The following is a 72089-nucleotide window of genomic DNA, read 5'->3' as shown; positions in this document are numbered from 1 at the left end:
ACCCATGGGGGAGGGGAAGGAAAAAAAAGTTAGAGTGGGAGAGAACCAAAGCATAAGAGACTCTTAAAAACTGAGAACAAACTGAGGGTTGATGGGGGGGTGGGAGGGAGTGGAGGGTGGTGATGGGTGGGTTGATGGGGAAGAGGGCATCTTTTGGGATGAGCACTGGGTGTTGTATGGAAACCAATTTGACAATAAATTTCATAAATTAAAAAAATAAAAGAAAAAAAGAAAAAGAAAGAAAGAAAGGAAGGAAGGAAGGAAGGAAGGAAGGAAGGAAGAAAGAAAGAAAAAAAGAAAGTGAGGGGATGGAGAATTATCTATCATGCTACTGGAAGTCAAAAGAAGGCTGGAGTAGCTATACCTAAAACAGAAAAACTAGACTTTAAATTAAAGGCTATAACAAGAGATGAAGGGAATTATATAATTACAGGGTCTATCCATTAGGAAGAGCTAACAATTATAAATGTCTATGCGCTGAATATGAGAGCCCCCAAATATATAAAACAATTACTCACAAACATAAGCAACTTTATTGACAAGAATGTGGTAATTGCAGGAGTCTTTAATACCCAATAACAACAGTGGATAGATCATCTAGACACAGGATCAATAAGGAAACAAGGGCCCCGAATGATACATTGGATCAGATGGACTTGACAGATATATTTAGAACTCTGCATCCCAAAGCAACAGAGCATACTTTCTTCTCAAGTGCACATGGAACATTCTCCAAGATAGGTCACATACTAGGTCACAAAACAGCCCTTCAGAAGTATATAAGAATTGAGATCGTACCATGTACACTTTCAGACCACAATGCTATGACTTGAAATCAACCACAGAAAAGTCTGGAAAATCTCCAAAAGCATGGAGGATAAAGAACACCCTACTAAAGAATGAATGGGTCAACCAGACAATTAGAGAAGAAATTAAAAAATATATGGAAACAAATGAAAATGAAAATACAACAATCCAAACCCTTTGGGATGCAGCAAAGGCAGTCCTGAGAGGAAAATACATTGCAATCCAAGCCTATTTGAAGAAACAAGAAAAATCCCAAATACAAAATCTAACAGCACACCTAAAAGGATATAGAAACAGAACAGCAAAGACACCCCAAACCCATCAGAAGAAGAGAAATAATAAAGATCAGAGCAGAAATACACAATATAGAATCTAAAAAACCTGTAAAGCAGATCAATGAAACCAAGAGTTGTTTTTTTAAAAAAGATAAACAAAATTGATAAACCTCTAGCCAGGCTTCTCAAAAAAGAAAAGGGAGAGGACCCAAATAGATAAAATCATGAATGAAAATGGAAATATTACAACCAATCCCTCAGAAATACAAGCAATTATCAGGAAATACTATGAAAAATTATATGCCAACAAACTAGACAACCTGACAAAATGGACAAATTACTAAGCACCCACACAATCCAAAACTCAAACAGGAAGAAATAGAAAAACCTAAGAGACCCATAACCAGTGAGGAAATTGAATTAGTTATCAAAAATCTCCCAACAAATAAGAGTCTAGGACCAGATGTCATCCCTGGGGAATTCTACCAGACATTTAAAGCAGAGATAATACCTATCCTTCTCAAGCTTTTCCAAAAAATAGAAAGGGAAGAAAAACTTCCAGACTCATTCTATGAAGCCAGCAATACTTTGATTCCCAAACCAGACAGACCCAGCAAAAAAAGAGAACTACAGGCCAATACCCTGATGGATATGGATGCAAAAATTCTCACCAAGATACTAGCAAATCGAATCCAGCAGCATATAAAAAGAATATTCACCATGATCTAGTGGGATTCATCCCTGGGCTGCAGGGCAAATCAATATTCGCAAATCAATCAATGTGATACGTCACATTAATAAAAGAAAAGAACCTTATGATCCTGTCAATTGATGCAGAAAAAGCATTTGACAAAATTCAGCATCCTTTCTTAATAAAAACCTCAAGAAAGTCGGGATAGATTGAACATACTTAAACATCATAAAAGCCATTTATGAAAAGCCCACAGCTAATATCATCCTCAATGGGAAAAAAACTGAGAGCTTTCCCCCTGAGATCAGGAACACGACAGGGATGTCCACTCTCACCTCTGTTGTTTAACATAGCGTTGGAAGTGCTAGCATCAGCAATAAGACAACAAAAGGAAATCAAAGGCCTCAAACTTGGCAAAGATAAAGTCAAGCTTTCACTTTTTACAGATGACATGGTATTATACATGGAAAACCCGATAGACTCCACCAAAAGTCTGCTAGAACTGATACGTGAATTCAGCAAAGTTGCAGGATACAAAAATTAATGTACAGAAATCAGTTGCGTTCTTATACACTAATAATGAAGTAACATAAAGACAAATAAAGAAACTGGTCCCATTCACAATTGCACCAAGAAGCATAAAATACCTAGGAATACATCTAACCAAAGATGTAAAAGATCTGTAGGGTGAAAACTATAGAAAGCTTATGAGTAAATTGAAGAAGATACAAAGAATGGAAAAACATTCCCTGCTCATGGATTGGAAGAATAAATATTGTTAAAATGTCAATACTACCGAAAGCAATCTACACATCCAATGCAATACCAATCAAAATTGCACCAGCATTCTTCTCGAAGCTAGAACAAGCAATCCTAAAATTTGTATGGAACCACAAAAGACACCGAATAGCCAAAGTAATTTTGAAGAAGAACAAAGCAGGAGGCACCACAATCCCAGACTTTAGCCTCTACTACAAAGCTGTCATCATCAAGACAGCATTATATTAGCACAAAAACAGACACATAGACCAATGGAATAGAATAGAGACTCCAGAATTGGACCCACAAAAGTATGGCCAACTAATCTTTGACAAAGCAGGAAAGAATATCCAATGGAAAAAAGACAGTCTCTTTAACAAATGGTGCTGGGAGAACTGGACAGCAACATGCAGAAGAATGAAACTGGACCGCTTTCTTACACCATTCACAAAAATAAACTCAAAATGGATAAACGACCTGAATGTGAGACAGGAAACCATCAAAACCCTAGAGGAGAAAGCAGGAAAAAACATCTCTGACCTCAGCCGCAGCAATCTCTTACTTGACACATCTCCAAAGGCAAGGGAATTAAAAGAAAACATGAACAATTGGGACCTCACGAAGATAAAAAGCTTCTGCACTGCAAAGGAAACAATCAACAAAACTAAAAGGCAACCAACAGAATGGGAAAAGATATTTGCAAATGACATATCGGAGAAAGGGCTAGTATCCAAAACTATAAAGAACTCACCAAACTTCACACCTGAAAAACAAATAATCCAGTAAAGAAATGGGCAGAACACATGCATAGACAGTTTTCTAAAGAAGACATCCAGATGGCCAACAGGCACATGCAAAGATGCTCAACGTCACTCCTCATCAGGGAAATACAAATCAAAACCACACTGAGATACCTCCTCATGCCAGTCAGAGTGGCTAAAATGAACGAATCAGGAGACTATACATGCTGGAGAGGATGTGGACAAGCGGGGACACTCTTGCACTGTTGGTGGGAATGCAAAATTGTGCAGCTGCTCTGGAAAACAGTGTGGAGGTTCCTCAAAAAATTAAAAATAGATCTACCCTATGACCCAGCAATAGCACTGCTAGGAATTGACCCAAGGGATACAGGAGTGCTGATGCATAGGGGCACTTGTACCCTATGTTTACAGTAGCACTTTCAACAATAGCCAAATTATGGAAAGAGCCTAAATGTCCATCAACTGAAAATTGATAAAGAAGATGTGGTTTATATATACAATGGAATACTACTTGGCAATGAGAAAGAATGAAATATGGCCTTTTGTAGCAACATGGATGGAACTGGAGAGTGTGATGCTAAGTCATACAGAGAATAAGCCATACAGAGAAAGACAGATACCATATGTTTTCACTCTTCTGTGGATCCTGAGAAACTTAACAGAAACCCATGGGGAAGGGGAAGGGGTAAAAAAGTTACAGAGAGGGAAGGAAGCAAACCATAGGAGACTCTTAAAAACTGAGAATAAACTGAGGGCTGATGGCGGTGGGAGTGCGGGAAAAGTGGTTGATGGGCATTGAGGAGGGCACTTGTTGGGATGAGCACTGGGTGTTGTATGGAAACCAATTTGACAATAAATTTCATAGTACAAAAAAGAAGTCAATGATAAAAGGAATGAAAAATACTTGCAACATAAACATAAAACAAAATAGAAGAACTTGCATCTAAGCATGTGTTATGTTTCTTAACACTCATAATAAATCTATGAAAATCAAAAAAACCCAAAAAATCCAGATTTTAAGAACAGATAAATATCAGTGGAAACAACAAAACCTATGTTATGTTTCTTTCTCTGACAGAATAAGCTAAAAACAAAAGATTATTTTTAGAAGATTGTATAAAAAGTTCTTTAATGAATCTATCTGTAGCACGAAAAGGCCCAGTATACCAGCTATCATTCATTAGTCAGCAAAACCACAACTTTCTGGATACTACAAACTTTAAAGATATAAAATGTATTTGAGGGAAATGCTTAAATAATTCATAAGCTCCATGAGAATCATATCAGAAAAACACAATAATTATGTAGCTAATTTTTGTACATAATTTCACCAGATCAAATTCTAAGTGTCTCACATATAATACATACTTTGGGGTGCCTGGGTGGCTCAGTCAGTTAAGTGTCAGACTTCGGCTCAGGTCACGATCTTGCACTCTGTGAGTTCAAGCCCTGAGTTCGGCTCTCTGCTGACACTTGGAGCCTAGATCCTGCTTGGGATTCTGTGTTTCTCTCTCTCTCTCTCTCTCTCTCTCTCTTTCTCTCTGCCCCTCCCCGATCGCACTTTCTCTCTGAATAAATAAATAAATAAATAAATAAATAAATAAATAAACATACATTTTTTTTTTTTTTAAGTAATGTGCACTTCATTTCTTATAAGAATTGTATGGCCACTTCCAGGTAAGATGGAGTAAGAGGATCCAAACTCACCCTGTCCCATGAATAGAATTATATTAACACACACATCTGAGTCAATAACCCAGAAAATGACCCAAAGACTGGAAAAGCACTCTCCACAGCTAAAGAGAAGAGGTCACACTGAAAAGGGTAGGAAGGGCAGAGACATGCTCAAAGCCAAACTGACCCCTGGGACTATCTGAGGTGGGAAGGGACTGGGCATGGGTGGAAAGGGGAAAAGAGCAGGACCCCCAGGCAGGGGAACCAAGGCAGGAAGAAAAATCCCCTCAACATTTGGCTTTGAAAACCACAGGGGCCTAACAATGAGTGAGGAGTAACAACTAGAAATTTAAAAATCAGCCACCAAGACTTGGGAGAGCTGGGAGGGCAGAGTCCCCACCCTTGAAGACAAAGCACAACAAACATCCCTGCTGAGAAGCAGTAGTTGGAAAAACGCCTGGAGTATACAGGAATTTATTTACTAATCTCAGAGCCTGAGCTAGAGGGGCAAGGATCTTTGGGAGACCTCTACAAGAACAAAAGAGAGGGCACAAACCCTTTTACTCCCCTGCCCCCAATACAGATACACAGGATACCTGCCAGAACCAGCACACTGCAACATTCTCCACCTAGCTTGCTAAGAGCATCGTATCTCTTCTGCATCCTACCTATCTACTTCTGTGGATCCACCCCCTTCAACCCAGCTGGTCTGATAGGAATTTTCCCTGATGGCTGCAAGTCCCCTCCTGCAGTAAACCAGCAAAGACTTTATTGGCAAGGCACTCCTCACTGCAGAGTTCTCTTGTGGACCAGCCCCCACCAGCCAGTAGCACAAGTTTTCTAAAGCTGTTCCAGTTGCCCTCCCGCAGCCAACTGGGGAAAACCTTGCTAATACCATATACCCTGCCCCTATGTTCTACAGACATGCCCTTTCCAAAATACCCTTGTCTGGAGCCCATCCAAAGTGGTGTCACAAGCCTGGAAATATATAAGCAGATCCAACAGAGGTCAGTAATACCCCAAAGTGACTCGACCCAGGGAGTGGGGAAGTTTACCACAAACACCAATCCAACTGTGGCCCCAGCAGTGGGCTGAGGCAGACATCTGGTCTAACTGCAGACCCTGCCCACCAATGAAAGCTTCTCAGGGGAAAACACAGGGAGAGCACCCTACAGTTTTGTGATAGTGTGTCTCTGGAAATACCTGGTCTAAATCAACTAAAGCACAAGGTGGCGTCAGATTATCCTATTAACAACACAGGGACCAAATCCTCTCCACAGCAGTCAAAAAGAGCCACTGCAAACAACTGGACTGAAGGCAAACATGTATCAGACAATATAGTATGGAGTAACAAAACATACATAGGAGACATGCCTAGGTGACAGATACTGGTGAATAGGAAAATAGTACTACACAGCACTACAGGATCATTTCCTCATATGGCCACTACTATAAAGAACAGGAGATATAGCTGATATTAATAACATAGAGAAACAGATGCAGAGAATTAGACAAAATGAGGAGAAAGAGGATAATGTCCCAAATGAAAGAAGAGTAAGTACAAAATCACAGTAAGAGAGGCAAATAAAATGGAGGTAAGTCATATGCCTGTTAAGAGAATTTAAAGTAATGGTCATAAAGATACTCAATGAACTTGAGAAAAGAGTGGAGGAGCACAGTGACACTGTCAATATAGAGACAGAAAATATAAAGAACCTATCAGAAATAAAGAACTCAATCACTGAAATTAAAAATACACTAGATGCAGTAAATAGTAGCCTAGAGGAAGCAGAAAAATGGATCGGTGACCTGGAGGACATAGTAATGGAAGGAAATCAAGATGAATAGGAAAAAAATACTAATAATAAATGAATACAGGGGCACCTGGGTGGCTCAGTCAGTTGAGCATTTGCCTCTCAGTTTTGGCTCAGGTCATGATCTTATGGTTCATGGGTTCAAGCCCTATGTGGGGCTCTGAGCTCACAGTGCAGATCCTACTTGGAATTCTCTCCCCATCTCACTCTGTGCCCTTCCACCACTGGTATACTCTGTCTCTCTCAAAATAAATAAATAAAAATAAAACTTAAAAAAAATGAGAGCAGATTTAAAGAACTCAGTGAAACCATTTAATGTAATAATAGTTGCAAAACTTCCTGATCTAGTGAGGGAAACAGAAATCCATTTCCAGGAGGCACAGAGAGCCCCCAACAAAATTTATCCACAGTGGTCCACACCAAGACACATTGTAATTAAAAGATCAAAAAGTAGTGATAAAAAGAAAATTTTAAAAGCAGCAAGAGAAAGAAAACGATTACATACAATGGAAATCCCATAAGGTTTTCAGCTGATTTTTCAGCAGGAATTTTGCAGACCAAAAAGGAGTAGCATGATATATTCAAAGTTCTGGGGAGGAAAAAAAAAAACCTCCTGCAACTAAGAATACTCTATTCAGCAAGGCTATCATTCACAATAGAAGGAAAGGTAAAGAATTTCCCAGACAAACAAGGTTAAAGGAACTCATGACTACTAAAAAAGCCCTTCAAGGAATCTTAAAGGGGACAATGAGTAGAAAGAAAAAAAACATAAGTAGAAGTAAGAAAAGCAGGAAGGAAAAAGCAGCAAAATTAAGTATATCTATAAAAAATCAGGCAAGAGACTCATAAAATAAAAGGATGTAAAGTATGACACCACATACCCAAAACATGGCAGGGGAGAAATAAAGAACGGGTTCAAACTTAAGTGACTATCAACTTAATATACACTGCTATATGCATAAGATGTTATATATAAACCTAATGGTAACAATAAATCAAAAACTGGTCATAGGTATGCAAAAAAATAAAGAGACAGGAATTCAAGCATATCACTAAACAAACCCAGCAAACCATGAGAGAACCGAGCAAGAGAAGAAAGGAACAGAGAAGAACTAGAAAAACAACCATAAAACAAGTAACAAAATGGTAGTAAAGTACATACTTACCAATAAAAACTTTAAATGTAAATGTACTAAATGTTCTAATTAAAAGATCTAGAGTGCGGTGCCTGAGTGACTCAGTAGGTGAAGCATCCAACTCTTTTTTTTTTTTTTATATGAAGTTTATTGACAAATTGGTTTCCATACAACACCCAGTGCTCATCCCAAAAGGTGCCCTCCTCAATACCCATCACCCACCCGCCCCTCCCTCCCACCCCCCATCAACCCTCAGTTTGTTCTCAGTTTTTAACAGTCTCTTATGCTTTGGCTCTCTCCCATCCAACTCTTAATTTAAACTCTGGTCATGATCTCAGGGTTCATGGGATCGAGCCCCACATTGAGCTCTGCACTGACAGTGCAAAGCCTGCTTGGGATTCTCTCTCTCTCTCTCTCTCTCTCTCTCTCTCTCTGCCCCCTCCCCTGCTTGTGTACTCTCTCTCTCAAAATAAATAAATAAACATTAAAAAAAAGACCTAGGATGATGGAATGGATACAAAAACAAGACTCATCTATATGCCGCCTACAAGAGACTCATTTCAGATGTAAAAAACATGCAGACTGAAAGTGAAGAGTTGATAAACATTTATCATGCAAATGGATGTGAAAGAAAGCTAGAGTAGCAATATTTATATAGGACAAAATGAACTTTAAAACAAAGACTGTAACAAGAGACAAACAAGGACACTATATAATCATAAGGGGCATAATCCAACAAGAAAATATCACAATTGTAAATATTTATGCACCTAACATGTAAACACCCCAATACATAAAGCCACTAATAACAAACAGAAAGAAAATAACTCAAAGTAATACAATAGTGGAGGGGACTTTAACACTCCATTTACATCAATGGATAAAATATCCAAACAGAAAATTAACAAGGGAACAGTGGCTTTGAGTGAAACAGTGTACCAGATGGATCTAACAGACATATCCAGAACATTTCATGCCAAAATAGCAGAATACACATTCTTTTCTAGTGCACATTGAAAATTCTCCAGAATAGATTATATATTAGTCCACAAAACAAGTCTCAACAAATTCAAAAAGACTAAAGCCATACCATGCACCTTTTCTCCACAATGCTACAAAACTAAAAATCGATCACAAGAGAAAAATCTGGAAAGAACACAAATACATAGAGGTTAAATAAAATGCTACTAAACACTGAATGGGTCAACCAAGAAATCAAAGAGGAAATCAAAAACACATGGAAATAAATGAAATGAAAACACAAAAGTCCAACATCTTTGGAATGCAGCAGAAGCTGTTATGAATGTTCAATTTTTAGCAACAGAGGTCTACCTCAAGAAGCAAGAGAAATCTGAAATAAATAACTTAATCTTATATCAAAAGGAGCTAGAACAAAAACAACAAACAAAATGCAAATCTAATAGAAAGAATTAATAAAAATTAGACCAGAAATAAATGAAACAGAAGCTAAAATACAATAAAACAGATCCATGAAACTAGAAGCTGGTTCTTTGAAAAGATCAACAAAATTGATAAACTTTCAGCCAGTTTCACAAAAGAGAGAGTGAGAATGAGAGAGAGAGAGAGGAGAGAGAACTCCAATAAACAAAATAAAAAATGAAAGAGAAATAACAATCGACACCACAGAAATACAAAAGATTACAAAATAATATTATGAAAGTTATATGCCAACAAATTTGGCCCCTAGAAGAAATGGATAAGTTTCTAGGAACATAATAACCTCCCAAAACTTAGCAAGGGAGAAACAGAATATTAGAACAGACCAACTTCCAGCAATGGAATTGAAACAGTAATCAAAAAACTCCCAACAAACAAAAGTCTAGCACCAGAAGTTTCACAGGTTAATTCTACCAAACATTTAAAGCTTTAATACCTATTCTTCTCAAACTATTTTAAGAAATAGAAGAGGAAAGAAATCTTTCAAATTCATTCTGAGGCCAACATTACCCTTCTACCAAAATCAGAAAATATACTACAAAAAGAGAGAGAGAATTAAAAACCAATATCTATGATGAACACAAATGCAAAAACCATCAATAAAATATTAGCAAACCAAATCCAACAATATATTAAAAAAATCATTCAGCATGATCAAGTAAGATTTATTCCAGAGATGCAAAGGTAGATCCATATTGCAATCAATGTGATACATCACATTAAAAAAGGAAAGGATAAAAATCATATGATCATTTCAATAGATATTGAAAAAGTATTTGACAAGGTACAACATCCAATAATGATAAAAAAAAACACCTCTCAATATAGTAGGTTGTGAGGAAACAGAACATTCCTCAACATAATAAAGGCCATATATGAAAAACCCACAGTGAATATCATAGTCAATGAGGAAAACAGAGCTTTTCCCCTAACATGAGAAACAAGACAAGGATGTCCACTCTTACCTCTTTTATTCAATATAGTACTGGAAGTCCTAGCCATAGTAGTAGACAAGAAAAAGAAATAAAAAGCATCCAAGTTGGCAAGGAAGGAGTAAAACTTTCACTATCTGCAGATGGCATGATATTATATACAGAACACCCAAGACTCCATCAAAAAAACTACTAGACTTGATAAATGAATTCAGCAAAGTTTCAGGATAGAAAATCAATATACAGAAATTAACTGTATTTCTAGACATTATAACGAAGTAGCAGAAAGAGTATTTAAGAAAACAATCCCATTTACAATTACACCAAAATAATAGAATATCTAGGAATAAACTTAACCAAGGAAGTGAGACACCTGTACTTTCAAAACAATATAGGATTGATGAAAGAAACTGAAGAACACAAAGAAATAGCAAGATATTCCATGCTCATGGTTTGGCAGAAAAATTATTGTTAAAATGCCCATACTACCAAAAGCAATCTACACATTCAATGCAATCCCTATCAAAATACCAAAAACAGTTTTCAGAGAACTAGAATAAAAAATCTTAAAATTTGTATGCAACCACAAAAGACTCCAAACAGCCAAAGCAATCTTGAACAAGAAAAACAAAACTGGAAGTATCACAATCCCAGATTTCAAGATACACTACAAAGCTATAGTAGTCAAAACAGCATGGTACTAGCACAAAAATAGAACAGATCAGTGGAACAGAATAGAGAGCTCAGAAATAAACCCATGATTTTATGGTCCATTAATCTATGACAAAGGAGGCAAAAATATGCAACAGGAAAAAGTGTCACAGTGTTGAGAAAATTGGACAGCTACACGCGAAAGAATGAAACTGAAATGCTTTCTCACATAATACACAAAAATAAGCTGAAAATGGATTATATGCCTAAATATGAGACATAAAACCATAAAAGTTTTAGAAGAAACCACAGATAGTAATTTCTCTAATATTGGCTGTAGGTGAATTTTTCTAGATGTCTCCTCAGGCAAGGGAAAGTAAAACAAAAACAAACTATTGGGATTCCATCAAGATAAAACGCTTCTGCACAGAGAGGGAAACAATCAATAAAACCAAAAGGCAACCTTTGAATGGAAGATTTTGCAAATGACATATCTGATTAAGGGTTAGTATCCAAAATATATAAAGAACTTATCAAAGCCAACACACAAAAACCAAATAATCCAGTTAAAAACTGAGCAAAAGACATAAATAGACATTTTTCCAAAGACACACAGATAGCTAACAGACACATGGAAAGATGCTCAGCATCACTCATCATCAGGTAAATACAAATCAAAACTACAAGGAGATATCACCTCCCACCTGTCAGAATGGCTACAATTAATAACACAGGAAACAACCAATATCAGTGAGGATGCCAACTATTAGTGGGAATGCAAACTGGCACAGCCACTCTGAAAAACGATATGGAGGTTCCTAATAAAGTTAAAAATAGAACTACTGTATGACCCATCATCAATTGGACTACTAGGTATTTACCCAAAGGACACAAAAATACTAATTCAAAGGGATACTTACACCCCATGTTTATAGCAGCATTATCAATGACAGCCAAATTATAAGAACAGCCCAAATGTCTATAGACTGATGAATGGATAAAAAAGCGGTAGTATATATACACAATGGAATATACTCAGCCATCAAAGAGAATGAAATCTTTCCATTTGCAATAACATGGATGGAGCTAGAGAGTATTATGCTAAGTGAAATAAGTCAGTCAAAGACAAATACCATACGATTTCACTCATATGTCGAATTTAAGAAATAAAACAAACGAACATGGAAGGAAAAAAAGAAAGAGGCAAACCATAAAACAGACTCTTAACTATAGAGAACAAACTGAGGATTGTTAGAAGGGAGATGGGCAGGGGAATGGGTTAAATGGGTGATGGGCATTAAGGAGGGCAGTTGTGATGAGCACTGAGTGTTGTATAGCAGTGATAAACCGCTAAATTTTATACCTGAAACTGATATTACACTATGTTAACTAACTGGAATTTAAATAAAAACCTGACGGGGCACCTGGGTGGCTCACTCGGTTGGGCATCAGACTTCAGCTCAGGTCATGTTCTCACGGTCCGTGAGTTGGAGCCCTGCATCAGGCTCTGTGCTGTCAGTTCAGAGCCAGGAGGCTGCTTCGGATTCTGTGTCTCCCTCTCTCTCTGCCCCTCCCCCACTCACGCTCTATCAAAAAATGAATAAACGTTAAAAAAATTTTAAATAAAAACCTGAAACTAACAAAAAATTTTAAATAAAAATTAAACAATAAGAATGGATAGAAGAGGGGCGCCTGGGTGGCTCAGTCAGTTAAGCATCCAACTTCGGCTCAGGTCATGATCTCGTGGTCAGTGAGTTCGAGTCCCGCTTTGGGCTCTGTGCTGACAGCTCAGAGCCTGGAGCCTGCTTCGGATTCTGTGTCTCCCTCTCTCTGCTCCTCCCCTGCTCGCACTCTGTCTCTCTCTCAAAAATAAATAAACATTAAAAAAAATTTTTTAATGGGTATAAGACATGAACAGACATTTCTCCAAAGAAGACATACAAATGGCCAACAGACACATGAAAAGATGGTCAACATTATTCATCATCAAGGAAATGTGAATCGAAACCATACCGAGATATCACCTCACATTTGTCAGAATAGCTAAAATGAAAAACACAAGAAATAGCAAGTGTTGGCAAGGATGTGGAGAAAAAGGAACCCTCATGCACTGTTGGTAGAAATGCAAACTGGTGGGTGCAGCCACTATGGAAACAGAATGGAGCTTCCTCAAGAAATTACAAGTAGAATTACCAGATCATCCAGTAATTCCACTAATGGGTATTTACCCAAAGAATATTAAAATAGTAATTCGAAAAGAAATATGTTCATTGAAGACTTTTTTTAAACTGGCAAACATGTCCACCAATAGGTGAATGGGTAAAGAAGAGGTAAATATATACTCAGCCTAAAAAAGAATGAAATTTTGCCATTTGCAACAACATATATGGACCGAGAGGGTATTATGCTAAGTGAAGTGAGTCAGTCAGAGAAATACAAATACCATATGAGTTCACTCATATGTAGAATTTAAGAAACGAGCAAAGAAAAAAGAGTCAAACCAAAAACTAGACTAACTATAGAGAACAATCTGATGGTTACCAGGGGAAAAGTTAGTGGCAGACAGGTGAAATACATGAAGGGGATAAGGTGTACACTTATCCTGATGTATAGAATTGTTCAATCACTATATTGTACACCTGAAACTAATATCACAATGTATGTTAATTATACTGGGACTAAAATAAACAAATAATATACCAGTATATTAGTACTGACACTTTTACCACTGTTTAATAAAGCCTGAAAACATTTAAGTCTGCATGCTAGTATAAAACCCACTGAGAAAAAAAACAGGAATAGTCCATGAATCTAGGAATTTTTTACTAATACAATCATGGCAAAATATAATCTTGTAATCTACTAAGAGAATAATTACTTTTGTAGCAGGATTCTTGCACACAGAGTCGTGACACAGAGGCTTTTCTTTCCAGGAAGCAACTTTATTCCTGCCAGCACCACTCAGTTGGGTTCGTACCCAAAGAACTGAGCCCAGAAAGCCACGTGGCATAGTTTTTTATATATTTTTTTACTTCTTTGTCTCCCATATATGGTAACACACAAACATGTAGTCTGATTAAGTGGTCTCATGTTACAAGGTTGTGAGGGATGTTGTCACCTATGCATATAGTCAGTTTGCCTTGAGGGTTTGTTTTTTTTTTTCTTTCCTTAGGGAGGGGACTCTACCACACTTTCTTATACTGAAAATGGTATATAGTAAAGGAAAAGAAAGAATATAAAACTAACTATAGCCTGTCACAGAATTATCAAAATACTGCATTTTATTTGCACATTAAGTATGAGCATTACAAGACTAAAACTAAGAACGATTGCATGTTATTAGAGAAAGGTCTACATTGATCTATAAGTATAGGTAATATATAGGTAAACTTTTAAAGATAGACAGTATTTACATAAATATAATAGGAAAATCACCATTAAAATGAATCAATTAGTTACCCCATCAGAAAAAAAAGTTGAATCATTTTAGCAATAACAAAAATAGCACATTTTGCCTGTCATTGTTTTAAGCATTTTTGCATGCATTAAGCCACTAGAGCTCCACAATAAATTCATTAGTTGATTCTACTGTTATATCTGCTTTACAGGTTAGTTAACTGTGACCAAAAAAGGTAAAATTGTCTGTCCAATTTGAGAAATTAGGAGACAATGAATTTAGGGACGTAAAGTTTTAAGCGACTTTACCCAAAAATCTTCATGACCTCATAAAAGGAAGGTTTATTGCATAAAACAAAGAAAAGCACCCACTTTAAACACCTCAATGATTATTCATAATTGGGCTAAACGAAGGTTGAAAAGTGGCAGTCATTAAAAGATACCATGTCTCATCTAATAAAATAACACATAAGAAAACAGAGAAGCTATATACTAAGGAGAAGTCTGCAGCTAAGAATACACATTCCAAGGACAAGCTTAAGAAAAGGAAACTGAAGTCAAAGTGTGCCAAAGGAAGAAAGTAAGCTGCATAGCAGGTGGGAAGCTATTCTAAACAAAGAAACAAACCACTTCAATGTGCTGTGTAATTCAGGGAGGCTATTTGTAAATAAAGTAAAAGATAGCAGCTAAATCCAGGGTTGCCCAACCCCCATGGCCAAAAACAAGTTCTTGGAACTGGCAGGAAGGTGGTAATAAGAAAGAAGGCTATTACTCTTTTATTAGATATGCCTCTGTATCTCAGCCTAGTTCCTCTAAATAGAACTAACAGTTTGAAATGCCTCTTTAATCTGAATTAACCTTGATAGTATGAAAATAACAAAAACCTCAAGGGTATTTAATTCAAGGGCAAAAATCTGCATATTACTGAAGGCCAAAGGGTTACAATTTTTCTGTACAGAGAAAGAAGCAGCACAAGAGAGATAAGAATTCATACATACACCACTGTCAAGAGTCACAGCTCTTCCTCAGCTCCTGGATTATCGCTGGTCTATATTCTACACCAAAAAATGGAATCTATCCTGACAAATAGGTGTTCTCCATATCCTGAAAATGTTGAGGCTGACTAAAATTTCCAAAAGAGAGAGGCTTTACTTAGGATGTAGAAAGTTACAGTAAAGATTACTTAATGAGTTCTGGAGTGACAAAAATTTTTAAAACTAAAGAGACACGCTTTTTGCATAACACTGTGAATCTACTACGTGCCACTGAATTGTCCACTTTAAAATGGTTCATTATATGTTATGTGAATTTCACCTCAGTTTAAAAAATCCAAGGTGGTTAAAAAAACAGTAAGTAGTTATCCTTTCATCCCCTTTAAAATTGCAATGATAAATTAATAGTAAAATACGAGTATGTATGGTTTCATTTAAATGAATATGCTTTATAAAATATATCATCTCCATCAGGAAAATACACAATTACTTTTTATCCTTTTTTTAGAAGTCAGGCCAGTCATTTTTCCCTGCCCAGTACCTTTAATAAGAGGTATTATTCTTTCAAAAATTGAATCTATGAGGTCAAAAGCAGAAAAGAAAATACCCTCTAATGAAAATTGCAGTTCTATTTCTGTTTCGAGGCACTTTAATCATTCAGTGTGTATTGTTGCTGGACTTAACAATCACCATTTGTGGGCAAAATAGCTCTAATTAGCTCCATGTTAAGCACTGAGCTGACAGGGAAATATTCTCAAAAGGGTTCTAAATTAGCACTAATTTAAATCACCTCTACTATCAAAGGCTTTCTTTAGCATGTCTGAGAAGTTTATATAAGATTTTCTAGTGGACTATTTAAATGAAAATCTTTCATCCTGATAGGGTATGCTAAGGTTAGCAAGCAGGTGCAAATACCAAGTTGGGAAGTTTGCAAAAGTATATTTATACATGAATTTTAATATATATAATATATACTTGGTCAGAACAAATGATAATCTAAAACCATTGAATGGACATGGAGATTCCAAATGTGATGAAAAAAAATAAGTAAATCAACGTGTGCATTCTAGTACTTTCTCAAAGGAATTACGGATTTGTTCAATAGCTTTGATTTTAATCCAAGTATCTGACACATCTGTCATATGGTAAACATTTATATAGAGACAATTAACTATTTAATTACCAGAAACTAAACAAATTTTACATTAATGACATAACTAAAATATTTTTCTATGAAGAAACTAAAAAATATTGTGTACAGACATCTTTGACATCCATGTATATTAACATCTATTTTGCCTCAATAAATTCACACTATTAGTGTTCAAAGGAATAAAACATAATTAAAGTAACATTTAATAACTCAATAGTAGAAAAATGCATATAACGCACTGGACATGTAATCTATGGAGTTCCCATTACATATAAATGAATATTAAAGAAATTGGATGATGCCATTTATATAATTTTAGCTTTTTATTCCAAGGTTATGTATAATTTATCTTTGAGTATTAACTGTAGTTAAGATGATGATATCTGTAAAAAATTAAGAAAGCAAGAATATAACCAAATCATTTAAATATTATTCCTCTCGGTGCTCCAGAGCGGCTCAGTCGGTTAAGCATCCCACTTCAGCTCAGGTCGTGATTTTGAGGTTTGTGAGTTCGAGCCCCGTGTCGGGCTGTGTGCTGACAGCTCCAATACTTCCACCCTATACCAACACACCATCATCTTTATCCTATAACTTTGCAATAATCCTCTTAGTGTGTCCCTTCTTCCTGGTTGCTCCTCTTTCATTTATTCTTAATGTAGTAGCTAGTGTAATCTTCTTAAAATTTAAGGCAGATCATATCATTCCTATGCTTGTAATTACCTACTGTCTTCTCACCTCATTTCAAGCTGGAGTTATTACAGTGAACTTGCAAACTACACAACAGATTTGGTTCTATGCTATTTCCTGTTTTAGTGACTTCATCTTCTGTTTTACTCCCCCTTACTCAGTTTACTGGTACCAAAGAGTACGCAAGTTTGACAGCTTTTTGCACGAACAATTAGAAGGACTGATTTGATTTGTCAGGTTTTGAGTGGAAGAATAATGCTATCCACATGCACAGAATTTAAAGAATTCTGTTTTTCATGTGTTAAATTTAAGAAACTGTAGAACTACATGTAGAAATATTGAGTTTGCATTTAGATTTATGATTCTGGAATCCAGTGGAGATATGGCTGCTCAAATATATATAGATGTGATGTACACAGACCTCTTAAAATAGCTTTCTAACTAAAATGTGACTGCTATATTACTTTTTAAGGGAAGCCATAACAAAGAACTATAGACAGTATGGGTTAAACAACAGAATTTATTTCCTCACTGTTTGGAGGCTGCAAGTCTGAGGTCAAGATGATGGCAAGGTTGAACTCTTCTGAGACCTCTTTCCTTGGCTTATGCATGGCCAAATTCTCCCTGTATTTTCGGTCTTTCCTCTGTAACTGTCTGTGTCCAAATTTCTTATTTTTATAATGAAACCAGTCATATTGGATAGGGTCCACCCTAATCACTACTTTTAACTTTATTATTTCTTTACAGACCCTTTGTCTAAATATAGTCACATTCTGAGGTACTAGACATTAAGACAAATAAATGAATTTTACGGAGACACAGTTCATCCCATAACAGGTTCTCACTTAATCTGTTTCCTGGGAGAACCAAAAAGATATTCCCTTCCTTAACATAATAAAGTGTGTAAAGTGTGGCATAATACAGTATCTTTGAGAAGTTAGTTTCTAATTATGTACTGTAAGTTTAAAATAACACTCAGAGATATTATATTTAACTGGTATCCCAAATATCAATGAGAGTGATGGGATTCTAGAACGTCATAGTCCAGATACCAGCACATAAATGTCAAAGGAAGATAAATATTTCCATAATGGCCAAGGCAGGAGTGGCACTGAACACGCTTTATTCTGAAGGTATCTATTAGAAAACAGCATTCTAATAAGGGGTAAGATAGGGATAAGACAGAGATAAGACAGAAGGTCAAAAAAACTAGTGAGCAGAAGGCTGATCCAAGCTTTCATGGTAATAAATACTACTGCTTCACAAGGCTTCCAAACCTAAGTCATTTTCCATTGCTTGAAGTGTGGAAAGGTCTTCTTAAGGAAGGATCTAAATCATCAATTTTAAGATATAAAATATTGTAAGTCATGAAATAAAATACGATGCCTCCAATTCTTCTCCAAAAGGGGCTTTTATAATTTGTTAATGCAACTGTGTACCAGAAAAAACTGACAATCACTAGGACTTTTGGATTATTTTTATATATAATATTTGAGCTGACACAGGAACTAAATTACTTGAAATGCAAAAATAATTTTTTGGATTGACATATGAACATCAAGTAATAAGTGGTTTTGGACTGAGATTATCATATAGGGTGTCTAATGTATTCTTGCACAATATATTTTCCAATTCTTGAGTGTCTATATGAAATAGATATATTAAAGAAATGAAAGAAGCCTCGCATTGGTTCTCACATTGGATCTTTGTGCTAGAAGGACCTGGAAGGAAGCCCCTAAAACTACCAATCCTCTGGCCAAGATAGCATATACAAAGCATTCTAGATATATTTACAGATATATTTACAGAGAAAACATAAAAATATTTTAAAGATGCAGAGAGACATGTATCCACTGTTGTTCCTTTTAATCTACTATCTGAATTTCTATGGAAAACAGAAGAGTACCATAACATTAATCACTGGATAGCCCAAAATGCTGTTGTACCAGATGCTGTATTTTGTATGGAGCAGATCAGTACAGCCTCTGATTTTTTGCATGTAGATTTTAGTTTGGTGAATTTTTTTTCTTAATCCTCTTTAACAAGAAAGGTTATATATATTGTTATATATATTCATTGTATTACACGTGTATACAATGTATTTCACTACTGTATGTATGTATACATACTGTATGTATATATATGCATTATATGTATATTATATATAATATACATATATATATTTTTTAAGGGAATTCAGTAGTGCACCTTCAGTGTCCTGGCTGCAGGGTTCTGTTTGTTCTTCTGTTCCTGGACATAATACTTTCTGTATTATGTAGGGTCCTTAATCATACCAATACTCTGTGTTAATGATATTATGCTATTTTTGATCAGATGAGTAGGAAGTGGCAAAACCCTAAATTCTCTAGTAAACAACACATTTGCTAGAGTGTCAAGATGATGTCTAAAAAGTTGAAAATGTTTGAAATCAGTGAAGTTTTATAGGTACAGAATTTTGGATTATCTTAGATGTCCTCTTTAATATAAAGCTCTTTCTATTCTCAAGAAACTGACTTCTACCACTGAGAAACAAATACTTAATGCGTTTCTTTGGATTTTAAGACAGTATAAACCATACATGAGTCTACTATTCTCATCTAAACTATTAAATATGTGACAAGATATTCTGTTAGTTCATAATGTGATCTAGAGCAAAAGAGTTCTCTGTAGTAAAAACAGGCTATGGAACATGCTGCTTAACTTTAGGACCATGGAACCAACAGAACTAAAGTGACATAGAGATGTGTTTTGCTGACATTCACACTGTGAGGCTTTTGTGTTAAGCTCAGTAGGAGAGCAGGCTCTCAGGTTCCTAGAGTGCTACAGCAAGACCATACCGTCTGTGGCAAAAAAAAAAAAAAAAAAAAAAAGTCCTTTTTAAAAACAGCTCCTATGACACTGGGGCTTGGTAGAGATTGTATATTTTATCATTGGGCATGTATTGACTAAGTAACTACAACTTCATATTGTGACACTGTTAATTGAACCACAGATTGATAATTTTAGGCAAGCATGGTGGAGGTCCTCCACAGCATGGAAGTGGTCCATTTGAAACTGGCCTTAAGTAGATGTCAAAAAATAAGGGTCAGATATCCAGCTTAACTCATTACTTTTGTAAGATCTGCCCTTCAACTCTCATCTACTGCTTTGTGGCATATTTCCTATAACCCACAGAGGGGGAGGAAAAGACTTGGGCCTAGTTCACATACAGAACATTAAATACAATGACGGAAGCCCAAAATGGATTGCCATTGCATTCCATTCCATTCAGGATAAACTCTGAAGAAATGTGGTAAAGAAAACTTTTCTCAGTGGGCAGAGGTATAAGCGATGTATTTCACTGCATCACTCAAATTGCAGGAGGAAGTGGCCTAGTGCATGTTTTATATTGATATCTCACTAGAGAGGAAAATAACAGCCCCAATAGCATGGGATGTGAATAGTACAATCCTGGAGTATTAGAAAAAAGACACTTGGGAAAAGATGAAAAAGAACCAATAAGAACAGATAAAAACTTATAACCTTTGTGCCTCATGTTAATATCCACCAAACAACATCATGTAAGGAATGCTATCAGGTGAACATCATCACTGACCTAGTGAAGTCAGCCAGCCTCTCACTCCTATATCCCTAATGTTTGCAAACAGGCAAATGAAGAGATCGGTCATAATAACAGGAGTGGTGGCAGTGTATTGTCTTAACATGGGCTCAATTTTACTCTGGATTATTTAACTGTGTCACTACTCGAATGGTGAGTCTATCAGTAGTGCTTTTCGTGAGTCCTAACTGTGGCACTATTTTATAGGAAAATAATTCACAAAGCCTTCCAAAGCAATATAATCTGAGCACATACAAAATTCCTTATTCAGATTAAGAGGCCCATTTTACCATAAAGGATAAGCAACAGTGGGATCACAGTTACATGGTTCACTGATCTTACCATATATCACATTACTGATAAGGAACAGGCCTATAAAAACATAGGCCTGTATAATGGCCCACTAAAGAAAAATACTTTGTGGTGCCTGGGTGACTCAGTCAGTTAAGCATCCGACTTCAGCTCAGGTCACAGTCTCAAGGTCCGTGAGTTCGAGCCCCACGTCAGGCTCTGTGCTGACAGCTCGGAGCCTGGAGCCTGCTTTGGCTTCTCTGTCTCCCTCTCTCTCTGCCCCTCCCCTGCTCATGCTCTGTCTCTCTCTGTCTCAAAAATAAATAAAAACATTAAAAAAATTTAGGGAGAAAATACTTTGAAAGATTCAGCTGCTACCCTAAAACCTGCAATGTATGTCCTGATGTATTGGTCAAAATATGATTTTGAGTCTCAAATGCCATAATATATGGGATCTGGAAATCAGACCTACTTATGAAAATCTGCTTCCCATCCTAGAAACCTGGGACCTTGGTAGGTTATATTTACTGGTCTTTTGAGGAATGCAGGGCATTTCTGCTCCTGGAAAGAGTTACAACTTTCTGATGTGGAGGTGAAGCTGTGATGTTCACAGGGCAACTCTGGATTCCTCATGCCACTGGCTGTGTCAGTGTGCTGGCACAAAATTGACTCTGATTTTCATAAAAAGCTGGAATAATTACTAAATAATGGATAGGGTGAGAGGGTATATGAAGCTAAAGGGATTCAGGGGGGTGTGTCTTGGTACTTTTATGTTAACTTCTAATTATGAATAATGAATTATAGCATTCATTGCCTGAGAACAGTATAGCTTCAAAGGCTCAGTGCCCACAGGCAAGCAAACAAAACCATCTGAAATGCCACCTAAGTGTAAGGAAACTCTAAATTTATGGTCAAGTAGATAACTGATGAATACCAATTACAGGCTTAGGATTACCTTCAGCAACTGGCCATTGCTTGGGTTGATATCTCATTGTAACTATTTTTAAGATATTGTAATTGGCCACCTCCTTGAAAGTTTGGATTTTAATTTATCCCACCATGGCATATGTGTATGCATGTTATTCTCAACACTCAAAATCTCTAAGAGTATTGACAAGAATTGCACTAAGTGTGTATATTTCTTTGGGTAGTATAGACAATTGAGCAATATTTGTTCTTCCAATCCATGAGCATGGAATGCTTTTCCATTTCAACATACATTAAAAAAAATCATTCACCATGATCAAGTCAGATTTATTTCATGGGTTGCCAATGTGGTTCAATATTTGCAAATCAATCAACATAATGCAACACATTAATAGAAAAAAAAAAAAGAATAAGAATCTATCATCTCAATAGATGCATAGAAAGCATTTGACAAAGTACAACATTCATTCATGATAAAAACCCTCAACAAATTAGGTTTACAGGGAATGCACCTCAACATCATAAAGACCATGTATGAAAAAAACAGAGCTAATATCATCCTCAATGGGCAAAAACTGAGAGCTTTTCCTTTATGATCAAGAACAAGAGGGATGTTCACTCTTACCACTTTTATTTAACATAGTACTGAAAGTCCCAGCCACAGCAATCAGACACCAAAAATAAATAAAAGTCATCCAGATTGGCAAGGAAGAAGCAAAACTTTCACTGTTTGCAGATTACATACTACTCAATGGAGAAAACCTGAAAGACTCCATCAAAAAACCACTAGAACTGATGACTGAATTCAGTAAAGTCACAGGATACGAAATAAATGTACAGATATCTGTTGCATTTCTATACACCAGTAATGAAGCAGCAGAAATACAAATTAAAGGATCAATCCCATTTACAACTGCATCAAAAATAATAAGGTATCTAGGAAACTTAGGTTACGTGAACCAAAGATGTGAAAGGCCTGTACTCTGAAAACTGTAAAACACTGATGACAAAAATTGAAGATGACATAAAGAAAAAGCAGGGCAGGGGTGCCTGGGTGGCTCATTCAGTTAAGTGTCCAACTTTTGCTTTTAGCTCAGGTCATGATCCCAGGGTTGAGGGATTGAGCCCCGACATTGGGCACCATGATGAACATGGAGCCTTGTTACAATTCTCTCCCTCTGCCTCTCTCCTCCACTTGTACACACTCTCTCTGTCTCTGTCTCTGTCTCTCTCTCAAAAAAAAAAAAAAAAGAATTAAAAATTAATTAAAAGAAATTATCTTAAAAAGGTTACAAAATGTTTATCTAGCTATTCAGAATTCTAGGCACGTAATTTTCCTTGATAGTTCACTAGTGATCTCTACTAGCTCATAACATATTTCAATTCATATCTGGTAAAGAGGAGCAGAGGTTTAAGCTTTTCATATGAAATTAAGACAAATCTTCCAGTTTAAAAAGAAACACAGTCTTTCTTATGTAGTTTATCAGTTATTTCAGGATTTAAATTCAGTCAACTCAAAATTAACCTCCTTTAAGAGGCAGTCATCCCTTTAATCTCTTTTGCCTTCCCATGGAGTGCGTGAGCAGAAGCAAAATTATATACCACCAGAAGGAAGAGCATTGGTATCATCTTTGCTGACTCCAGAGAGAAGCTTCACCCAAATTGTTATTTGGGTGTTGTCCTCTGCACACTAGCAGCATCTGTTGGATTGATCACCCCCACAGACCCTTCCAGTTCATGGTGCCATTGACTGCTTGTCTTCATGGTCTAGAAAAAATCATTTACATTCTGTACCATCTTTGTTCTCTTCCTAGAGCTGTTCCCATCTGCCAGCTATCATTGCCTTTTCTAGCCTCTGATCAATAAGAAACAAATAAGACTATGGAAGTAATAACATAAGGCTTATTTTTACCTAAGTACACCTTCACACCTTTTTTTTTATCTTCAACAGTGACAGCCTGATACTGGTGAATGACAATCTGAACAATGTTTTGTTCCTGGAGTTCTACATAAAAGAAGATCTTTGGTCCTCTCTGACTTTTATCAAACCTATTAAAAGACTTTCTTCCTTTCTATTGTTCAACTTCCAAACCTATGGTTTCAACACATGAAGGATAAGGACCAAAATTCCATTGAGTGTACTAATTTATAATTTTCTTTAATTTTAATATTTATCATTCTAAAAAAGAGAACAATGCAATTCATGTTTGAGTAAATGGCTATTTTGTCAAATCCTGTGTTCTTCCTATAAAATATAATATTTTAAGTCAGAAAAATCTAAAATTTTCCCAGTTATTTCTCTACATTTACCAATCTCTTCCTTAGGTAATTTTTTTTGAGTTTTACAATATGCCAAGTTTTTAACTAATGATTAAGGATACAAAAATAGTAACCCAATATTATGCCAAAGACTTTAAAATTTAGTGGGATAAAATGCAATTTAGCTTTCTCTATGGTCAATGATACTTAGAAATAAAATAAAATATGCATTTCTGTGGGCAAATGAAACTGCTTTAAGTTATCTTAAATGACTATGCAGGCGCTTTGGTGGCTAAACCAGTTAAGCCTCCAACTTCAGGTCAAGTCATGATCTCACGGTTCATGGGATTGAGCCTCACATTGGACTCCGTGCTGACAGCTCAAAGCGTGGAGCCTGCTTCAGATTCTGTGTGTGTGTGTCTCTCTCTCTGTTCCTCTTCCCCTTGTGCTCTCTCAGTCTCTCAAAAATAAATAATTGTTAAAAAAGAAAATTTTTAAAAAAGTTACCCTAAGTGACTATAATACATTTCATATCATTTCCCTAAAATAAAATGATACAGAAATATATCAGAGGCAAAATCTTAGCTTTGTGTTTATTGAAAATAAAAGCACGACCTATTTTAGCAAGAATGTTAGAGTTTCAAATAGAAATGTCAATGTATTCAAATATATTCAGTTATTTTCCAATTGCACCATATTTATCTTTATCAATACACAGATTATTTGAAATAATAGAATTCCTCAAGTTAGGTAATTGGTTTCATTCAATTTGCCACTATATAAATCAATCCTGGTTAAATTTTATATTCTACTTTTACATAACTCAGCTCAAAATTTGTATGACATGGAACACAGACAGAACTTGGAGTTTTATGTCCTAAACTTGATATATTTAATATGTTTGAGAAATATCCGCTGTACCAGATAAGAACAGGAAATAAACATTATTTTCACCAGACAGTCTCATTTGACTTTTTTCTTTTTTTATGTGCTGACAGGGTTTTTTATGGTTTGTCGTATTTTGTTAGCCTCAGACATGCAATTATACTTCCTCTTCTTTATCATTATTATCATTTATAGTTTTAGTTGCTGCTGTGTGAATCTCACCAGCTTGCTGTATTTGAGAGCACTAATTTAGAATATTTTATTTATTTTCTTCAAGAAAGCCGTTATTTTTAAATTTAGAAGAGCATGCCAATTTAACAGATAAATAATTAATGCAATTTTTGTAGACTAAATTACTTTTAAGTTTTCAACTAAAATCCAAGAGAAAAATCCCAAGTGTATATTAACTGAGTGCCTATAATTTGGAGTTCAATAGAAAATCATCATTTCCCTTTTCCTCTATAAACTGACTTAAAGTTATTATTGCTATGATTTTTTTGAAGTTGCCAATCACCTACTTGTTCCCAGTTTGGCAAAAAACATTTTTTAAACTAATTTGCTTTGTTTTCCTTAATTTTTGTATTGTACCCATTTTAACAGTTCCACACCATTTATTTTTTGTTAATTCCGGACAAAGCATATTTACTTCCTTTTATGGTATGAATGGGGTTTTAAAAATAGAAACTTCAAATATTTAAAAATTGAAAATTTGCATTCTTTAAAACTACTTCTAGTAGTCTCCACTAGAAATAACTTTTCATTCATTCAGAACAATTTTATTGACCATTTGCAACTTATGTATGTACTCTATGGGCATTAAGTTTATTTCAGGGGTGCCTGTGTGGCTCAGTCGGTTAAGCATCTGCCTTTGGCTCAGGGTTCTTGGGTTTGAACCCTTCATCGGGCTCTGTGCTGTCAGTGCAGAACCTGCTTAGAACCCTCTGTCCCTTTCTCTCTCTGCCCCTCCCCAACACATGCTGTTTCTCTCAAAAAATAAATAAACATGAAAAAAATTTTAATGTTTATTTCAGGTTAATTTTCCACTGGTTGTTACTTTAAGTTACCTGGCTTATTGCAATGTGCCCATACTAATTTTATCTTTCCAAATAAATTAAATTATATAGGTAAAGTCATTGGGAGCTGAGGAAAAGAATAGAATATAACCCTCCTTATAAGCTCATAAAGTGACTCTCTTTACCCAAATATACAGGGCAAATTTGATTAGAAAAGAAAATTTAATTCCCAATATTCAGTCCAGCATATTAAAATTAGAAATTTCTCAGATTGGAAGAAACACATGCAGCCTTCTGGTGAAGATGTGTGAATGGATGGATGGATAAATAGGTCATAGATAGATAGATAGACAGATAGATAAGATAGGAAAATAATGTTCTAACACAATGTGTGGAATCTATAGGCATACTAATAGAGGTTAAATAATTCTATCTAAGGTATGTTTTCTATTTATTTAGGTGGAATCGAGTACTTTATTCAAATATACATTTTTTTTAATTAATGAGAAGATATCAAAACTTTTATGGAATATAATAAGCTCATTTTTCCAGAGAGATCATATTTTGATTCGTTATCAGTATATTCTTCCACGTACAACAAAACTATTTGCCAGAAATCATCAATCTTTGCTTCTGCAATCTCTGAATGTGTTTTGAAGAAAAAAATGATACTTTGCACATGGTTTGAATTATCATAGTTTTTAGTGTAAGATTAAATGCTTGTGAATAATATAATTTGCAGCATATTGTACATTTGCTACTTTTATATGAAAATATTAATAATAGTTACATTACTAATTTAAGTGTATATGGTGAATCCCAAATAATACCCATATTACATATAACTTTTTTAACATCAGCAACTTAACAGTTTTTTATTTCAATGAACTAATATTTTAATTCTACTTGCTCAACATTTTATAACAGTATATTATTTTATGTTTTATCATTATTTTCTTCATACATTTATACACATCTGGTTGAAAATTATTAGTTACACATTATAAAATGTTAATCACAAATTAAAGTGAAATGAAATTAATTTTCATAATCTGTAGGTCTCTATATCAGTATCAACATCTATATGAAGCTGTGTAATTACTACTGCAAACTGCCATCATCTAGTTCTGCCATGACTGTCCTTCAATTGTCTTGCTTGGATATCCCTTCATAAAAGATCTTGCATTTAGAGGGTATTATGCTCAGTGAAATAAGTCAGTCAAAAAAGACAAATATCCTATGATTTCACTCATCTGTGGACTTTAAGAAATAAAACAGAAGAACATAGGGGAAGAAAAGGAAAAATAAGATAAAAAGAGAGAGGGAGGCAAACCAGAAGAGACTCTTAAGTACAAAGAACAAACTGAGAGTTGCAGGAAGGGAGATGGGTCAGGGAGATGGGCTAAATGAGTGACGGGCATAAATGGGCCCATGAGTGATTAGTGATGGGCTAAATGAGTGATGATTAAGAAGGGCAGTTGTTGGAATGAGCACTGGGTGTTATATGTAAGTGATGAATCACGAGTTCTACTCCTGAAGCTAAAGCTACACTGCATATTAACTAACTTGAATTTAAATACATAAATGTGTGTGTGTGTGTGTGTGTGTGTGTGTGTGTGTGTGTGTGTGTGTTGCATTCAGCTAGGAAGATAGCATGGACCTGACAGTCTCCAATTGCAGCACCTTTAGGTCTACCACTGAATCTGAGGCTGAGATCACACATTTCTTACACAGGCCCCAGCCAATGATTGAATCTAACAAGGGCACCAAGACTGGTAATTTTTATCCAGCGCAGCACTCCTTTATTGGCAATATCTATTTTTGAGCTTCTCATCATGGAGGCCAACAATTCGTCAAATCTGCCCAGTGGTCTCAAACTCTACCTTCTCTTCCTATTTCCTCCCATCTTTTGTTTAATGGGTTCCAGATGTGCAGTGCATTCTGAAGGTTTCCCCTGGGCAATCTGGCTTCCTTTCTCTCTTTCTGTCTCAAGCCTTCACTTCAACAACCTTTCTGAACACCTCAGTTTATCTCAGGGCTGGCTACCAGAGATACTGAAAGGATACAAGCTTCTGTGTGTCCGAGTTTAATTCTAGTCATAACTTTATTTTTTAATCATACTTTAACATGCCTCTTACAATATAATCCTTACAGTAGTTTATTTTGAATTTTGATGCACACGGAAATGTAAGTAAAAACGCATTTTTTTTCATTTTTGGTATTTTTTATTATAAATAATTTGAGATTTAGATAAGAGATACAAAGATGGAACAGGTAGTTCCTGTGTACCTCTCACTAAACTCCTACTAATGTTAACACTTTATATAACTATGGCACATTTATAAAAATTAAGAAATAAACAATGGCATGATATTAGTGAAGTACAGACTTAATTAAAATGTCAAATGTTTGATAAAACTTTCTTTGCTGATGTAGTTTTTGCTAATGAATTTCCATTCCACCATTAATCTAGGATATCAAGTTGCACTTAGTTACCATTTTGCCTGAGTCTTCTCAAATTTGTGACTGGTTTTTAATTTTTTCTGTTGTTAAATAACCTTAACACGTTTAAAGACTACTGGTCAGTAATTTTATAGAATAACCCTGGCTTGGGGATTTTTCTAATGTTTTTCTCATAATTTTAATAGGCTTAGAGATTGGAGGGGGTAGAAGATATTATAGAAAGGAAGTACTCTTAGTGAATCATACCACTGATTACATGACATCAACCTAGCATTAAGGTCCTGTTCCTGTGAATCTGGATCCCTAGGTTAAGGTGGTATCTGCCAGGTTTATCCACTGTAAAGTTTGGTTTCTAGCTTTCTAGAATGCTGGCCTCATAAAATGAGTTGGACACTATTCCCTCCTCTTATATTTTCTAGAAGACATTTTATAGAATAGGTGTTATTTCTTCTGAAAATACTTGGTAGGTGAAATATCAAGGAAGTCAAATGAAGTGTGTGCAGTGGCTGCTATTCTCCTTCCCCAGCCTACACCACAGTGAAACTTTCAAAGGTTTTTCTCAGATCTTCCCAGTGAGTAACATCATGAAGATCTTGGAAGGAAAAGCTTGCAGTAAGGTGCAACCCTCCTCCTAGTCTGCAACCTGAAAGGGCTTCTCATCCCTACTGTAGCCTATGCTTGGCCTTCAACAATTTTTTTTTTAATTAGCTGAATTTTCTTTCCTGTTTAAGTGGCACTCAGCAACTTTTGTCCTAAGTAAATCTGGAATCCTGTTTCTCAAGGCAGGCATCTGTCTCTATACACATTTCAGGTCATTTGTTGTCCTACTTAGCTCTCTGATAAGTTCAAGAAAAATCATTAATTTGTTATTTTTCAGCTTAGTACTTGGTATGAGGGTGTAAGCAAAACTTTTTTTAGTTCTCTGTATCTTTTCCTGAACTTCAAAGTCTTCTGGCCTCATTTATGATATTACTATCCTATTTCTTTTATTCCATTGCTTTTCTTTCATCATCTTCAACTGGAAAGATGGCTTAAACGTTGAATATTAGATTTCAAAAGAAAGGCAATATGGAAAATTTATAATTATATGTCATCAAAGAGCACTTTAAATTATATTTTTAGAATATAATTATATTTTGTATAACATTTATACAAAATTGTAAATGTAAGTAAATTATTTATTATTAAAAATAAACCAGGATTGGGGCGCCTGGGTGGCGCAGTCGGTTAAGCGTCCGACTTCAGCCAGGTCACGATCTCACGGTCCGTGGGTTCGAGCCCCGCATCGGGCTCTGGGCTGATGGCCCAGAGCCTGGAGCCTGTTTCCGATTCTGTGTCTCCCTCTCTCTCTGCCCCTCCCCCGTTCATGCTCTGTCTCGCTCTGTCCCAAAAATAAATAAAAAACGTTGAAAAAAAAAATTAAAAAAAAAATAAACCAGGATTATCCAATCTGAAAGGTGAAAATATAAAAATAATCCAATCTCAACAAATGTGTGCTTGTATTTGAATCTGGATTATTTTCTAAGTGAATGAGATAAATTTCTGGATACAGGACTCCTTTATTTTCCTAGTTTTATTTTGGAAAAATATCTATTTTATACTAAGGAATATTTCTTTCGCAGGAATAAGTCAATCAATAACATCACTGCATTTTTTCCTGTTTAATTATGACTTCAGGAAAACAACAAAACAATATCTGAATTTATTTTGATAGTTAAGTATTACTACACAGATTACAAATATTTAAGGATTAGGTTTTATATTATTAATATGCTCTATGATATTGATGATTCACTATGATCAAATAATACTTCCTACATAATCCACACATTTAAATGATATCAAGTCATTCAAAAGGAGACTAAGGCACATGTAATTTTTGTGTTCTAAAACTGAGTTTAGGATATATGATAAATGCTGTTTAGGCTTCTAAGTGCACTCGTTAAGCTGTTTGTAGACATTTATAATTAATGTGCCATTTTGTCATCATTACCAAGAAGAAAATTGTATTTTGAATGGTAGCAGTTAAATATTTCAGAAATTGGCTCATTACATTATTTTTGTCACTGAAATGAATTTTAAAATGATGACACTTTGGGAGTTTCTGTACTAAAGGAAGCTTGGAAACTTTAAAAGTAACTTGTTAGAGAAACTTAAGCAGATAATTCTCTCCTTCTTTCCTTTCCTCTCCCCTTCCTCTTCTCCCTTCCTCCTCCCTTTTTCTCTTACTCCCATTCTCTCTCCTATCCTCTTGTCACTTTTCTCTATTTGTTTAAAAGATGGGAATAACCAACTGTATCAATATATTTTTCTTTGTATTTTAGAGAGAGAAAGAGAGAGAGAGAGAGAGAGAGAGAGAGAGCACAAGCAGGGTAGAGAAGCAGAGGTGGGGAGAAAGAGAGAATCTTAAGCAGCCTCCACACCCAGTGCGGAGAACCTGATTCAGAGCTAGATCCCACGACCCTGGGATCACAACCTGAGCCAAAATCAAGAGTCAGACACTCAATCAACTGAGCCACCCAGGCACTTCTCAATGTTTATTTTTAAATTTGACTTCCAACTGTGGTTATTTAAGTGGACTGGTTCATAGGATATATGCCAAGTAGTATTTTTATATTATGTTTCATCTCTTTATTTCCAAACAAGTACATTACTTAATGTCCTTTAAAATTGACTTTAAAATATGTAAGTTACATAAGGAATACATTTTTTAAAGTTTATTCATACATTCTGAGAGAAAGAGAGAGAAAGAAAGAGATAGCAGAGTAGGGGCAGAGAGGGAGAGAGAATCCCAAGTAGGCTCCATGCTGTCAGAGCAGAGCCTGACATGGGGCTCTATCTCACAAACCGTGGGATCATGACCTAAGCTGAAACCAAGAGTCAGACACTTAACTGACTGAGCCACTCAGGTACCCCGAAGAATGCATTTTCTTTAATAATAAAAATACTGCAGACAAGGCTGGACATTGTCCTATCCTACCCCCATCCCTAGACATGTTCAGAACTTGGGGGTTTTACTTGAGAACTTTCACACTCCTTTGTGTACCTGTAGGTGTGAGCACATATGAGTGTATACCCATTGCCACATCTGTCTTCAGTGTTCTCTTATAATCATGTAGCTCAACATTCTACCATAGCAATTAGCTCTTTATTTTGTTCAGTCTTGAATTACCTTTATTTTCTGATCTTCCATTTCTATTTTTATTTTCAATTTCAACAATTAAATTTTCAAATTCCACTGATCACTGCTTAATGGACATAGATCCTTCATTTATATCTTTGAGAAACCAAACAGGACAGACTGATTTTAAAGTTCTAAGTATTTCTATTTTTCTTTTGTTTTGTGTGTTTCAGTCACTTTTTGTATTACTTGTATCTCATGTAACATAGGAACTTATTCAAATGTTTCTTTATACTTGCATATACACTAACATTCTGACTCAATTATCTATATACTGCCTTTGTTAAGGCAGATCCTTGGTAAATTGTTTTGTTTTTAATAGTTATGAAGTAAACTTTGTGTGATCAACCTTTTGTGTGTGTGTGTGCGCGTGTGTGAGATCAATCATTTAGTAGTAAATCAGGCCATGCTCAAAACCCCACCTCGTAGCAGTGAATTCTATACTCATATTTTAAGAATCAATTTACTGTTAGGTAAGCATTATCCCTTCCGGCAATTTGAATTAATTGTTCCTTTATGATTCATCATAAAATATACTTCAAAGTTGCACAAAAAATAAAATCTCAAAAACTTTGTTCTAAGGCTTATGATTAGGTACATTTAAATGATATAATACAAATAATTTAATACTGTTTCCACGAAATTATTTACTTATTTATTTAGTTAGTTTTATGTTTATTTTTGAGAGAGAGAGAGAAGAGGGGAGGGGAGGGGCAGAGAGAGGTGGGGACAGAGGATCCAAAGCAAGCTCTGTGTTGACAGCAGATAGCCCAATGCAGGGCTCCAACCCACGAACCAACCATGAGATCATGACCTGAGCTGAAGTGGGACACTTAACCAACTGAGCCATCCAGGCATCCCAATTTTGTTCTTTTTAAGAAAGCTATTACTACAGTTTGAGAAATACTGAACTAAAGGAATAAAGTTAATTTGGAAGAGGTCTAGCTAAGGTGGGAGAGAGAAGTTTTCCGGGGAAATGGCCCAGATTTTGTGTAGATTGGATTAGATATTTTCAGTGTTTTTCCTTTATAGTGTTTTACTTTCTTTCACACAGAATTGATCACACATCAAATAAATTGCCTGTTTATTTTTCTGCCATCCTTATTAAAATAATAAAGCAAGTACCATCTCTGCTGTTTTTATTTCCCTAGTTTGGCACATGATAGTTGTTCAGAAAATACTGCTGAATAAATTGCAGAAATGTTTCATATTGCTTTTGATTCATACAATAACTTAGTAACTTTTACATATGTTGAACATTAAAACAATATAAACACAATATTTTCTCTGTACCTGAAGAATTCAGTGAGATAAGTGTATATCAATTACTTTAACATTTGTCCTCTATTAAACAGTGAATAAGGAATACAAATTTTCTGTGATGGCACCAAATCGTTCCCAATCTAAAAACATGGTCTAGAGAGTCAAATGGTCTAATGAATAAACTGGAGTTTCCACAACATTGATTATATGTATAACCCGTCTCAGCCTTAATGACTGGCTGCCACTTGCACAATTTGTTGTTTATAGTTCTGTCTCCCTTCCTTCTAAGACTACTTTGTTCTGAGACACCCCTTCACACTTTGCTGCATGGGCGTGTGGGTCTGGGCTTCACTGATATTGACGACTCTATCATATTGATTCAAATTGTGCTTCAAATGTCCTTGAAGGATTTCTTTTGACCCTCTGTTGTACAATTGGTTTTCTTCAGTTCCTCATACACAGGTTGCTCAGGAATCTTATTGCCATCAATTCTTTTCTCACATGAATAGGCTTACAACATAAGATAAAATAAAAATAACTCAGATGTCCAGAATTTGTGAAAGTATTCAATAACTATATGGCTTGAAACTCGAAATTACCAAGGTATATTACCTCAGGAGAAGCTTTTGTTTTATGTTTCAAGTTTTTATTTAAGTTATTTTAATGTACAGTATAACTTTAGTTTCAAGAGTAGAATTTAGTAATTTATCACTTACACATAACACCCAGTGAAGAAGGTTTGTTTTTTTGTTAGGATCTCCCTTAATAATGGAACAACCAATTCCAGATCACGCATACTGTAGAATGGAAAGTGTTGTCACTTCTTCATCAACATCATCATCATCATCATCATCATCATCAACATCATCAAAGCTTACATTTGTGCAGCATTTTATATTGTTATAATGGATAATGAAGCTTCCTCTTAAATTGGTTAGTTGCATAGTATCAGCTGCATAGGAGGTAACTTGGGACTAGAATCCAGGATTTTTGACTAAAGATATTATCAGTACATGTTACTGACCAGTGGAATTTAGAAGAACCTGACATAAAAACTACAATTACTAAACTATTACAATTTGTAGTTAATTTCTAAAGAATAATTAATATGATATCAACTTATGTTGAAAATATTCAAAAGGAGTAAGACTATTTTTCTTCATTAATAATTCAGTAAATCTTTGTTGATAAGTAGATGAATAAATAATGAATGAACTTACTGGAATTAGCTTAGAACATGCTATATAAAAAGGATGTGTATTTTACCAAGTCAAACTAAATATTAAAATATTTAATGATCTTTAAAAAATGTAAGATTTTAAAATAATTAAAACATAAACATAAATCCAAACTTAATACTACTGCAAAATCATTTTTCAGTATTGCAAGAGAGTAACTAATACAATGTTATATTTCATAGGATGGAAAATTCTTGCAGTTTTCTGGAACTGAAGATTTATAGAATACAACATACATGAACTGTTTGGGAAAGATATTCTTAGTCATCACTCAAACTCAAGTATGAACCAACAGGCAGGAACTTCAAAAGAATGTTTGATGGAAAGGAGAAGAAGCCAAGACATTCTAAAGAAACTGGTACCCAGTAGAAGGTCAACCAAATGCAAACAGTCTAAGACACACTGGTAATAGACGACAGATAGCATCAGGCGTTTTATAAAAAGCATGTTATGTATATGTGGGTGGTATGTGTATGTTATTTCAATCTATTACAACTAACATGTAACAACTAATGGTTCATCAACTAACGGTGCATCAAAGAAAAGATTACCTGGTCTACATTATAGCTTGTCTTATTTTTTACTAGAGTGTTAAATTCCTAGATTAGAATAATGTGAGGTACCCTGTCCACACTATTTATTATACTAGATAGCATTTATATAAGAAATATTAAGAGAAGTAGCCAAAGGTGTAATTTTAATCGTTCTCTCTCTCTTCTTTTGGGAGGTATTTTGGGGTTTCTAGGAGCCTTCATCATAGAAATAAGATGAATTGTATCTAGTGATTTGTTCACTGTGATGTATTTTCAGAAAATTCTGTTCAAGAAGGATATTGTTGGCATTAACTTTATATTCATCCCACAATTTTGAGCAATCAGACATACCATGTAGTATTGTTCTATCAATATGAAAACTGACAGAAAACTCTCTTTGAGTATTATACTTTTTCCTCTGTTTGTGGGCATATGGTCAGATACATATGTTTTCACACATAAGATGTGTGCTAGACAGGTTTCCAAGAAGGATCCCCAACATTCACCCCTGCATAACTTGCTTCCATTTAAATGTGGGTAGAGATTGTGAATATGATATCATTTAGTGACTCTGCTACACTGTATGCATAAGGAAGAGTGTCTAGGAGGGCCTAATGTCATCACATAAGCCTTTTAAAGCAGAAATTTTCCTGACTGGTAACACAAAAGCAAGTCAGATTTGAAACATATGAAGGAATGGGTATGATATACTTGACTTTGAAAACTGAGGAGGCCACTTGCCAAGGAATACAGATTAACTTCTAGATGATGAAGAGCAACCCTACTTGACAATAACAAAGAAATGGGACCTTAGTCCTATACTTCAAGATACTAAATTTGGTCAACAACTTGAATGTGCTTAGAAGTAGACTCTTCCCTGGGGTGCCTGGTGGCTCAGTCAGTTGAGTATCTGCCTTTGGCTTAGTTCTTCATTTTGAAAGTTCATGAGTTCAAGTCCCACATCGGGCTCTATGCTTACAGCTCATTGCGTGGAGCCTGCTTCAGATTCTGTGTCTCCCTCTCTCTCTACCAACCCCTCTACCACTCAAACTCTGTCTCTGTCTCAAAAGTAAGTTTAAAAAAAATAATAAAGAAGTGGATTCTTCGCCAGAGTCCCCAGACAGGAGCCTATTTGGGCTAACATGTGATTTTGGCCTTTTGAAACCCTATGTGGAGAGCCCAGTGAAGCCTTTCAGGACTTTTGACCTACAGGAATATGATCTGTTAAATGGGTGTTGTTTTAAGCTGTTAAATTTATAGTAATAAGTTACCCAGCATTAGGAAATTAATACACGATGTAAGTCTTTTTTGACTGTGATCTTTATGGTGAAAATGTCAGTTCACATAGATCTATACTATGAAATACATTTCTTAATATCAATATATCTGGTTTTTACTTTGTTGTTATTGATTGGACTAATAATGGTTCATAAGAAAAAAATACAATAATGGAATATTTTAGTGGAGAGAATACTTACATGAGCCAGTAGTATGGGACTGCTTTCAAAGCTGCTAAAACCTAATAAAATAGAAGTCTATTACATTGGTCAGTGATGTTCCACAAAAAAATCACCTGCCTCACCTCTGCACCATTGATCATAGCCAGGGTTCAGAGAACCACTGAAACAGATAGACAGCTTTGTACTCCATTTAGTGATATTAAAATTAATCAGCCTTTTGGATCAGCTATTATTCAAGTTAACCAAGACCCTGTATCCAACAGTCCTCAATAAGTCTAGATGCCATCCATTCCCAGTGCACTATTACTTCATTTGAAATTGCCTTCCTAGGAATAAGACTCTGAGGCAGAGATCTGCATACAAGATGTGTTTCAGATTCTCAGGAATATATCCAAAACAAAGTAAGGGAAGCAGGAATGGAGTTGAGAAGAGGAGTATGGTGAACTAAGATGAAGTTGCAACAGAAGCCTCAGTTGATCTTAAGAGAGCTGTTTGTGGAGATGGACCTTCAGAGTTAATTCAAATATAGGCAACAGGCCTATAACACATTGACCAGCTGCTCTCAGGGAAAGCACATAGCTTTGGGAAATACAGCTCCCTTGATCAAAAACAATTGGCAGCAATGTACAGGGAGACCCTCAGCCGTGAGCTATAAGAATCCAACTCTCTTGGCATATGGGGAAATAAGGATTTGTGTCCTAAGAGTGATATCTGGCCACCATAACAGAGTTTACTATACTCTGTAATGTGACTACAGGTACATTTGGTAAAGAATTGTAAAATACTGCATATACTTGTAGTTATGATGTGAAGTCTTTTTTCAGTTATATGCAGTCTTGCCTTTAGATATTTGGGTCTGGGAATGAAGTCATATCTAGAAACTGAACATGATAGGTACAACTTGTTAAATGTCTCCTTCTTGATGTCCTGCTTTAACCCTCAGAATCTGTGAATATGATAACACATCACATCTATGATTATTTTGTGGTGTATCAAATGACATTCAGATAGGGAAATTATCTACTTGGCTTGGTCTAATCACGGTACACTTTAAAGTTCAGATTTCTAAGACTCCAAATAGCCAAAGAAATATTGAAAAAGAAAACCAAAGCAGGATGCACCACAATCCCAGACGTCAAGCTACACTACAAAGCTGTAATCATCAAGACAGTATGGTACTGGCACAAGAACAGACACTCAGACCAATGGAACATAATAGAGAACCCAGAAATGGACTCACAAACGTATGGCCAACTAATCTTTGACAAAGCAGGAAAGAATATCCAATGGAATAAAAACAGTCTCTTCAGCAAGTGGTGCTGGGAAAACTAGACAGCAACATGCAGAAGAATGAACCTGGACCACTTTCTTACACCATACACAAAAATAAGCTCAAAGTGGATGAAAGACCTCCAGGTAAGACAGGAAGCCATCAAAATCCTCGAGGAGAAAGCAGCCAAAAACCTCTTTGATCTTGCTCACAGCAATTTCTTACTCAACACATCTCCGGAGGCAAGGGAAACAAAAGCAAAAAGGAACTACTGGGACCTCATCAAAATAAAAAGCTTCTGCACAGTGAAGGAAACAATCAGCAAAACTAAAAGGCAACCAATGGAATGGGAGAAGATATTTGCAAATGACATACCAGATAAAGGGTTAGAATCCAAAATCTACAAAGAACTTATCAAACTCAAAACCCAAAAAACAAATGATCCAGTGAAGAAATGGGCAAAAGACATGAATAGACACTTTTCCAAAGAAGACATCCAGATGGCCAACCGACACATGAAAAAATGCCCCACATCACTCATCATTAGGGAAATACAAATCAAAACCACAATGAGTTACCACCTTACACCTGTCAGAATGGGTAACATTAACAACTCAGGCAACAACAGATGTTGGCAAGGATGCAGAGAAAGAGGATCTCTTTTGCATTGTTGGTGGGAATGCAAGCTGGTGCAGCCACTCTGGAAAACAGTATGGAGGTTTCTCAAAAAACTAAAAATAGAACTACCCTATGACCCTGTAATTGCACTACTAGGCATTTATCCAAGGGATACAGGTGTGCTGTTTCTTTTATTTTTTAATTTTTTTTCAACGTTTTTATTTATTTTTGGGACAGAGAGAGACAGAGCATGAACGGGGGAGGGGCAGAGAGAGAGGGAGACACAGAATCGGAAACAGGCTGCAGGCTCTGAGCCATCAACCCAGACCCTGACGCGGGGCTCGAACTCACGGACCGCGAGATCGTGACCTGGCTGAAGTCGGACGCTTAACCGACTGCGCCACCCAGGCGCCCCCAGGTGTGCTGTTTCAAAGGGACACATGCATCCCCATGTTTATAGCATCACTGTAAACAGTAGCCAAAGTACAGTAAGAGCCCAAATGTCCATCAATAGATGAATGAATAAAGAAAATGTGGTATGTATATACAATGGAGTATTACTCGCTAATCAAAAAAAATGAAATCTTGCTATTTGCAACTTTGTGGATAGAACTGGAGAGTATTATGCTACGTGAAATTAGTCAGAGAAAGACAAAAATCATATGACTTCACTCATATGAGGACAAAACAGATGAACATAAGTGAAGGGATACAAAAATAATACAAAAACAGGGAGGGGGACAAAACAGAAGAGACTCATAAATATGGAGAACAAACTGAGGGTTGCTAAAGGGGTTGTGGGAGGGGGGATGAGCTAAATGGGTAAGGGGCATTAAGGTATCTACTCCTGAAATCATTGCTTCACTATATGCTAACTAATTTGGATGTAAATTTTAAAAAATTAAAAAATACAGTTAAATTACAAAGTTAAAAAAAATAGTATTGCCAAACTTGCCTGGTGGTAAAAATTACCTTGGATAATCTTTTAATTTGACATTTAGTAGTTGCTGTTGAGACTGCCTACTCTCTAGAGGAGAAACTCAATTTTATGACGTAGTCAACCATGTAAGTGCATTTGTTGTTACTTCACCACTTCCTAACTTTTCTTTATTCAATATCTTAATTGCTCATTCTAAAGGCATCTGAGTTGTCCGGAAGGGCACAAAATTCACATTTTGGAATTCCTATCCAAAGCCGATTATTAGGATATATAGATCTAGCTCATATGTGTTATCACATGAATTCAATAAAACTATTTCAATAAATGAAAAAAAAAAGTTCAGATTTCTTTGGTTCGTGGCAGGAGGGGAAGGAAGGGAAAATAGAAGTGAGAGAACTCAATATAGTGTTGCTAGTTTTGAGACAGAAGGGGTCACATGAACAGGAATTTGGAAGCCTTTAAGATAAAGCAACCTCTGAATGATAGCAGGTAAGAAAATGAGAAACACAAATTATAACCACAAGGAAGAAGTGGATCTCTCCCCAGATCTTTGAGATAGGAATCTAACCTGGCTGACACCTTGACTTTATCTTGTGAGATCCCAATCAGAGAACCTATTGGAGTCCACCTGGATTTTGACCTACAGATCTATGAGATAATTAGTACCTGGGTGTTATTTTAGGTGGCTATATCTGTGGTGATTTGTGACACCAAAAATAGAAAATTCATTCACTGAATAAGGAAGTTAATTTTTGCAATGTGGTCAGCCTTTCTTCTGCCTGACTTTTAACACTTTTAAATATACAAATTAAGGAACAATTAATTGCATATCTATTTTGTCCTAGGCAAAAATGGGCTTTTATTCATTCCCACAGATTTCTTTGGGTTAAGGCACTCTGATTCCAACTCAGCATTGCTGTACATCACATTAATTAACTTCATGTCTCTAATGAGTTGAATGTTATCACCTTGCTCTGTCATCCTAGAATTCCATCAGCCTCATGATATAATGGAGTTCAGTACTAGGAAGATTATCCTGCTACCTCAGTTACCAGTGAAGTTTGCAAAACTATTGGTGCCACATCCATCAGTGTATTCCCTATCCTCTGATGAAGGAGATATCCTCTGAGCACTCCCAATCTAATCAGGTGGTGGTTTCTCTAACTGGATGCTTAATTTCCACCATCTAGAATAGTTTTTGGCACACAATAGGTGCACATTATACATTTATGAATAAGTTAATGGTTAACTAAACACCAACCTACAAAAGATAATAGTCCTTTTCACCCTCTTTAAATATCACCATGGTTAAAATAATAATAATAAAAAAACCTCAAGATTATTAAAGTTCAGTAAAGATATTAATTTACACTCCTGATAATATGTTCAATTAGTTGAAATGATAAATCATTTGTCTATTAGAATGGATAGTCAAGAGGTAGGTTTTTAGACACTTAAGCATTTTTAAAATATTTTGCAAGACATTTTATATAATGACTTTTATAGAAAGCTGAAGGCATAATATTAAAGTAAAATATAATAAAATATATGTGGAATTTTAGGTATGATAAATAGATTTATGATAGGCAAATGTATATCAAATAAATGTATAATATTGTGAATTGCTGATGTAATATGTACCTTTCAAAAATGTTAACAAATAAACAGGATAGCTCTCAGACAGCATTAGAGAAATTTGGGGGAAAAACACGGATACAGACCATGCTTTCTAAAATAGTCTGTGTGGGTATACTATGTTCCTACCCAAGGGCAATATATGTCTAAGAAAGGCAATAAATGATTAAATAACACCAACAAATTACATGTTTGAGAAGTTTAAAATGATAACATCAAAACCACAATGAGATATCACCTTGTATCTGTCAGAATGGCTACATTCAAAAAGATAAGAAATATCAATGTTGAGAAGGATGTGGAGAAAAAAGAACCCTTCTGAATTATTGGTGAGAATGTAAATTGGCACAACCACTGTGGAAAACATTATGGAGCTTCCTCGAAAAATTGAAAATAGAAACACCACATGACCCAATAATTTCACACCTGGGTATTTACACAAAGAAAACCAAAACACCAATTTGAAAAGAGATACACAGCCCTATGCTTACAGCAGCATTATTTACAAGAGGCAATATATGAAAGCAACCCAAATGTCCACTGATAGATGAATGGATAAAGAAGATGTGGTATATATACAATGGTGTATTACTGAGCCATAAAAAAGGATGAGATCTTGCTTTTGTGACAACATGGATGGACCTAGAGGGTATTATTGTAGGTGAAATAAATCAGAGAAAGACAAATACTATACACTTCTACATGGAGTCTAAACAACAAAACAAATGAATAAACAAACAAAAAGCAGAATCAGACCTATAAATACAGAGAACTGATAGTTGTTAGACAGGATGGGTGTGGGGAGCTGGGTGAAGGGGAAAGGGAGATACATGCTTCTAGTTATGTAATGAATAAGTCACAGGAATAAAAAGCACAGCATAGGAAATATAGTAAATGGTACTGTAATAGTGTTGTATGGTGACAGATGGTGGCTACACTTGCATTTATAGAGTTGCTGAATCACTATTTTGTACACCTGAATAAAAGGGAGGGTTAGTTTTTATTAAAATAGAAAAGTATGTATGAATTTCTAAATCATGCAGTAGGTTTCTTAAACCCAACATGTACATAATTAATAAATTACCAATTAAAGCTAAAACATAAAATAAAATGGTAACATCAAAGTATATTTTTAGAGAAAGTTTTAGTTTTCAAAGAAAACTGAATGCATACAACCTCATTAAGTATTCATAGCATTTTATATTCAGTATATAAAGATCTAGACCTAGATGCACACACACACACATATATATATATATATACACACTAATGTGGTAATTATAGTATAGTCTTGTTACTGATTATATATTAATAAATATAGATATATTTCTGTAGATTTGTTTTTACTTTTTTTAAATCGGGGAAAAGGCTAATTTTTAAAACTTTAAATATTTTGAGGTTATTTTGTGTGTCTGTGTGTGTGCATACACACATAAAACTTATTTTTAATTTTGAAGTCAGAACTCTTCCTTCTATATATGATCTTTCCCATTTGTAAATAAATCTTGTGTTCATTATCAGTCCTTATGTTAATGCTTCTGATTTTTTTAATATTTGTTTAATCTTTTAGTTGCATATAACATGACTTTTAGTGAAAATATTTCATACCAGCATGTGAGTGTTGCATACATTATTTTCCACCACCTTATTGACGGTCATTGAAATGAGATATTTGTGTGCTGAATAAATCAGTTCATATTTTCTCTGGGCCAAAAAATGTACTAAGATATATCTTAAGTCAGAATATAATCATCCCCCATATCTGATAATAAGAAACATCAACTGAATTATCCTTATTTTTTTCACTAAGATAATGAAAGGGTATCTCTATAAAATCAAGTAAACCATTATCCAAGTTGATGAGTGTTTGACATATACTGAATCACTTTGTCCTGGACACCTGCTTCCTGTGTACTAATAACCAAGCAAGTCATAACATCATGTGAATTACTGTGTTCATGTTGGGCTTATTTCCGACAGAGTAACAGACTTCAACGAGAAAAAAAAAAATTAGGACACCTAAAGTATGGGAGAAAAGAAGAAAAATGTGTTGCACAATAGGATTCTGCCTCTTTAATCTCTTGTACAAAATTTGGCATGAATGTATACATACAATTATGAGAATGATATATATGTATCCTTACATGACTATATGCTGTTGTGTTTAGGTCAGTGTCTAACTGCATAACCTATTTTGAGGTTTACTGCATGTGTTGTCGTTGCATAAATGGAAAATTTATAGTTCTTTATAACAATGAATTAAAATGTTGAGCAAGAGTTCTAAACCCTAAATGAAAATGTAACATGAAAATCTCCACATAGTACAAAGAAAGTATCATATAACTTGGTGTTTTATTTTAAAGGAGACATCTCACCAAATAAGTAGTTACATCAATAGTTAAATAAACACAGATAAATAGAGATAATTACTATTAATCTGTCAGAAAAATTTTACTGACAAAAATAATGATCAAGAGATTTTAAATAAAAATTTTTTTTCTGGAATAGTTCACTGTTTGAAATTTTTATTTCCTTCCAACCACATATTTTGTTGAAATTTTGCATTACAATGCATATTTAGAAAAGAAATGCATATTTCAGGAACTATGCCAATAGTAAATATTAAAAAAAAAGATTACTTTTGGACATCCACACGTAACTTAGGCTAAACATAAACATTATTTCTCCAGAAATAATGGCCCTAGATTGGCATAACATAAAAATGAGTTTGTTATTAAAAATTTTTCTTTGCAGACTCATTAGGAGTTTAGGTAAGACACATGGCTGAAATTATATTTTTAAAAATTGACTGACTAAAACATTAAAGGAAACATTTAAATACTTCCATGGGGCGGCAGAATAGAATCTCAAATACAGAAATCGGATAACCAGCAGGTAGCATCAGATGTTTTGGATTCACTGGTAGCAGTAGGGAGCAAAAGTTCCCTGAGACAAACCACAGCTTTGCTAACAGTGCCCCAGGGAGTATTGGCATATACATCTGAAATATTGACTTTCATAAAATAGGCAAACTTACTTTGTTTGCAGAATGCACATTTCCTTTCACAACTATACCTAAGAATCTCTCCAAAGACAAAAGATAATACAGTTTCCTCTTTGTCTTTGGTACACTGTGAAACATGACAGGGAACTGGAAAGAGAGGTACCTAAAAATATAAGGATAGAACATCTTCATTTGAAATCACACAGAGTCACAGAATACCAAAATATGACTTTTAAACCTCATCTCACTCTTTACATATGTTTTTTTAATAGAAACAGGTAAATTGCTTTCCCAATGATTAAATTAATACACATTTTCTTGACTAGTTCACAGATAAATCAGAACGGGGAAGGGAAGAGGTGCATACTCTCTGTGGCAAAGCCATTTGTGAGAAATGGTGTTTGAAAAAATATTATTCTATTTCATATTAAAAATATTTGTATTAAAATGCAAATAAAATACCCACATATTCTTATTGTAAGTATTTTATTCTACCAAAGAATGTATGTATCCTAATTCTCCATTTTCATATCAAAACTAAGGACCATTGCTTTTACCTTCTTTAGAGCAATATTTCTAAAATCATAATATCCAAATAGATCATCCAAAATCTTTTTTTCTTAATGTTTATTTACTTTTGAGAGATGAGAGTGTATGTGCAAAGGAGGCAGAGACAGATGGGGACAGAGGATCCCAAGTAGGATCTGCACTGACAGCAGAAAGCCAGATGCAGGCTCTAACTCACGAACCTGTGAGATCATGATCTGAGCCATAGCTGGATGCTTAACTGACTGATACACCCAGGCACCCCAGGATCATCCAAAATCTTATTAGCATGCAACCTGGTTGGGGTGCCTGGCTGGTTCAGTCAGTAGAGCATACAACTCTTGATAATAGGGTTGTGAATTCAAGCCCCACGCTGGATATAGAGATTACTTAAAAATAAACTTAAAAAAAAAAAAAAACGCAACCTAGTTGACCAGAGGTATGGTGGGACAGGAGTTTCCAAATTTCTAACAAGTTCCCAGGTGATTCCAAAGCCAGCTTTTCTCCAGACCACTTTGGATAGCAAGGTTTTAGCATAGAGCTTCCCAGTGGATATACAAGAACACACTAGAGTATCCCCAAATGATGATGGCAGGTATTACTAAGCTATTGATCCCACTTGTTTACGGTGTCTTGGTCATAGCTGACACAGAGCCTGAACTGATTACTTTGAGCTCCACAGAGCTGGATCCACATATTATAGAGTAACCCACACTTTATGTGTATCCAGAGCACAATGCTCTGAACAGTATATGACTAAGTGTAGAGAAATTACATGTATCAATATTGCCATGACATTTTAGGAGAGAAAATCCTTATCAATTAATAGTTGCTCCCAGGACACCTGGGTTGCTCAGTCGGTTAAGTGTCTGACTGTGGCTCAGGTCATGATCTCATGGTTCAGTTCATGAGTTTGAGCCTCACATCCGGCTCTGTGCTGATAGCTCAGAGCCTGGAGCCTGCTTAGGATTCTGTCTCTCTCTCTCTGTTCCCTTCCCCTGCTGGCATTCTGTCTCTTTCTCTTTCAAAAATAAATGAAGATTAAAAATATTTTTTTAAAAATAATTACTCTAAAAACAGTACTTAACTAAAATACGTCAAAAATATCTTCAATGTTGACTTATTTGGCATTCTTGAAAAATAATTTAAAATTATAACTAGTCCACTTAAAGAAAGTGTTTGGGAGTTGCATATCTATCCATTAAAACAAATGTGTTATTCATGCTATTCAAATTATACATATCCTATCTAATTTTCCTTTGTGATTAATTTACCAAAACAAAGACGTGTAATAAAATTTTCCAAATGTTAAAAAAAAGAGTGTTTGGGGGTCACTATACTGGCATCAATCTTATGCATAGGACTACTTAGGCATCTTCTGAGGACAAGATTTAAATAAAATTACTATCATTAAAAAATTCCTTGGGGCGCCTGGGTGGCGCAGTCGGTTAAGCGTCCGACTTCAGCCAGGTCACGATCTCGCGGTCCGTGAGTTCGAGCCCCGCGTCAGGCTCTGGGCTGATGGCTCAGAGCCTGGAGCCTGTTTCCGATTCTGTGTCTCCCTCTCTCTCTGCCCCTCCCCCGTTCATGCTCTGTCTCTCTCTGTCCCAAAAATAAATAAACGTTGAAAAAAAAAATTAAAAAAAAAATTCCTTAAAAGTAAAATGAATAGTTCTCTAAAGCCCGGCTGTCTGGAATATACTGACGTCACTAAAATCATACTTACACACTTTTTCTTTCTGATTACAAAATGGATTTTTAGAGATCATAATTTTGTAGCCCAGGTGTGCCCAACATTCTACACGGTTCAATTATATCTTAAAAATCCATTTGCATGAGTAAAATTGTGTTATCACTGAATTACTTTGAAGTTTTTAGTATTGCAATAAAATATAACATTAAATGATTAAAAGACAACGATTTCTTTTATTAAATGGTTGTTTTCTGTACCACAAAATTCATATTCCTTCAATCAGAGAGTAACATACTCTGCAACAGAGAAGACTGAACCTCCCCACTCACTAGAGCATGATTATAGCCTTACAAAGTCAGTCCCAAGAGCACCCCTTATAGGATTTTGTTTACATAAAAGACCAAAAGAGGAAAATAGCTTCCGCTGTTACAAGTCAGGAGCGGTTTTCCTGGGAGATAGTGACTGAAAGGGTGCATTCAGAGACTTCTAAGGTGCAGGTCATGTTCTACTGCATGATCTGAGTAGTATGTTCAGCTTGTAAAACCCCTGCATAATATACTTTGACATGTGTACTTTTCTGCATCGATAATAACATTTTAAATTTATGAATAATCATATATTTTCAAAATTTCTTTTTGGTATTTTTAAGGGGTAGGAGTTTTTTTTAATTTCAAAATTATCCAACACTTGGAGGAATAATTATGTGTTTTTGTTCAAGTATGTATGTGTGTATGTGTGGTGTGTGTTCAGCAAAGGATAGGATATAAACACTTTTATTTAGCAAATTCTAATTGCAACCTTTAAAGCTGCTGAGAGAGTAGGATGCAACTATAGATTTAGTGTTATGTTTTTGAAAATTTGGATTGCTTTCCTAAATCTTTCTTTTCCACAAACAGATTTGATTCAAGATAGAGGACTACACAAGTGAGAACTTTCTGTCTGATGAAATGGCTGGTTCATCATGCAGAACGTCCCGATAATCAGAATTATAAATCACTGAGAGATAGCTTGGCTTTGAGTCATTGAAACTTTACTTCAAAATGCACCCTTTAGTCAAGATAATGAAATCCACTGCAATGATAGGCTTTTTATGAAAATACACATAAAGCCACTCTTTCCTGACATTTACTATGGTAATCAGACACAGAACTGAAATATATTTCTGGCATCTGAGGCTGCTCTACCCTGACTGAAGAAAGTAGCTTTTCCAAAATACCCACTTTATGGCTATTTGTCAACAACTGTTTTCCCTTTCTGTGAGGGTAGGTGGGGAGACTTGTAGTAAATAAATAAAATTAGCATTACCATAAACATTAAATATTTTACCCTAAGTGGATGGGAAAATGTATGACACTAAACAGTTGTTTAGCAACAACACAGAAAGGAATGATTTGGGGGGAGAGTTTGTTAAAAGAATATTCAGTCTTAGACTTGAAGGACAAAAATCAAACTATTTTTCCCAGAGAGAATCATTCAGTGGATCTGGATATTCATTCATATTTTGTTTCTCATTTGCATTTTCAAGTTGTTTGTACTTCAAGGGAGTTTGCCTTGAATAAGAACTTTGAGAATTAGGTAGAACTACAGGTAAGTTTCATAAAACACTGGAGTATCTATGAGTAGCTAGATTTTGTTCATTCATTCTCTGGTAATCTGGTCCTCAAATTATATTTTTGCTTCAAAATTTATTGAGGGTTGTAGGCTGAATAATAATTTCCCAAAGATCTTTACATCTTTATCCCAGGAACTTGTGAATATGTTTTCTTATGTGGAAAAAACGACTTTTCAGATATAATTAAATTAATAAATCTTAAAATGGAGATTAACCTGGAATTTCATGGCAGACATAACGTAATCACGAGGGTTCTCATAAAAAGGAGGCAGTTGTCAGGGTCAGAAAGAGAAGATTTAAGGATAGAAGCAGAGTCAGAAAGACAAGAAGATGCTACACTGGCTGGCTTTCAAGATAGAGGTGAGAGGGAATAGTGGAAGGCATGAAGCAAGGAACTCAGTTGGAATCCTATATCTGGGTTAGGGAAGCAAACATATTCTCACCTACAGTCTCCGGAAGAAACCAGCCCTGTGGACACCCTGACTTTAACTCAGTGAAACTGATTTCAGACTTGTGGCCTTCAGAACTGTAGGAAAATACATTTGCCTTGTTTAAGTGAATAAATTTGTGGTAATTTGTTACAGTAGTGATAGGAAGCAAATATACCTGGCAACCATTAACCAATAATTGGCTACCAAGACAATGCAGCTGTTTCACCCTTTCATTTATTATATAACTCTATTTTACATGATTCACTCTTTATGTCTTCTTTATTTCAAAGCCAGTTTCTTCATCTAGACTTCTAACTGGTTCCTGCAGTGACCTAGCTTTGGTTCTTTTGTCTCCAGATATGGGAGATACTTGTGATGTCTGCATTACATTTTCTTTTTTTTTTTCAATTTTTTAACATTTATTTATTTTTGAGACAGAGAGAGAGAGAGCATGAACAGGGGAGGGTCAGAGAAAGAGGGAGACACAGAATCTGAAACAGGCTCCAGGCTCTGAGCTGTCAGCACAGAGCCCAATGCGGGGCTCGAACCCACGGACTGCGAGATCATGACCTGAGCAGAAGTGGACGCTTAACCGACTGAGCCACCCAGGCGCCCCTGCATTACGTTTTCTTAGCATGGAAGTGATTTCACCTAGAAATACTAAAGTTCTGTGTGGCCTCAGACTTATTTTGCATTGTCAGACTCTCCACTGGAGTGACTCTTCTTACCTTCCTGCACTTTTTGTGGCGCCTTTTCTGATATCTGGAGTAAATCCACTCCACACTTAAAGTCCACTAAACATAGCACCCTTACAGAAGATAGTAACCTTAGTGGCAACCCTCAAATAGGGTTCAGGAGCCCGAACATAAATACCCCAGCTGATAATATTTTGGGGGGATACCTGTGAATTTCATTCTCAAATTTTCTGAGATCTGGAAAGAAAGAATTCCCTCAGCATGTAATGAACTTTATAAGGCCTCCTTGTTTTGTCTTTAAATCCTGTCCTCATTTTTGCTATGTACATATTCTGCTTCCTGAGATCACTTTTCAATCAGCTACCTGCAGTAAGATCTTGCCTCAAGCTCTGCTTGCAGGGAAACCTAAAGTAATGCATCAGGATAATGTCAACAGTCTTGAACACAGCAGTCAATCAAATCTTTCCTGGATGATTTACATGTGAAAAACAACTGATTAATGAGAAGGATTTAAAATACATTTAAAGAATTGTCTTGATTTTCTTTGGCGCTTTTAATTATGTTTCATAATGATGATTTTTTTTTCCTTCTCCATATATGTATTTAACACTAACCAGACATATAATTAGCATGTTGTTAAAGCTTCTGGAATATGAACACAATGAAAAATATTTCTAAAATTTAGTTATGAAGTGGTCACTCTGGTTTTATGATTTATTTATTTTTAGGTGTTACATTAATTTTATTTTTTAAATGTTTTATAAGTGAATAATCTATTTTTTTTTATTTTTTAAGTTTATTCATTTTGAGAGAGAGAGCAATTGTGGTAGGGGGAGAGAGAATGGGAAGAGAGAGAATACCAAGCTGGCACCGCACTGTCAGTGCAGAGCCCGATGTGGAGCTGGAATCCACCAACAAACCGCGAGATCGTGACCTGAGATGAAATCAAGAGTCGGAGGCTTAATTGATTGAGCCACCCAGATGCCCCTGAATAATCTAATTTTCCCTGACCATGGCATTTCTTAAAAGGCCAGATTATATTAAACATGTTTTTTAATTTAAAAAAGGTGTACAGGGGCGTCTGAGTGACTCAATGGGTTGAGCGTCCGACTTCATTCGGCTCAGGTAATGATCTCACCGTTGGTGAGTTCAAGACCTGCATCAGGCTCTGTGATGACAGCTCAGAGCCTTGGAGCCTGCTTCAGATTCTGTGTTGCCATCTCTCTGCCCCTCCCCCACCCACGCTTTGTCTCCCTCTGTCTCTCAAAAATGAATAAACGTTAAAAAATATTTTTCAAAGGTGTACAGAACATAAAAAGACCAATTCTGATCTTAGAGATAATGTGTGCTTTTCATAGTCTGTAAAGGCAGTGCTAAATGGCCACTTTTTTTAAAATATGAAATTTATAGTCAAATTGGTTTCCATACAACACCCAGTGCTCATCCAAACAGGTGCCCTCCTCAATACCCATCACCCATCCTCTCCTCCCTCCCACCCCCCATCAACCCTCAGTTTGTTCTCAGTTTTTAAGAGTCTCTTATGTTTTGGCTCCCTCCCTCTCTAATCTTTTTTTTTTTTTTTTTTTTGCTTCCCTCCCCCATGGTCTTTTGTTAAGTTTCTCAGGATCCACATAAGAGTGAAAACATATGGTTTCTGTCTTTCTCTGTATGACTTATTTCACTTAGCTTAACACTCTCCAGTTCCATCCATGTTGCTACAAAAGGCCATATTTCTTTCTCTTCATTCTTTCTCATTGCCAAGTAGTATTCCATTGTGTATATAAACCACAATTTCTTTATCTATTCATCAGTTGATGGACATTTAGGCTCTTTCCAGAATTTGGCTATTGTTGAAAGTGCTGCTATAAACATTGGGGTACAAGTGTCCCTATGCACCAGCACTCCTGTATCCCTTGGGTCAATTCCTAGCAGTGCTACTGCTGGGTCATAGGATAGATCTATTTTTAATTTTTTGAGGAACCTCCACACTGTTTTCCAGAGTGGCTGCACCAGTTTGCATTCCCACCAACAGTGCAAGAGGGTTCCCATTTCTCCACATCCTCTCCAGCATCTATAGTCTCCTGATTTGTTCATTTTGGCCACTCTGACTGATGTGAAGTGGTATCTAAGTGTGGTTTTGATTTGTATTTCCCTGATGAAGAGTGACATTGAGCATCTTTGCATGTGCCTGTTGGCCATGTGGATGTCTTCTTTAGAGAAGTGTCTATTCACGTTTTCTGCCCATTTCTTCACTGGATTATTTGTTTTTCAGGTGTGGAGTTTGATGAGTTCTTTATAGTTTTTGGATACTAGCCCTTTGTCCGATAAGTCATTTGCAAATATCTTTTCCCATTCCATCGGTTGCCATTTAGTTTTGTTGATTGTTTCCTTTGCTGTGCAGAAGCTTTTTATCTTCATGAGGTCCCAAGAGTTCATTTTTGCTTTTAATTCCCTTGCCTTTGGGGATGGGTCAAGTAAGAAATTGCTGTGGCTGAGGTCAGAGAGGTTTTTTTCCTGCTTTTTCCTCTAGGGTTTTGATGGTTTCCTGTCTCACATTCAGGTCCTTTATCCATTTTTGAGTTTATTTTTGTGAATGGTGTAAGAAAATGGTCTAGTTTCATTCTTCTGCATGTTGCTGTCCAGTTCTCCCAGCACCATTTGTTAAAGAGACTGTCTTTTTTCCATTGGATATTCTTTCCTGCTTTGTCAAAGATTAGTTGGCCTAAATGGCCACTCTTTATAGTAACCCTTATTAAGTTCAAAAATTACTTTTTTCTTTTAAAAATAAATATAATGTTTGACAATTATGTGCAATCTTTAGTGCTCTCTTAAAAAAATAACACAGGAAAATGCAACAGACTATGAACATATATATGTGTGTGTATCTATATATTCACAGTGTGTATATGTGTGTATGTATGATACATATATGCATGGTATATTCATTTTATGTATATATATATATATATAAATGGTACTACATAGAGTACCTAATGTATGTATTGTACATAAACATAATTTCCATATATTTTTTCAGAACATAAATAGTTTGAATCATTTTGTTGCACAGTTAAGATTACAAAAAGAAGTATAAATATATTTCTGGAACTTTTAGTCATAGAACTCTACTTTACTCTTAAACACACATGTGATAAATTGGTCAATTAACACTAAGAATTGTGATCAGGTGAAAATATAATACCTATGTTCGTTTCTAGATATAGTTCACAATAATACTTTTTCATTTATTTTCTTCAAGTTTTAATGGTAGTATGGTTGGGAACAAAATATTTTGGCCACATTTTACTGTAAAAAAATTATGAAGGCAGTCTGATTTTTAAGTACTTTATATAACTGAATAACTTGTATGTTTTCTAGATTAATAGAATCAAGTGTCTAAATACAGACACAGACTTTTATCATTGAATTCTGATAATACTATCATGGTTTAACAGGAGATTAACAATTGCCCATAGAAAGTTTTTGTTTTCCCTTGGATAGGCTGTCTTTTTAATTAGTACATATAAGGTGTTCATATATTTTGAATTTAAGAAACGTGTATCTTCTGTTACAAACTTTCTTTCTTCCCATTCATTATCATCTCTTCACCTGAAATACATGTATGCATTTGTGCATTTAATAATTTGTGTTTGTTCATGTTTGTTGTTTGAAATGATGCCAATTCATATGTCTGCTTATAGTCTGTTTTTATCTAATCATTTCTTTTCTCTCATCTGTTTATATCTGTTATGTCAGCATCTCTTCTTTGATAACCTGTAAGTTACCAAACTAAGTATTTATTTATAAATTTAATTTGTTTTACGGAATACATTTTGTTTCATTCTCCATCTGCATTTTGCTTCTTTGTTCATTTTATTAGTACAACTGAGTATGCCCCTCAATTGAGTCTTTTTTTTTTTAATGAGTCTTTTATTAGGTGTCATTCCTCTGTGAATATATAACATTTATCCTGAGTCATGCATTTGTAAAAGTATAGAAAAGACCAGCCCATGGAAGGAACTAAAGGTGTAAATCCTTTAGTTTGCTAGGTTAAGAATGAGCATCATCCCACAGATACTCTATTTTGTGAATATACCTCCTTCCTATCCAGCAAGATACTTTTGTGAGTCAGAATGAAGGCCAGCATGTTGGAGCTTTAGTATGATTTTCTAATACTAACTACAATTTTCTCTCACCAAGAAATTTAGCTGGCAAGCTGAAAACATGTACTGCTTTTTCCCAGTATGTCACAGAGACAGACAGGTGCTTTTATTTTTATTATTACTTTTTTTTGTAGTACTTATTTTATTTTTGAGAGAGAGAGAGAGAGAGAGAGAGAGAGAGAGAGAGAGAGAGAGTCCATGCATACAAGCAGGGGAGGGGCAGAGAGAGAAAGAGAGAGGGATAAAGGATCTGAAGCGGGCTCTGTGCTGACACACACAAGAGCTGGACACAGGGCTGGAATTCAGGAACTTCAAACCACAAGAACATGACCTGAGCTGAAGACATTTAACCGAATGAACCACCAGGCACCCCCAGATAGATACTTTTAAATGAATTTCTGTTTGTTTCTTTGCTTGGTTGGTGATTGGTGGTTGGTTACTTGGTTGATTTGGTTTGGTTTTCTTGTTTCTTCATTGTATCTGGCCTCATTTGCAATTTCATGTTTCATTTGAGGATTCCACTTGACTACAGAGCTTTGATTTAACAGACCTACAAGTATTTCTGACTTCTTATTGTATTCTGCTTTGCTGTTCATTTCACAAATAGCATTTCTCAGAATTAAAGTTTAGAGATATAGATGACTTTTGGTTTCATAAGACGTTCCTTTTTGTTATTGTTTTCCCTCTCTGTTGATTTGTTTTCAGAGATAAAAATTGTGAAGATATATCTTTAGTTCAATATGATCATCGCCTTTAATGAACTATTACCTAGTTCCTATTTATCCTAAAACTCTATCTGATTATGCATAAATCTCCTTTTGTATGCATGTAATTCATTCGTAAGAGGTAATTGAAAAGGACACAAATGGTTAGTGCATAGAATATTAACAAGTGTTACCAACCTCTTTTGTGTTCATAGATGGATACATTTCCCTTTCTGCAAACTGATAACAATGCTGATTACCATAGTTTGTACTATTAATTAATGACTGTAGAGTTTGTAATGAATACTACGCATTTTAATTTAATAGCAGATCTTCCATTTAAATTTTTTTCCATGACAATCTCTCCAAGTTATAAAATTCTTAGAGGAGACAAAACTGTACTACTTAGATTTTATTATTAAACTCAATATTAACTATTATAAAGAATTTGTGATTACTTGGCATAGCAAACAATATACTTGTGCTCATGTGAGTCTATAAACTTCCCATTATACTATATTTATTGACTGTTCTTTCCCATCATAGTCAATAACATTTCAGGGATGCTCATTTATTTTTATTAAGTACCTATATTCAAAATGTTACACAACATAAAAGATGCTCCGTATTATTTCATATAATTTCTATTAAGTACTAAGTTACTACTAATGCTTTTCCATAATGCTCTAGACACCACAAGAAACAGTAATTTATTATGGCACAAAACTTGCTAACTGGTAAATTACTATGGTAACAAGTGAAATATTTCACTTATACTGTGGGATTTTAAAATGCAGGAAAAAGGGGCGCCTGGGTGGCGCAGTCGGTTAAGCGTCCGACTTCAGCCAGGTCACGATCTCACGGTCCGTGAGTTCGAGCCCCGCGTCAGGCTCTGGGCTGATGGCTCGGAGCCTGGAGTCTGTTTCCGATTCTGTGTCTCCCTCTCTCTCTGCCCCTCCCCTGTTCATGCTCTGTCTCTCTCTGTCCCAAAAATAAATAAAACGTTGAAAAAAAAAAATAAAAAATAAAATGCAGGAAAAAACTTTTAATAACCTACAGTCATCAAAAATGAACTCTAAATAATAAATATCTCAGATTTAATTATATACCAGTAAAATAGGTGAAAAAGCTATTTTTATTTTAATTCAGGAAAATAACATTAACATCCACTCCGTTTCAACATAGAACTATAAGGGTTCAAAAGGAACAAAACCATCAATGACCATCTCAAAATGCATATAACCTTTGATCTTTTATCAGAATGATACCTGGAAAATTCTACACAATTTTTTAATTGAGGTAATCGCATAGGTAATTCCTAAACTAATAGACTTCAATTTAAGAGATATATGTTAAGTGCAAGATGGTAAATGAAAAAATTGTTAGCAAACAGTGGACAATAATATCTTGCACAATTTTTCCATAGCTGTGTGTCTATTCTCCCATTGTTGTTTTTGCTGTACACGCTTCCATACATGTTGTGCCTAAATGATACCAAAGTGCCACCTCAGGGTTTATGCTTTTCTGTTCTTGTTTTCCTAAATACTGTACCTTCAAATAGATTGACAGATGATATGTATATGACAGACAGATAGAAGTAGATATAGATATTTAGATTTACCTGACTTCAATTTCCCTAAATGTATTAATCCTAAATATAAATACATTAAAAATGTATTAATGAATTAATCTGCTTACTTCTTTATAATGAGTAATCTGCACACTATTGGACTATGAATACTTATGAATGAATGAGGACTTATTTTTTTATAAATTTTGATGCATGTTATACTTTGAGTTAATTACCAAATGCCCTAAACTTTCTTTAGTTAATTAAAGACAAATAAGAAGTTAGGCATCAATTGCTTATCAATGGTTCTGTGAGAAACTAAAACAAATACTAGTATATGGAGACAGGTAAACACGAATTCAAATTACAGCATTCACATCCATTGGACATGTGAAATTGCAAAAGGAGGTGCGCCAGGGTGGCCCAGGTGGTTGAGTGTTTGACTCTTGATTTTGGCTTAGGTCATGATCCTAGGGTTGTGGGACTGAGCCCTGCATTGGGCTCTTCACTGAGCATGTAGCCTGCTTAAGATTCTCCCGCTATTCCTCTGCCCCTCTCCCCTGCTCATGTGCACACTGTCTCTCTCTATCTCTCTTTCTCAAATTAAATAAATAAATAAATAAATAAATATTGCAAAAGGGATGATTTATCAGTGATTTATACAGTATAAATTGGGGAGCATATACACAAAAAATTCTGAGAATGGAATGGATGGTACTTCTAGAAACTGGCACAATATTTAGGATTCTAAAATCCTAAATTATAGTTTCATGTTATTATAGTTTCAATTTATTATAGTTTCAATTTCCAAACCCTCCTTCACATTTAAATATTTTCACTAACAGTATTATATATACACAAAAATATTTCAGCACATTCAACTGAAATGGAACTTACTTAGGTTTGTTTACTGGAAGATTAAGCAATATCTTTATTTTCGTTTAGATACCAAACATATCGTGAAATGAGATTTTGACTACTTTTGGAAGTTGAAAAGTTGGAGATAACTGTCACAAGTTCATTTCAACATTCTCTTCCTCTAGTATTCCTTTCAATAATAAGCACTTATTACATCAATACATTACAATGAACTTAGGAAGATTTCACCTACTAGTTCTAACTCCACTAACAGAAATTTTACGTTGTTTAAAGAAAGGCTAGTGCCTCCCTCCCTTTTCCCCGTTTTCCATATATAGCTCCTTCCATCCTTCCTACTTCCCTTCCTTAAACATTGATTAATTTTCTATCATTTGACAAGCAGTCTTCTATGAAGTGAGGACACAGTGGTGAGCAAAACACATTCCTGTTCACAGTGTATTTGCAGTCCAATTGTGGAAGCACACAATACGCTAAACTAAAACAAATATTGTCCAGAAAATAAGTACCACAAAAAATAAAATAATTTAATTAAATAGAGAATGACTTACAAAACTTAGTGTGGCAAGAAAGACTTTTCATAATGTGGTTATTTATGAAAGCACTCCTTAATTACGTAAATGGGCATCATGGATAGATAGATGTGGGTAAACTAATTTGAGATGAGTAGTATGAATGCCCTGAAACAGAAATGCACTTAGAATGTTTAGAGGATAAAAAGGGGTAGGGGTGACTGAAGTGTGGTGAACACGAAAAAGAGAAGTAGGGAAGGATTTGGACGAAGAGGCAGTGGCACTTTTACTCCACTAGCTGGGTGCCTCTGAGGGATTAAACTGGGGAGAAGTATCACAATCAAATCTCAAACACTGTACTCTTGCTTTACCTGGAGGCTGGACTCTAGTAGGGACAGTGGACACAGTCATTGGGATCTCAGAGCTATTGCAATATTTGGGAGAAGGGAGTTGTTGGTTTGGATTAATGTGGTAATAGTTGAGTGGAAATAGTTGGTAAGATTGGAAACAGGTTTTTTTAGCAGACACATGATAATAGATTGAATGTGGCCAGAGAGAAAGAGAGAAAACAATGATTAGTTCTAGAAGGTTCATTTGCTCAATATACTGACTGTGGTAACATGTCCTCACACAGATAGGATTAGGTAACATGTCCTCCCTAGCTGGTGTTGGGTAGAGGAGGGAGGAAATTAGAATTTACTTATGAATTAAGAGAATTAATTCTGAACCCTGGGACATCCAGTGTTTAGAATGTTAAAGACCAAAAGCAGAGTTAAGTAAAGAAAAAGCCCGTAAGAAGATGATCTGAAACTTGTTTTCAAAAAGAAAATAATAATAATATTTCCTAATGATATTGAGATACCAATTGTAAAAAAGCAAAATCAGCCACTGAATTTGGTGAAGTAAAGACTGTTGTTTACCTTGACAGAGAATTTTTTTTTTAATTTTTTTTTTCAACGTTTATTTATTTTGGGGACAGAGAGAGACAGAGCATGAACGGGGGAGGGGCAGAGAGAGAGGGAGACACAGAATTGGAAACAGGCTCCAGGCTCTGAGCCATCAGCCCAGAGCCCGACGCGGGGCTCGAACCCACGGACCGCGAGATCGTGACCTGGCTGAAGTCGGACGCTTAACCGACTGCGCCACCCAGGCGCCCCTACCTTGACAGAGAATTTTAAATGAAATGATAATGAAAGCCTGGTAGGAGTCATTATGAACAAGTATGAGATTTAGAAAAGGGATTCCTAATCAAAACTAGCCTCTAAGATTATTTTTAACTATCAGAGAAATAAGCTTTTAAACCAAGAAGGAATGTTAGATTATAGAGTATTTATCTCATTTTTAATTTTTATTTTATTTTACAATGTATCTGTAAAACTTTTAAAATGACAAGAAAAGAGGGGCGCCTGGGTGGCTCAGTCGGTTAAGCGTCCGACTTCGGCTCAGGTCACGATCTTGCGGTCCATGAGTTCGAGCCCCGCGTCGGGCTCTGGGCTGATGGCTCAGATCCTGGAGCCTGCTTCCGATTCTGTGTCTCCCTCTCTCTCTGCCCCTCCCCCGTTCATGCTATGTCTCTCTCTGTCTCAAAAATAAATAAAAAACATTAAAAAAAATTTTTAAATGACAAGAAAAGACAAGATTCTTGGTAGAAGAGAGAAGATGAGAGAAACAAGGAATAAATACAAGAATAACTACAAGAATGCCTGCAGCCTTCATGTGTTGGTCATGGTAATTAACACCTGCTGCTGTAAGAGTCACCTTCCAAAATCTCAGTAGATTAATATGATTTTCCTCCCTCAGGCAATGACACACTTTCTGCTTCAAACAATTACTTAAGGACTCATTTAATAAAGGCTATGCGATCTTGCAACTATATCATCTAGATAACATGGCTCCTAAAATCACTATGGTAGAGAGAAAATCCAGACATAGCAAAAGGACTAAACTTAGAGCAGAATAATTCTAGCTCTTGTAAGAGCAGAGAAGGCAGAGTGCATTGGAAGCAGGTACACATAATATGGTAATATGTATAGGTTAGCAAGTTAACATCTGATTGCTTTTATAATATCTGTAAAATGACAGCAGTGGGGCATGTAATTTTAGAGGAAAGGAGAGCATATGAAACTAACTTACTAGAGGGTAGGGAAATAAATCAATTAGTGAAATGACTAAGAATCCTGGGTACTAGTTGAAATTTATGGTAAAAAAATATGTATGAGACATTTGATAAGATGTGTTAATCCAATCCAACCACATGGGGGTTGTATCATTGTATCATTAAGTATGGTGGAGAAAGAATGACAAATGCATTTAGAATATGAGAAAATAAATTTAGCAACAGAACTTAGAATTCAAGTTGAACATGTCTGGATACAGAAATATGTGAAAATGAAGCTTAGTGAAAAAACTATTGAGGTCACTAAGAGGACACACGTTTTAAATAATTGTATTAGGAGAAATACTTGTTGAATTGGAAATTATGTATGTGGAAATAATTTATGTGTAACTATGTGGAAATAGGTGGTTTTGGACAGAACTGGAAATTTTGAAATCATGATTACAGAGGTACAGTTATTAGAAAAATCTGATTTAAGGCACAGCCACAAAATTGGGTGGCTAAATTCAAGTGGAGAGGTATGTTTGTAGAATTTGAGATGATCAAGGAACTTAAAGGCTAAAGTGTTGTATGGATGATCTATAAAAAAGGTGATGTTGCCAAGATTTCACTGTCATTATTAGAGATATTAAGCCAGGTAATAACATATTCAGGGAATGGGGAAGGCAACCAAGCGGTACTGGTTGAAGTTGTGTGTTTGCAAAGGACTGTTTTTGCTTGCTTTGCTTTGTTATGAGGGAAAAGGCAAAAGAGAAAAGGAAATATCTATAATTATAGAAGAACAAAGAAAATACTACATTTTCTACAGTCTCCATGATACATGGGTATGGAAAGAAAAAAACTGTCTCTGAGAAACTTCAAGAGAAATATGGACCTGGGGTTCCTTGGTGGCTCAGTTGGTTGCACATCCGACTCTTGATTTCAGCTCAGGTCAGGATCACGTGGATCTTGACATTGGGCTCTAATTTGGGCTCTGCACTGACAGCGTGGAGCCAGCTTGGAATTCTCTCTCTACCCTGTCTCTGCCCTTCCCCTGCTCTATCTCTCTTTCTCTCAAAATAAATAAACAAACATTAAAAGAGAGAGAGAGGGAGGAGCCAAGATGGAAGAACAGCATGGAAGCTTTCTGTGTGTCTCCTGTCCATGAAATACAGCCAGAACAACACTAAACCATCCTACACACCTAGAAAACGGATTGGAGGATTAACACAACAATCTGCACAACTTGAACCACAGAATTCAGCAGGTAGGCAGTGCAGAGAGGTGAATTTAGGGAGCGAGAAGCCGTGGAGGGTAGAGAGCCGCTTTTGCGGGCAGAGAGAGGACAGAGACTGGGGAGGCAGGGAGAATATGGGAAAAGCATGCCTCCCCAAAGGCAGCTGGAGAGAAAGTGAAAAACTGAAAACAGCCGCAGCAACTGAACTAAAATGGGAGAAAGGGGAAAGGAGACAGGAGAGGGTTTAAATTCCTTAAGACTGTAAACAAGGGGAGCACAAAGGCTGCAACTTCACAGCTCAATACCTGGCAGTGGTCTGGTGGGAAGGGCGAATCCCCAGGAACAGAGTGGGGTCTGGGAGGTTCTCAGGCCACACGGGGGAAAGCGGTTCCATTCCTGGAAGGACATTTGGTAGAGACTGTTGAAGCCACCTGGTCCCAGCAGACCCCAGAAGGCGGCCACATTCGCTGGTGCTGGGGCAAGGTCGTTAAGGGGTGAAGCCTGGCCCCAGATATGTGTTGTGTTTTTCCAAAATGTCTCGCAAACATTTTCTGGGATGGGCTGGCCCCTGGCCGCAATCTCGGGGCACTGGCAACAACAGGGTCCAGCAGGTGTTCCTGGGTGCACCCGATATTCGGCCATTGCTCATTCAGCCATTGCTCAGTGAGACTCTTCTGCAGAGGGGCATAATGGGAAACGCCACAGTCCTTTGGAAGTAAGGGGCCGGTGAATACAGCTGCATCTGAGACAAAACTGGGGAGAGGTACTGCCTGGGGCCTGGTCATGGAGAGTGAAGAAGCAGGGAGTAGACTAGAGCTGAGGACCGAAGACAGGTGCGTGATTGCTGATTTGGGAAAACAGACTGGGTAGCTGGGTGGCGCCATTTTCACCGCTCCCGCGCATGCACATATGCACCTACAAGTGCCACAACGATCCACGCCAGTAGGCTAGCAGCGCCATCTAGTGGATATTGGAGCTGTTACACTGAGCCCTGCCCAACTGGTCCAACTTTGCTCTTTAAGAACACAAGTCTCACCACCGGCTTAATTTATGACTATATAGAGCCACATAGACTGACTTCTAGGGGAAAACGAAGTAACTTCAGTCCTACTTCAATCTGTTAGCAGGTTCATCTACTCAATTTACTTTCTTTTTTCTTTTTCCTTTTTCTCTTTTACGATTCTTTTTTCTTAAATACAGAAAGAAAAAATTCATTTTCATTTTCAATTTTTATTAAAAATATTTCTTTAATTTTTATTACTATATTTTTAAATTTGTATAATTTTTTTCAAATTCTACTTTACTTCCATCATTTTATTTTATTCTACTTCGGTGTACTCACCTTTTCAAATATTCAAACAATTTCCTTTTTTTCGTTCTTTTTCTTTTTTTCTCTTTTTTGTTTCTTTTTCTTGATGTACAAAGAGAAAAACTTCATTTTATTCTCAATTTCTATAAAAATATTTTTATTTAATTTTTATTACTATATTTTTGCTTTTATGTAAATTTTTTCAAATTTTATTTTACTTCCATCATTTTATTTTAGTCTACTACAGTGTATTCACTTTTTCATATTTTCAAACAATTTATTTTCCTTTTTTCTTCTTTTTTTTCTTCTCTTTTTTCTCTTTTAGTTTTCTTTTTTCTTAAATACAGAAAACAAAAAAGTTCATACTTACTTTAATTTTTATTAAAAATATTTTTTATTTTTTTTCCACTATATTCTTTACTTTTGTGTATATTTTTTTCAAATTCCATTTTACCCCCATCATCACATTTTATTCTACATCAGTATATTCATTGTTTCAAATTCTCAATTTCCTTTTTTTTCTTCCCTCCCCCTTTTTTTTCTCTGATCTGTCAAACCACTTTCAACACCCAGACCAAAACACACCTAGGATCTAGCATCATCTATTCTATTTTTGTGTGTGTGTGTTTTTAATATTTAATTCTAATATTTTTTATTTTAATTTTTTTAATTTCAATTTTTCTACCTCATTAATTCCTTTTCTCCCTTCAAAATGACAACACGAAGAATTCACTCCAAAAGAACGAGCACAAAGAAATGAAAGCCATGGATTTAACCAACACAGATACAAGCAAGATGTCTGAACCAGAATTTAGAATCACGATAATAAGAATACTAGCTAGAGTCGAAAATAGATTAGAAACCTTTTCTGCAGAGATAAAAGAAGTAAAAAACAGAAGGAAATTAAAAATGCTATAACTGAGCTGAAATCACGGATGGCTGCAATGGTGGCAAGGATGGATGAGGCAGAACAGTGAATCAGCGATAGAGAGGACAAACTTATAGAGAATAAAGAAGCAGAAAAAAAGAGGGAGATGAAGGCAAAAGAGCACAATTTAAGAATTAGAGAAATCAGTGACTAATTAAAAAGGGACAACATCAGAATCATAGGGGTCCCAGAAGAGGAAGAGAGAGAAATAGTGGCAGAAAAGTTATGTGAGCAAATCACAGTGGAAAACGTTCCTAACCTGGGGAAAGACACATACATCAAAATCCAGGAAGCACAGAAGACCCCCATTAGATTCAACAAAAATCGACCATCAACAAGGCATATCATAGTCAAATTCATAAAATACTCATGCAAGGAAAGAATCATGAAAGCAGCAAGGGAAAAAAAAGTACATAACATACAAGATAAGACAGATCAGGTTTGCAGCAGATCTATCCAAAGAAACGTGGAAGGCCAGAAAGGAGTGATGGGATATATTCAGTGTGCTGAATCAGAAAAATATGCAGCCAAGAATTCTTTATCCAGCAAGGGTGTCATTCAAAATAGAAGGAGAGATAAAAAGTTTCTCAGACAAACAAAAATTAAAGGAGTTTGTGACCACTAAACTATCCCTGCAAGAAATTTTAAGGGGGCCTTTCTGAGGGGAGAAAACATGAAAAAAATATAAATATATATAAATAAATAAATACCAAAAGCAACAAAAGATTAGAAAGGACCAGAGAACAGCACCAGAAGCTCCAACTCTACAATCATCATAATGGCAAAAATTCATATCTTTCAGTATTCACTCTAAACGTCAATGGACTCAATGCTCCACTCAAAAGACACAGGGTAACAGAATGGATAAGAAAACAAGATCCATCTATATGCTGTTTACAAGAGACACACTTTAGATCTAAAGATACCTTCAGATTGAAAATAAGGGGATGGAGAACCATCTATCATGCGAATGGTCAACAAAAGAAAGCCGGAGTAGCCATTCTTATATCAGAAAATAGACTGATATCTTATATACACTTTAAAATAAAGACTGTACCAAGAGATTCAGAAGGCATTATATCACAATCAAGGGGTCTACAGACCAAGGAGACCTAAAAATTGTGAAAATTTATGTGCCAAATGCGGCAGCACCCAAATATATACATCAATTAATCACAAATATCAAGAAACTCATCAATAGTAATACCATAGCAATAGGAGACTTCAACACACCACTCACAGCAATGGACAGATCATCTAATAAAAAAATCAACAAGGAAACAATGGCTTTGAATGACTCACTGGACAGGATGGACTTAACAGATATACTCAGAACATTTCATCCTAAAGCAGCAGAATATACATTCTTCTCCAGTACACATGGAACATTCTTCAGAATATACCACATACTGGGACACAAATCAGCCCTAAGTAAGTACAAAAAGATCAAGATCACACCATGCATATTTTCAGACCACAATGCTATGAAACTTGAAAGCAACCACAAGAAAAAATTTGGAAAGGTAACAAATACTTGGAGACTGAAGAACATCCTACTAAAGAATGAATGGGCTAATCAAGCAGTTAAAGAGGAAAGTAAAAAGTATATGGAAGTCAATGAAACTGATAACACCACAACCCAAAACCTCTGGGATGCAGCAAAGGCGGTCCTAAGAGGAAAGTGTATAGCAATCCAGACCTTCCTACAGAAGGAAGAAAGATCTCAGATACACAACCTAACCTTATGCCTTATGGATCTGGAAAAAGAACAGCAAATAAAACCCCAAACTAGCAGAAGACAGGAAATAATAAAGATTAGACCATATAACAATGCCATCAAAACCAAAAACACAGTAGAACAGATCAAAGAAACCAGAAGCTGGTTCTTTGAAAGAATTAACAAAATTGATAAATCACTAGCCAGTTTGATCCAAAAGAAAAAGGAAAGGACCCAAATAAATAAAATCAAGAATGAAAGAGGAGAGATCACAACCAACACAACAGAAATAAAAACAATAACAAGAGAATATTTTAAGCAATTATATGCCAGTAAAATGGGCAATATGGAAGAAATGGACAAATTCCTAGTAATATATACACTACCAAAACTGAAACAGGAAGAAACAGAAAATTTGAACAGACCCATGACCAGTAAGGAAATCGAATTAGTAATCAAAAACCTGCCAAAAAACAAGAGTCCAGGGCCAGATGGCTTTCCAGGGGAATTCTACCAAACATTTAAGGAAGAGTTAGCACCTATTCTCTTGAAGCTGTTCCAAAAAATAGAAATGGAAGGAAAACTTCCAAACTCTTTCCATGAAGCCAGCATTACCTTGATTCAAAAAACCAGACAGAGGGGTGCCTGGGTGGCTCAGTCGGTTAAGCTTCCGACTTCGGCTCAGGTCATGATCTAATGGTCCGTGAGTTCAAGCCCCGCGTCAGGCTCTGTGCTGACAGCTCAGAGCCTGGAGCCTGTTTCAGATTCTGTGTCTCCCTCTCTCTGACCCTCCCCCGTTCATGCTCTGTCTCTGTCTCAAAAATAAATAAATGTTAAAAAAAAATTAAAAAAAAAACAGAAACCCCAATAAAAAGGAGAACTATAGACCAATTTCCCTGATGAACATGTATGCAAAAATCCTCAACAAGATAGTAGCCACTGGATCCAACAATACATTAAAAAAATTATTCACCACAACCAAGTGGGATTTATACCTGGGATGCAGGGCTGGTTCAATATCCACAAAACAATTAACGTGATTCATCACATCAATAAAAGAAAGGACAAGAACCATAGGATACTCTCAATAGATGTAGAGAAAGCATTTGACAAAATACAGAACCTTTCTTGATAAAAACCCTCAAGAAAGTAGGGATAGAAGGAGCATACCTCGAGATCATAAAAGCCATATATGAACGACCCAATGCTAATATCATCCTCAATGGGGAAAAACTGACAGCTTTCCCCTGAAGGTCAGGAACAAGACAGGGATGTCCACTCTCACCACTGTTATTCAACATAATATTGGAAGTCTTAGCCTCTGCAATCAGACAACACAAAGAAATAAAAGGCATCCAAATTGGCCAGGAGGAGGTCAAACTTTCACTCTTCACAGATGACATGATACTCTACATGGAAAACCCAAAAGATTCCACAAAAAAACTGCTAGAACTGATTCATGAATTCAGCAAAGTCGCAGGATATAAAATCAATGAACAGAAATCGGTTGCATTCCTACACACCAACAATGAAGCGACAGAAAGAGAAATCAAGGAATCAATCCCATTTACAGTTGCACCAAAAACCATAAAATACCTAGGAATAAATCAAATGAAAAAGGTGAAAAATCTATACACTGAAAACTATAGAAAGCTTATGAAAGAAATTGAAGAAGACACAAAGAAATGGGAAAAGATTCCATGCTCCTGGATGGGAAGAACAAATATTGTCGATACTACCCAAAGCAATCTACATATTCAACGCAATCCCTATCAAAGTAACACCAGCATTCTTCACAGAGCTAGAACAAATAATCCTAAAAGTTGTACGAACCAGAAAAGACGCTGAATAGCCAAAGCAGGAGGCATCACAATCCCAGACTTCAAGCTATACTACAAAGCTGTAATCATCAAGACAGTATGGTACTGGCACAACAACAGACACTCAGATCAATGGAACAGAATAGAGAACCCAGAAATGGACTCACAAACGTATGGCCAACTAATCTTTGACAAAGCAGGAAAGAATATCCAATGGAATAAAAACAGTCTCTTCAGCAAGTGGTGCTGGGAAAACTGGACAGCAACATGCAGAAGAATGAACCTGGAATACTTTCTAACACCATACACAAAAATAAACTCCAAGTGGATGAAAGACCTCCATGTAAGACAGGAAGCCATCAAAATCCTCGAGGAGAAAGCAGGCAAAAAAACTATTTGACCTTGGCTGCAGCAACTTCTTACTCAACACGTCTCTGGAAGCAAGGGAAACAAAAGCAAAAGGGAACTACTGGGACCTCATCAAAATAAAAAGCTTCTGCACAGCCAATGAAACAATCAGCAAAACTAAAAGGCAACTGACAGAATGGGAGAAGACATTTGCAAATGACATATCAGATAAAGGGTTAGTATCTAAAATCTACAAAGAACTTATCAAACTCAACACCCAAAAAACAAGTAATCCAGTGAAGAAATGGGCAAAAGACATGAATAGACACTTCTCCAAAGAAGACATCCAGATGGCCAACCAACACATGAAAAAATGCTCCACATCACTCATCATTAGGGAAATACAAATCAAAATCACAGTGAGATACCACCTTACACCTGTCAGAATGGCTAACATTAACAACTCAGGCAACAACAGATGTTGGTGAGGATGCGGAGAAAGAGGATCTCTTTTGCATTGTTGGTGGGAATGCAAGCTGGTGCAGCCACTCTGGAAAACAGTATGGAGGTTCCTCAAAAAACTAAAAATAGAACTACCCTATGACCCAGTAATTGCACTACTAGGCATTTATCCAAGGGATACAGGTGTGCTGTTTCAAAGGGACACATGCACCCCCATGTTTATAGCAGCACTGTAAACAGTAGCCAAAGTACAGAAAAAGCCCAAATGTCCATCAATGGATGAATGGATAAAAAAAAAGTGGTATGTATATACAATGGAGTATTACTCACCAATCAAAAAGAATGAAATCTTGCTATTTGCAACTACATGGATGGAACTGGAGGGTATTATGCTAAGTGAAATTAGTCAGAGAAAGACAAAAATCATATGACTTCACTCATATGAGGACAAAACAGATGAACATAAGTGAAGGGATACAAAAATAATATAAAAACAAGGAGGGGGACAAAACAGAAGAGACTCATAAATATGGAGAACAAACTGAGTGTTGCTGGAGGGGTTGCGGGAGGGAGGATGGGCTAAATGGGCAAGGGGCATTAAGGAATCTACTCCCGAAATCATTGTTTCACTATATGCTAATTTAGATGTAAATTTTAAAAAATAAAAAATAAAATTAAAAAAAAGAGAGAGAGAGAAAGAAATATGGCCTTTTCAGAAATCCAGATTTCACCTAGGAAAAAAGAAAGAAGTGATAGAAGGAGAGTTTGATGATATGTAGACCTTTACTCTTTTCAGACCTTAAAATCCAGAGGAAAACAATAAAAACATGGTATCAAGTCCAGCTAATAGAAGATGATTTGGAAAGTTATACCTTTTCTTGACAGTTGAACTAAAAAGGAAGTTATCTGTGACAGGATTAATTTTAAAAGTCTGTCATGGTCTTGCCAGAATCTTGGAAGAGTGTGGCATCTACATTTTAATTTGATAAGTGCGCTTTGGTCAATGATCATCATTCATCCCATTCCCACCACCAGGTTTTTAGGTATTGATGGACAGGAACAGGAAGCCTGGAAACATCCACCACTGTACTCATACTTCTTTTCTCCAATACTTTATTCACTTGAAACTGAAATATAAGCTGCTCGGCCAACTTCCTTCCTAACAGTTAATAAACAAGAAATAAACCCCATAGCTAAATACGGTGTTACCTTTCTAAAATTCAGCTATGAGCATACTCCCAATAACCACCATTGATCTGAAATGAGTAATCATTTACCTTTTGCCTAAACACCTCACCTACAAAACACTTTCTTTGGCAGGAGATACCTAGTTGTTTTTCCCTTGTTCACATGTTTTTTGCTATGGAAAGAATCTTAGAACTTTCCTTTTGGGGTATATGTGGGGATTATCAGACCAATTTGCTCTTCCTGCTGCCACAATTATGTGAGAAGCCAAAGTGAAACCCCTCTGGGGTTTGCTTTCTTTTTTATTTGTTTCTCATCATAGGGCTGCATTCTGACTCTCTGACCTCAGAGTAAAGTAGCTGTGCAAGTGGCTAAGTAAATAAGCCCACTCAAATCAAAAGCTCTGTAGTATTGATCCCATTAACAATACACCTAAAGTTACATCTGTAATCAGAGTTAGTAGTAATGGGGTTACATCATTTTCCCTGCAACATTCTGAATATAGTGCCATACCTTGCTTTTTGTTCCAACCTTGGGGATAAAGTAGGTATTATTTTTTCTTCTTTGGTACTCCATTAAACCTTAAAGTTTCAATCTGTAACTAGTCCCAGAAATACTCTAAATAATAAATAATTGGGCTATTTAGCTTCATGCACATATTAGATCTAACTCCTTACATTTTTGGCTCATAGATTGTTCTGTAAATTTTTACAAGAGCTATTTGAATGACTTAATGTATAATAAAACAATTTCCTTATCATTCCTAATAAAATATATTTGTGTTTGCTTTTCTTTCCACTCATGGACTCATCCCTCCACCAGGATGATTAATAATCGGGAGCACTCCCCTGCCACCAAGACTCAGGCTAGTCTTGCCAAAAAGCCCGAAAACAGTCTCAGCAGAATCCAACTTCGGTTTTACTTCTCAAGATCTGAATTATTCAATCTTATGTAATTAATAATTAATATAAGACATTAACAGTACTATCTGTATGGAGCTAAAACAGCCGAGCCTGTTCTCTACTTTCTTATATTCTTTCTATCATAATGAGATAGAGAAAATGGCTACCTGGCTTTTATGAATGCGAGGAGCATGGCTTCTCATACACTGTAAACAATTGCTGCAGTTAGGCAAACACATAATGCCCACAGAAAAGAAACTACCATGCAGACTTAATGCAAACTAAAGACATACTTAGAGAAACATAATCTTTCAGAGAAACATTATCTTAGGAAATTTAGCAGTACCTATATTCTAAGAAACTTTTTGCATTATCTTGCCACACAACTGATATTTGTTCCACAAAATCTCCTTTCCTGATCATAGTGGTCTAGAATTTATAACAAAAATATTGGTATGTAGTTTTCTTAGAATCCAGGCAAATAACTACACCCTGGTATACTATTACTTATTTTTATTGCTTTTTTGAAGGTTTTGTTTTAAAGTAATGTCTACATCCAACATGGGGCTTGAACTCATAACCTCAGATTAACTTGCTCTACCAACTGAGCCAGCCAGGTGCCCTACAATATTCAATGTCTTCCAGAGTTGAAAACTTCTTGTCTTTTTGAAATGAATATTTTATTTTCTGGCATCCATTTGTTAGCTCTTCACTGTTTCAAAGGTCTTAAGTCCAAGCAATTACTAAAAGACCTAACCACTCAAATTAGCTATTTTCCCCGCTTTGTTCTGTGTCAGGCTTTGAAAGCAGATTTTTAATTTTTTTTTCCCTAAAGCTAAAAAGCAAGAACAAAAGGACCAAAAAAGATATAACTAATTACTATGATGGCGACTGCACCCTTCCATGTCCTAATCTAAGTATCTCTAAATTTTCCTCTTAAAAAAATCTGTTACATAAAGGAAATAACTATTGTGACTTTAGCCATGATATTTCCAAATAAGTATACATAATCAAAATAGTTTATACAGATGTGATATGACGATATATTAGTTCACCTTAATGATATATTAGTTCACTGTTCTGGAAATTCACATGTTTTTAATGAATCGCAAAGTATTTCTGTGCATTCTAAAAAGGTTTATGAACTGACTTAAAAGTAATACTGGTTGACATTGTCTCTGTTAATACATGATAATATATTTTCTATTAGGGTTGTGATGGAAAACACAAATTCTTTCTATATTTAAAGCTGATAGTTTGTTTTGCATTAAAAAGAATGGTCTATAAACTCCGGTTCACGGTAGAGTTGTTTTTTTTTTTTTTTTTTTGTCTTTTTGAGTAAGATATAACCAAAGGGTCAATATCTTGGTTTAAGGCCTGAATCTGACAATCTGTGCTACATTTACCCTTAAACCACTTGCTGATTTTGAATACCTCCAGGAAAAAAGCAGAAATCCTAAGGAGGCATGTTCATAGTGTTACAAAAGTTAGAATAAAGTAAAATGGTAAGTTAGAAGGAAATTAGTAAGATTTGTGCTTGGAATCTGTGACAGGATACATCTGAGGTACAAGGTGAAACAGAAGTACACTAACCTTTACAAAAAGTGAATTTCAGTTTTGAATCAGCTCAGTTTCTAATTGGTTTATGGTGATGTGCCCTTATCTAAAATGGCAGTCAAGAGTCAAAGGACTTGAGAAGAATTTCCCAAATTCTTATGAAGATTTGGAAGCAAATATCAGAGGTTAGGTGTGGACAACTTATAGATCCATGATAAACAACCCAGACTTCTTTTGGTACCTACGTAAATCAGCATACAAGAAACAAAACTGTGCCTGAAGATGCCTCTTATAAAAGAAAAATGCATTGTGAAAAAAAAATGAAGTATTTTCAATTGTTTAACATGATATTCCAGAAATAAAAGTGAATTATTTATGGAAATAAAAACCTATGATATTTTACACACCACTTCTCGATTTTTTCCCAAGAGAAAATCTGTTCCAACTTATACACCTTGTACAGAAAGAGCACTCATGTTGTAAATCTATGCAAAACTTGGAAAAATCTATAAGGAAATGTGTTTAAGTGTTTGATACCTAAGAACAAGGATACCTGCAAGGTGAGCCCCATATTGGATTTACTACCCTGACTGGGGGACTTTCCCCAACTGTGGCATACAGCAAGCTGGAGTCCCAGCACAGTATGGTGTTCTCAGTGAGCTGAGGGAGCAGAGGAAAGTTTTCAGGAGAGGTAAAACAACTGATATATGTGGAACTTTGACATTCAAAAAATAAATTATGCTCACGGGTTCCCTCTGTTTTCCAAATGAGGGATTGACTGCTTAGGCCCAGCAGAGCGTCTTGAGACCAGGTGAGTTGACAGAAGAGGGAAACTAGTTGTTGAGCAATTCTGGGGGAAGTTGGAGATCCAGCCCCAGGAGAATTCAGAGTCTACATTTTTACAACTTCAAAGCTCAAGGTCTTAAGTTTAGACACAGAAAGGCCTTAACTTTGGATAAGGAACACGACAGAGTTAAGTTACACAGTAGTCTCGCCCTAACAAAATCTGGAATTATGCCTTGAAAAGAATTTTAAAGGAAACAGTTTAGATGTAGGGCCCTGCCAACTTGTAACTGCTTGGAAAAATATTAGGCTTTCCATGTTTATAGCATCATACATTCAAGACTACACAAGCTCAGAATGAATAGCCAGTAACTAAATTGAAATCTATGACAAAAACATCAAACTACATCTTGGCCATTGTGAATAATGTTGCAATGAACATAGAAATACAAATATCTCTTTAAGATGGTGATTTTACTTCCCTTGGATGTAGATCTGGAAGTGAGGTTGCTGGATCATACAGTAGTTCTATTTTTAACAGGATCCTCCATACTGTTTTCCACAATGTTAGTGTCCATCAACAGATGCATGGATAAAGAAAATGTGCTGTGCCTGAAATAAGATACCTCTTATAAAAGAGAAATGAACTGTGAAAAAAATGAAGTATTTTCAATTATTTAACATGGTTTTCAGAAATAAAAGTGAATTATTTACAGAAATAAATAATTCCATTGTATATATACAATAGAATAATCAACCTTAAAAAAAGGAAATTCTGCCAGTTGTGACAACACAGATGAAACTAGAGGACATCATGTTAAGTGAAATAAATCAGAGAGAGAGAGAGAAAGAGAAATACTGCATGGTATCACTTAAATGTGTAATCTTAAAAAAAAGAAGAAGGAAGTTGAATTCATAGAAATAGAGTATATAATGGCACTTGGGGTCTTGTGGTTGCCAGGGGCTGAGGGGCAGAGGTGTGGAGGAAAGAAGTTGATAGAAAGGTAGAAACTTTCAGTTGTAAGATGAATAAATCCTGAGGATCTAAAGTATAGCATGATAACTATGATAATACTGCACTAAATAACTGGAATTTGCCAAGAGAGTACATCTTTAAGTGTTCTTACAAAAATTTGAAAAATTTTAAAAAAGATAACCACATGAAGTGATGGATGTGTTA

The sequence above is a fragment of the Lynx rufus genome, unplaced genomic scaffold (assembly GCF_022079265.1).
Source record: "Lynx rufus isolate CCGP_SWC_20201006 ecotype Redwood Valley unplaced genomic scaffold, mLynRuf1.p SCAF_1, whole genome shotgun sequence".
NCBI lineage: Eukaryota > Metazoa > Chordata > Mammalia > Carnivora > Felidae > Lynx > Lynx rufus.
This window is presented reverse-complemented; position numbering follows the sequence as displayed.